Source organism: Scyliorhinus canicula, chromosome 18 (assembly GCF_902713615.1).
Source record: "Scyliorhinus canicula chromosome 18, sScyCan1.1, whole genome shotgun sequence".
Classification (NCBI taxonomy): Eukaryota; Metazoa; Chordata; class Chondrichthyes; order Carcharhiniformes; family Scyliorhinidae; genus Scyliorhinus; species Scyliorhinus canicula.
Window position 1 is genome coordinate 114,414,732 of NC_052163.1, and position 62,156 is coordinate 114,476,887.

Here is a 62,156-nt window from a genome sequence, read left to right on the forward strand (position 1 = left end):
ACAGTGAGATGCTCCCTCAGTACTGACCCTCTCACAGTGCGATGCTCCCTCAGTACTGACCCTCCGACAATGCGATGCTCCCTCAGTACTGACCCTCCCACAGTGCGATGCTCCCTCAGTACTGACCCTCCGACAATGCGATGCTCCCTCAGTACTGACCCTCCCACAGCGCTGCGCTCCCTCGGTACTGACCCTCCCACAGTGCAATGCTCCCTCAGTGCTGACCCTCCCAAAGCGCTCCCTCGGTACTGACCCTCCCAGAGCGCTGCGCTCCCTCGGTACTGACCCTCCCACAGCGCTGCACTCCCTCGGTACTGACCCTCCCACAGTGCAATGCCCCCTCGGTCCTGACCCTCCCACAGTGCAATGCTCCCTCAGTACTGACCCCTCCACAGTGCGATGCTCCCTCGGTACTGACCCTCCCACAGTGCGCTGCCCCCTCGGTCCTGACCCTCCCACAGTGCAATGCTCCCTCAGTACTGACCCCTCCACAGTGCGATGCTCCCTCGGTACTGACCCTCCCACAGTGCGATGCTCCCTCGGCCCTGACCCTCCCACAGCACTGCGCTCCCTCAATACTGACCCTCCCACAGTGCGATGCTCCCTTGGTACTGACCCTCCCACAGTGCGATGCTCCCTCGGTACTGACCCTCTCACAGTGCGATGCTCCCTCAGTACTGACCCTCCCACAGTGCGATGCTCCCTCAGTACTGACCCTCCCACAGTGCGATGCTCCCTCGGTACTGACCCCTCCACAGTGTGATGCTCCCTCAGAAGTGACTCCTCCACAGTGCGATGCTCCCTCGGTTCTGACCCTCCCACAGCACTGCGCTCCCTCAGTACTGACCCTCCCACAGTGCTGCGCTCCCTCAGTACTGACTCTCCCACAGTGCAATGCTCCCTCGGTACTGAACCTCCGACAGCGCAATGCTCCCTCGGTACTGACCCTCCCACAGTGCAATGCTCCCTCAGTGCTGACCCTCCCACAGCGCTGCGCTCCCTCGGTACTGACCCTCCCACAGCGCTGCGCTCCCTCGGTACTGACCCTCCCACAGCGCTGCGCTCCCTCGGTACTGACTTTCCCACAGCACTGCGCTCCCTCGGTACTGACCCTCCCACAGCGCTGCACTCCCTCGGTACTGACCCTCCCACAGTGCGATGCCCCCTCGGTCCTGACCCTCCCACAGTGCAATGCTCCCTCAGTACTGACCCCTCCACAGTGCGATGCTCCCTCGGTACTGACCCTCCCACAGTGCGCTGCCCCCTCGGTCCTGACCCTCCCACAGTGCGATGCTCCCTCAGTACTGACCCTCCCACAGTGCGATGCTCCCTCAGTACTGACCCTCCCACAGTGCGATGCTCCCTCGGTACTGACCCCTCCACAGTGCGATGCTCCCTCAGAAGTGACTCCTCCACAGTGCGATGCTCCCTCGGTCCTGACCCTCCCACAGCACTGCGCACCCTCGGTACTGACCCTCCCACAGCGCTGCGCTCCCTCAGTACTGACTCTCCCACAGTGCAATGCTCCCTCGGTACTGAACCTCCGACAGCGCTGTGCTCCCTCAGTAGTGACCCTCCCACACTGCGATGCTCCCTCAGTACTGACCCTCCCACAGTGCGATGCTCCCTCAGTACTGACCCTCCCACAGTGCGATGCTCCCTCGGTACTGACCCTCCCACAGTGAGATGCTCCCTCGGTCCTGACCCTCCCACAGTGCGATGCTCCCTCGGAAGTGACTCCCCCACAGTGCAATGCTCCCTCGGTACTGACCCTCCCACAGTGCGATGTTCCCTCAGTACTGACCCTCCCACAGTGCAATGGTCCCTCGGTACTGACCCTCCCACAGTGAGATGCTCCCTCGGTCCTGACCCTCCCACAGTGCGATGCTCCCTCGGAAGTGACTCCCCAACAGTGCAATGCTCCCTCGGTACTGACCCTCCCACAGTGCGATGCTCCCTCAGTACTGACCCTCCCACAGTGCAATGCTCCCTCGGTACTGACCCTCCCACAGTGCAATGCTCCCTCGGTACTCACCCTCCGACAGCGCTGTGCTCCCTCAGTAGTGACCCTCCCACACTGCGATGCTCCCTCAGTACTGACCCTCCCACAGTGCGATGCTCCCTCAGTACTGACCTTCCCACAGTGCGATGTTCCCTCGGTACTGAACCTCCGACAGCGCTGCGCTCCCTCAGTACTGACCCTCCCACAGTGCGATGCTCCCTCAGTACTGACCCTCCAACAGTGTGATGCTCCCTCTGTACTGACCCTCTCACAGTGCAATGCTCCCTCGGTACTGACCCGTCCACAGTGCGATGCTCCCTCAGAAGTGACTCCTCCACAGTGCAATGCTCCCTCAGTACTGACCCTCTCACAGTGCGATGTTCCCTCGGTACTGACCCTCCCACAGCGCTGCGCTCCCTCAGTACTGACCCTCCCACAGTGCAATGCTCCCTCGGTACTGACCCTCCCACAGTGCGATCTTCCCTCAGTACTGACCCCCCCACAGTGCAATGCTCCCTCGGTCCTGACCCTGCACAGTGCGATGTTCCCTCAGTACTGACCCCCCCACAGTGCGATGCTCCCTCGGTACTGACCCTCTCACAGTACGATGCTCCCTCGGTACTGGCCCTCCCACAGTGCGATGCTCCCTCGGTCCTGACCCTCTCACAGTACGATGCTCCCTCGGTACTGACCCTCCCACAGTGCAATGCTCCCTCTGTACTGACCCTCTCACAGTGCGATGCTCCCTCAGTACTGACCCTCTCACAGTGCGATGCTCCGTCAGTACTGACCCTCCCACAGTGCAATGCTCCCTCAGTACTGACCCTCTCACAGTGAGATGCTCCCTCAGTACTGACCCTCTCACAGTGCGATGCTCCCTCAGTACTGACCCTCCGACAATGCGATGCTCCCTGAGTACTGACCCTCCCACAGTGCAATGCTCCCTCAGTACTGACCCTCCGACAATGCGATGCTCCCTCAGTACTGACCCTCCCACAGCGCTGTGCTCCCTCGGTACTGACCCTCCCACAGTGCAATGCTCCCTCAGTGCTGACCCTCCCAAAGCGCTCCCTCGGTACTGACCCTCCCACAGCGCTGCGCTCCCTCGGTACTGACCCTCCCACAGCGCTGCACTCCCTCGGTACTGACCCTCCCACAGTGCAATGCCCCCTCGGTCCTGACCCTCCCACAGTGCAATGCTCCCTCAGTACTGACCCCTCCACAGTGCGATGCTCCCTCGGTACTGACCCTCCCACAGTGCGCTGCCCCCTCGGTCCTGACCCTCCCACAGTGCAATGCTCCCTCAGTACTGACCCCTCCACAGTGCGATGCTCCCTCGGTACTGACCCTCCCACAGTGCGATGCTCCCTCGGCCCTGACCCTCCCACAGCACTGCGCTCCCTCAATACTGACCCTCCCACAGTGCGATGCTCCCTTGGTACTGACCCTCCCACAGTGCGATGCTCCCTCGGTACTGACCCTCTCACAGTGCGATGCTCCCTCAGTACTGACCCTCCCACAGTGAGATGTTCCCTCGGTACTAACCCTCCCACAGTGCGATGCTCCCTCGGTACTGACCCCTCCACAGTGCGATGCTCCCTCAGTACTGACCCTCCCACAGTGCGATGCTCCCTCGGTACTGACCCCTCCACAGTGCGATGCTCCCTCAGAAGTGACTCCTCCACAGTGCGATGCTCCCTCGGTCCTGACCCTCCCACAGCACTGCGCACCCTCGGTACTGACCCTCCCACAGCGCTGCGCTCCCTCAGTACTGACTCTCCCACAGTGCAATGCTCCCTCGGTACTGAACCTCCGACAGCGCTGTGCTCCCTCAGTAGTGACCCTCCCACAGTGCGATGCTCCCTCAGTACTGACCCTCCCACAGTGCGATGCTCCCTCGGTACTGACCCTCCCACAGTGAGATGCTCCCTCGGTCCTGACCCTCCCACAGTGCGATGCTCCCTCGGAACTGACCCTCCCACAGTGCAATGCTCCCTCGGTACTGACCCTCCCACAGTGCGATGTTCCCTCAGTACTGACCCTCCCACAGTGCAATGGTCCCTCGGTACTGACCCTCCCACAGTGAGATGCTCCCTCGGTCCTGACCCTCCCACAGTGCGATGCTCCCTCGGAAGTGACTCCCCAACAGTGCAATGCTCCCTCGGTACTGACCCTCCCACAGTGCGATGTTCCCTCAGTACTGACCCTCCCACAGTGCAATGCTCCCTCGGTACTCACCCTCCCACAGTGAGATGCTCCCTTGGTACTGACCCTCCCACAGTGCGATGCTCCCTCGGTACTGACCCTCTCACAGTACGATGCTCCCTTGGTCCTGACCTTCCCACAGTGCGATGTTCCCTCGGTACTGAACCTCCGACAGCGCTGCGCTCCCTCAGTACTGACCCTCCCACAGTGCGATGCTCCCTCAGTACTGACCCTCCAACAGTGTGATGCTCCCTCTGTACTGACCCTCTCACAGTGCAATGCTCCCTCGGTACTGACCCGTCCACAGTGCGATGCTCCCTCAGAAGTGACTACTCCACAGTGCAATGCTCCCTCAGTACTGACCCTCTCACAGTACGATGCTCCCTTGGTCCTGACCCTCCCACAGTGCGATGTTCCCTCGGTACTGAACCTCCGACAGCGCTGCGCTCCCTCAGTACTGACCCTCCCACAGTGCGATGCTCCCTCGGTACTGACCCTCCCACAGTGAGATGCTCCCTCGGTCCTGACCCTCCCACAGTGCAATGCTCCCTCGGTACTGACCCTCCCACAGTGCAATGCTCCCTCGGTACTGACCCTCCCACAGTGCGATGTTCCCTCAGTACTGACCCCCCCACAGTGCAATGCTCCCTCGGTCCTGACCCTGCACAGTGCGATGTTCCCTCAGTACTGACCCCCCCACAGTGCGATGCTCCCTCGGTACTGACCCTCTCACAGTACGATGCTCCCTCGGTACTGGCCCTCCCACAGTGCGATGCTCCCTCGGTCCTGACCCTCCCACAGTGCAATGCTCCCTCTGTACTGACCCTCTCACAGTGCGATGCTCCCTCAGTACTGACCCTCTCACAGTGCGATGCTCCGTCAGTACTGACCCTCCCACAGTGCAATGCTCCCTCGGTACTGACCCTCCCACAGTGCAATGCTCCCTCAGTACTGACCCTCTCACAGTGAGATGCTCCCTCAGTACTGACCCTCTCACAGTGCGATGCTCCCTCAGTACTGACCCTCCGACAATGCGATGCTCCCTCAGTACTGACCCTCCCACAGTGCGATGCTCCCTCAGTACTGACCCTCCGACAATGCGATGCTCCCTCAGTACTGACCCTCCCACAGCGCTGCGCTCCCTCGGTACTGACCCTCCCACAGTGCAATGCTCCCTCAGTGCTGACCCTCCCAAAGCGCTCCCTCGGTACTGACCCTCCCACAGCGCTGCGCTCCCTCGGTACTGACCCTCCCACAGCGCTGCACTCCCTCGGTACTGACCCTCCCACAGTGCAATGCCCCCTCGGTCCTGACCCTCCCACAGTGCAATGCTCCCTCAGTACTGACCCCTCCACAGTGCGATGCTCCCTCGGTACTGACCCTCCCACAGTGCGCTGCCCCCTCGGTCCTGACCCTCCCACAGTGCAATGCTCCCTCAGTACTGACCCCTCCACAGTGCGATGCTCCCTCGGTACTGACCCTCCCACAGTGCGATGCTCCCTCGGCCCTGACCCTCCCACAGCACTGCGCTCCCTCAATACTGACCCTCCCACAGTGCGATGCTCCCTTGGTACTGACCCTCCCACAGTGCGATGCTCCCTCGGTACTGACCCTCTCACAGTGCGATGCTCCCTCAGTACTGACCCTCCCACAGTGAGATGTTCCCTCGGTACTGACCCTCCCACAGTGCGATGCTCCCTCGGTACTGACCCTTCCACAGTGTGATGCTCCCTCAGTACTGACCCTCCCACAGTGCGATGCTCCCTCGGTACTGACCCCTCCACAGTGTGATGCTCCCTCAGAAGTGACTCCTCCACAGTGCGATGCTCCCTCGGTTCTGACCCTCCCACAGCACTGCGCTCCCTCAGTACTGACCCTCCCACCGCGCTGCGCTCCCTCAGTACTGACTCTCCCACAGTGCAATGCTCCCTCGGTACTGAACCTCCGACAGCGCAATGCTCCCTCGGTACTGAACCTCCGACAGCGCTGCGCTCCGTCAGTACTGACCCTCCCAAAGTGCGATGCTCCCTCAGTACTGGCCCTCCCACAGTGCGATGCTCCCTCAGTACTGACCCTCTCACAGTGCGATGCTCCCTCGGTCCTGACCCGTCCACAGTGCGATGATCCCTCAGAAGTGACTCCTCCACAGTGCAATGCTCCCTCAGTACTGACCCTCCCACAGTGCGATGCTCCCTCGGTACTGACCCTCCCACAGTGAGATGCTCCCTCGGTACTGACCCTCCCACAGTGCGATGCTCCCTCAGTACTGACCCTCCCACAGTGCAATGCTCCCTCGGAACTGACCCTCCCACAGTGAGATGCTCCCTCGGTCCTGACCCTCCCACAGTGCGATGCTCCCTCGGAAGTGACTCCCCCACAGTGCAATGCTCCCTCGGTACTGACCCTCCCACAGTGCGATGTTCCCTCAGTACTGACCCTCCCACAGTGCGATGCTCCCTCGGTACTGACACTCCCACAGTGCGATGCTCCCTCGGTACTGAACCTCCGACAGCGCTGCGCTCCCTCAGTACTGACCCTCCCACAGTGCGATGCTCCCTCGGTACTGACCCTCCCACAGTGCGATGCTCCCTCGGTACTGACCCTCCCACAGTGAGATGCTCCCTCAGTACTGACCCTCCGACAGTGCGATGCTCCCTCAGTACTGACCCTCCCACAGTGCGATGCTCCCTCAGTACTGACCCTCCGACAGTGCGATGCTCCCTCTGTACTGACCCTCTCACAGTGAGATGCTCCCTCGGTCCTGACCCGTCCACAGTGCGATGCTCCCTCAGAAGTGACTCCCCCACAGTGCAATGCTCCCTCGGTACTGACCCTCCCACAGTGCGATGTTCCCTCAGTACTGACCCTCTCACAGTGCAATGCTCCCTCGGTCCTCACCCTGCACAGTGCGATGCTCCCTCGGTACTGACCCCCCCACAGTGCAATGCTCCCTCAGTACTGACCCTCCCACAGTGCGATGCTACCTCGGTACTGACCCTCCCACAGTGCGATGCTCCCTCAGTACTGACCCTCCCACAGTGCGATGCTCCCTCGGTACTGACCCTCCCACAGTGCAATGCTCCCTCGGTACTGACCCTCCACAGTGCGATGCTCCCTCGGTACAGACCCTCCCACAGTGCGATACTCCCTCGGTCTTGACCCTCCCACAGTTCAATGCTCCCTCAGTACTGACCCTCCCACAGTTCAATGCTCCCTCAGTACTGACCCTCCCACAGTGCGATGCTCCCTCGGTACTGACCCTCCCACAGTGCGATGCTCCCTCAGTACTGACCCTCTCACAGTGCGATGCTCCCTCAGTACTGACCCTCCCACAGTGCGATGCTCCCTCGGTCCTGACCCTCCCACAGTGCAATGCTCCCTCTGTACTGACCCTCTCACAGTGCGATGCTCCCTCAGTACTGACCCTTTCACAGTGCAATGCTCCCTCGGTCCTGACCCTCCCACAGTGCGATGCTCCGTCAGTATTGACCCTCCCACAGTGCAATGCTCCCTTGGTACTCACCCTCCCACAGTGCGATGCTCCCTCAGTACTGACCCTCTCACAGTGAGATGCTCCCTCAGTACTGACCCTCTCACAGTGCGATGCTCCCTCAGTACTGACCCTCCGACAATGCGATGCTCCCTCAGTACTGACCCTCCCACAGTGCGATGCTCCCTCAGTACTGACCCTCCCACAGTGCAGCATTCCCTCAGTTCTGACCCTCCCACAGTGCGATGCTCCCTCGGTCCTGACCCTCCCACAGTGCAATACTCCCTCAGTACTGACCCCTCCAGTGCAATGCTCCCTCGGTACTGACCCTGCCACAGTGCGATGCTCCCTCGGTCCTGACCCTCCCACTGTGCGATGCTCCCTCAGGACTGACCCCCCCACAGTGCAATGCTCCCTCAGTACTGACCCTCCCACAGTGCAATGCTCCCTCAGTACTGACCCTCCCACAGTGCAATGCTCCCTCAGTACTGACCCTCCCACAGTGCGATGCTCCCTTAGTACTGACCCTTTCACAGTGCGATGCTCCCTCGGTCCTGACCCTCCCACAGTGCATTGCTCCCTCGGTGCTGACCCCTCCACAGTGCAATGCTCCCTCGGTGCTGACCCCTCCACAGTGCGATGCTCCAGAGTAGTACCGCTGGAAGTCTCATCTTAAATAAATGGTCAAGTCTCTGGAATGGGGCCTGAACACAGGATCTCAGTTTGAGAAACCGTCCCCTGATCCTCAAGCATCTGAACAAGGCCAAGAGAAAGTGAAGGCAAATGAGGGGCGATCAATCGATAATAATCCTGTCCTGTTTTGAGACAATTCACACCTCTTTAACCTGGGATTACCCCTCTCTCTGGATCTGTAAAGACCTAATTACCTGCAAATGCACGCATCAACGTATCCTCTTGCATTTTTGACTTGTCTATATATATATTTCTGGAACATACCTCTTCATTCACCTGAGGAAGGAGCTGTGCTTCGAAAGCTAGTGATTGAAACAAACCTGTTGGACTTTAACCTGGTGTTGTAAGACTTCTTACTGTGCTCACCCCAGTCCAACGCCGGCACCTCCACATCATGGATAATAATCCTATCAGTGGGTTTCGATACCGAGAACAAATATATTAATATAATGTGAGGAAAAACAGCTACCAGTAACGACAGGAGAGTTTGGTTATTTTATTCCAAGATATAAAATATACAAATTACTTCACTACATTGTTGTTTCCCACCTTACGTTTTTGAATACATGTTTTGTGCTTTGCCTTAAAAATAGAAGCTGTTTTATCTGCTCGCCACATTTCCAATTTTTAGAAATAATTACCAACAGTGTTTCTAACTAACAAACTAAGAGAATAATAACAGCATGTATTCGTTTTTTAAAAATGCCTCTTATGATTTCCCTCCCAGTGTCCAACTTGCTACAGTTGTCCCAGAGTTTAACCTTTAATTCCTGGAGTCTCCAGGGTAATCCTGGGGGGTTGGCATCCTAGCTCCATGGTATTGGATGGTGATCTTTAATTATATTGGAGTCCAGGAAAACAATTATTGGCAACGCCGCTGCAACACACTTTGGAGAAGCCTTTGTTATGGGGCCCAACACTCTCTCTGGAATCTGTTGTAGCAATTGAACAGTTTAGTGGAAATTTCGGACAAGGAGCGGGTGCAGACCGGGCCCCATCTCCGGGGGCTCCAACTTGAAATCTTGAACAGTTCGCTTGCTGTCTCATCACACCACAACCCTTTCACTCGGGGCAGGATGGTGGCTCAGTGGTTAGCATTGCTGCCGACGCCGCTGAGGACCCGGGTTCGAATCCCGGCCCTGGGTCACTGTCCGTGAGGAGTTTGCACATTCTCCCCGTGTCTGCATGGGTTTCACCCCCACGACCCAAAGATGTGCAGGATAGGTGGATCGGCCACGCAAAATTGCCCCTTAATTGGAAAAAATAATTGGGTACTCTAAATTTATATTTTAAAAAAAACCTTTCACTCGAATTTCGAGTGATTGTTAAAGGGAAGGCTGTGAAAGTTCAAATTCCAGAATTGTGAAAATAGTTTCACAATAACCTGGCCACAGCAGCTATGAGCAGCAATAAAAACACAAATATACAAAGTGCAAGTGTTTTACCTCTCCTGTACATCACTACAATGTAAGGGGCCAAATTAAGCAGCTTATCGTGAGAGACTCATAGTCTGAGGGAGCAGGATATAGTCTGAGGTTCGTAGAATCCCAACAGTGCGGAAAGAGGCCATTTGGCCCATCGGGCCTGCACCGACCCTCTGAAAGAGCACCCCACCCAAGCCCACTCCCACACCCTATCGCCATGACCCTGCAACCCTAATTAACCTTTGGACATGAGGGAGCAGTTTTAGGATGGCTAATCCACCTAACCTGTTGAATCTTTAACTGTGGGAGGAAGCAGGCACACCCAGAGGAAACCCACGCAAACACCGGGTGAAAGTGCCAACTCCACACAGTCACCCAATGTTGGAATCGTACCTGTGTCCCTGGCGCTGTGAGGCAGTAGTGATAACTGCTGCAGTGTGAGAGAGCAGGGTATAGAGAGACACTGGATTATAATGTGAGGGAGTAGGATATAGAGAGACACTGGGTTATAGTGTGAGGGAGCTGGGTATAGAGAGACACTGGGTTATAGTGTGAGGGAGTAGGGTATAGAGAGACACTGGATTATAATGCGAGGGAGTAGGATATAGAGAGACACTGGGTTATAGTGTGAGGGAGCTGGGTATAGAGAGACACTGGGTTATAGTGTGAGGGAGCTGGGTATAGAGAGACACTGGGTTATAGTGTGAGGGAGCTGGGCATAGGGAGACACTGGGTTATAGTGTGAGGGAGCTGGGTATAGAGAGACACTGGGTTATAGTGTGAGGGAGCTGGGTATAGGGAGACACTGGGTTATAGTGTGAGGGAGCTGGGTATAGAGAGACACTGGGTTATAGTGTGAGGGAGCTGGGTATAGGGAGACACTGGGTTATAGTGTGAGGGAGCTGGGTATAGAGAGACACTGGGTTATAGTGTGAGGGAGCTGGGTATAGGGAGACACTGGGTTATAGTGTGAGGGAGTAGGGTATAGAGAGACACTGGGTTATAGTGTGAGGGAGCTGGGTATAGGGAGACACTGGGTTATAGTGTGAGGGAGTAGGGTATAGAGAGACACTGGGTTATAGTGTGAGGGAGCTGGGTATAGGGAGACACTGGGTTATAGTGTGAGGGAGCTGGGTATAGGGAGACACTGGGTTATAGTGTGAGGGAGCTGGGTATAGGGAGACACTGGGTTATAGTGTGAGGGTTGGGTATAGGGAGACACTGGGTTATAGTGTGAGGGAGTAGGGTATAGAGAGACACTGGGTTATAGTGTGAGGGAGTAGGGTATAGAGAGACACTGGGTTATAGTGTGAGGGAGCTGGGTATAGGGAGACACTGGGTTATAGTGTGAGGGAGCTGGGTATAGGGAGACACTGGGTTATAGTGTGAGGGAGCTGGGTATAGAGAGACACTGGGTTATAGTGTGAGGGAGCTGGGTATAGGGAGACACTGGGTTATAGTGTGAGGGTCGGGTATAGGGAGACACTGGGTTATAGTGTGAGGGTTGGGTATAGGGAGACACTGGGTTATAGTGTGAGGGAGTAGGGTATAGAGAGACACTGGGTTATAGTGTGAGGGAGTAGGGTATAGAGAGACACTGGGTTATAGTGTGAGGGAGCTGGGTATAGAGAGACACTGGGTTATAGTGTGAGGGAGCTGGGTATAGAGAGACACTGGGTTATAGTGTGAGGGAGCTGGGTATAGGGAGACACTGGGTTATAGTGTGAGGGAGCTGGGTATAGGGAGACACTGGGTTATAGTGTGAGGGAGCTGGGTATAGAGAGACACTGGGTTATAGTGTGAGGGAGCTGGGTATAGAGAGACACTGGGTTATAGTGTGAGGGAGCTGGGTATAGAGAGACACTGGGTTATAGTGTGAGGGAGCTGGGTATAGGGAGACACTGGGTTATAGTGTGAGGGAGCTGGGTATAGAGAGACACTGGGTTATAGTGTGAGGGAGCTGGGTATAGAGAGACACTGGGTTATAGTGTGAGGGAGCTGGGTATAGGGAGACACTGGGTTATAGTGTGAGGGAGCTGGGTATAGGGAGACACTGGGTTATAGTGTGAGGTTGGTAAGACCTGGGTTATAGTGTGAGGGTTGGGTATAGAGAGACACTGGGTTATAGTGTGAGGGAGCTGGGTATAGGGAGACACTGGGTTATAGTGTGAGGGAGCTGGGTATAGAGAGACACTGGGTTATAGTGTGAGGGAGCTGGGTATAGAGAGACACTGGGTTATAGTGTGAGGGAGCTGGGTATAGGGAGACACTGGGTTATAGTGTGAGGGAGCTGGGTATAGAGAGACACTGGGTTATAGTGTGAGGGAGCTGGGTATAGGGAGACACTGGGTTATAGTGTGAGGGAGCTGGGTATAGAGAGACACTGGGTTATAGTGTGAGGGAGCTGGGTATAGAGAGACACTGGGTTATAGTGTGAGGGAGCTGGGTATAGAGAGACACTGGGTTATAGTGTGAGGGAGCTGGGTATAGGGAGACACTGGGTTATAGTGTGAGGGTTGGGTATAGGGAGACACTGGGTTATAGTGTGAGGGAGTAGGGTATAGAGAGACACTGGGTTTTAGTGTGAGGGTTGGGTATAGGGAGACACTGGGTTATAGTGTGAGGGAGCTGGGTATAGAGAGACACTGGGTTATAGTGTGAGGGAGCTGGGTATAGGGAGACACTGGGTTATAGTGTGAGGGTTGGGTATAGGGAGACACTGGGTTATAGTGTGAGGGTTGGGTATAGGAGACACTGGGTTATAGTGTGAGGGAGCTGGGTATAGGGAGACACTGGGTTATAGTGTGAGGGAGCTGGGTATAGGGAGACACTGGGTTATAGTGTGAGGGAGTAGGGTATAGAGAGACACTGGGTTATAGTGTGAGGGTTGGGTATAGGGAGACACTGGGTTATAGTGTGAGGGAGCTGGGTATAGGGAGACACTGGGTTATAGTGTGAGGGAGTAGGGTATAGAGAGACACTGGGTTATAGTGTGAGGGTTGGGTATAGGGAGACACTGGGTTATAGTGTGAGGGAGCTGGGTATAGGGAGACACTGGGTTATAGTGTGAGGGAGCTGGGTATAGGGAGACACTGGGTTATAGTGTGAGGGAGCTGGGTATAGAGAGACACTGGGTTATAGTGTGAGGGAGCTGGGTATAGAGAGACACTGGGTTATAGTGTGAGGGAGCTGGGTATAGGGAGACACTGGGTTATAGTGTGAGGGTTGGGTATAGAGAGACACTGGGTTATAGTGTGAGGGAGCTGGGTATAGGGAGACACTGGGTTATAGTGTGAGGGTTGGGTATAGGGAGACACTGGGTTATAGTGTGAGGGAGTAGGGTATAGAGAGACACAGGGTTTTAGTGTGAGGGTTGGGTATAGGGAGACACTGGGTTATAGTGTGAGGGAGTAGGGTATAGAGAGACACTGGGTTATAGTGTGAGGGAGTAGGGTATAGAGAGACACTGGGTTATAGTGTGAGGGAGCTGGGTATAGGGAGACACTGGGTTATAGTGTGAGGGTTGGGTATAGGGAGACACTGGGTTATAGTGTGAGGGAGTAGGGTATAGAGAGACACTGGGTTTTAGTGTGAGGGTTGGGTATAGGGAGACACTGGGTTATAGTGTGAGGGAGTAGGGTATAGAGAGACACTGGGTTATTGTGTGAGGGAGTAGGGTATAGAGAGACACTGGGTTATAGTGTGAGGGAGTAGGGTATAGAGAGACACTGGGTTATAGTGTGAGAGAGGTGGGTATAGAGAGACACTGGGTTTTAGTGTGAGGGTTGGGTATAGGGAGACACTGGGTTATAGTGTGAGGGAGTAGGGTATAGAGAGACACTGGGTTATAGTGTGAGGGAGTAGGGTATAGAGAGACACTGGGTTATAGTGTGAGGGTCGGGTATAGAGAGACACTGGGTTATAGTGTGAGGGTCAGGTATAGAGAGACACTGGGTTATAGTGTGAGAGAGATGGGTATAGAGAGACACTGGGTTATAGTGTGAGGGAGCTGGGTATAGAGAGACACTGGGTTATAGTGTGAGAGAGGTGGGTATAGAGAGACACTGGGTTATAGTGTGAGGGAGCTGGGTATAGAGAGGCACTGGGTTATAGTGTGAGGGTTGGGTATAGGGAGACACTGGGTTATAGTGTGAGGGAGCTGGGTATAGAGAGACACTGGGTTATAGTGTGAGGGAGTAGGGTATAGAGAGACACTGGGTTATAGTCTGAGGGAGTAGGGTATAGAGAGACACTGGGTTATAGTGTGAGGGAGCTGGGTATAGGGAGACACTGGGTTATAGTGTGAGGGAGCTGGGTATAGGGAGACACTGGGTTATTGTGTGAGGGAGCTGGGTATAGGGAGACACTGGGTTATAGTGTGAGGGAGCTGGGTATAGAGAGACACTGGGTTATAGTGTGAGGGAGTAGGGTATAGAGAGACACTGGGTTATAGTGTGAGGGAGTAGGGTATAGAGAGACACTGGGTTATAGTGTGAGAGAGGTGGGTATAGAGAGACACTGGGTTATAGTGTGAGGGAGCTGGGTATAGGGAGACACTGGGTTATAGTGTGAGGGAGCTGGGTATAGAGAGACACTGGGTTATAGTGTGAGGGTTGGGTATAGAGAGACACTGGGTTATAGTGTGAGGGAGTAGGGTATAGAGAGACACTGGGTTATAGTGTGAGGGAGCTGGGTATAGAGAGACACTGTGTTATTGTGTGAACACACAAGAGCCCAATGCCATATGGATTTGATGGATTTATACGTGTACCAGTCTGTACCTTGCATTGTCAACTGCTATCCTCTTTACACAACATTTGTTTGGCAATTATAGAAATCAGCTGCTTTTTAAATGAAAACGATTCGGGGCAGAGTCTTATTCTGTATTCACCTCAGGAGGCATTAAAAAATAGACTTTTGGGGAGATTTGTCTCAGAAAGTTGGCAACAGTGCAAAGTGTTTTTTTCTTGGTCTTGCAATCCGATCCCTGTTCCAATCCTAAAATAAAACAAAGGTTTTAAGTCATAGAATCATACACCAGGAGGCCTTTGTCCCATAATGTCTGTTCCTGCTCTGAGAAAAAGATAGCCAATTAGCCCCCTGCGCATCCCCGTTCCCCAGCATCTTCTTTATCCTTTTAAATATTTGTCAAATTTACTGACAGTATTGTGGTCAAATCTCTTTCCGCATCTTTTCAATCAGTGCATTCCATAATGGCAGAATATGCTGGACCTTTGAAAGTAAAATAGGATATATTTCTTTGCGCAACTTCACACACTCTTTTTCCCTTTGGGAAATGGTGGAAAGATACACAGGCTGATTGTCAGCCCATTGAATCAGTGCATGCACTCTCCTTCCATGGCCAGCAAGTCTTGGTGAGGACTTGAACCTGGAACGACTTGCCTAGAGGTAGGGGCACTACCACTACACCGCAGGACCTCCCATCATAGGATATACTGAACAAGTAGAACAGCTTCCAAATGTGATTTGAAAATGAGATGAGGAGGAACTACTTCTCGGAGAGGCAGGTACATTTGTGGGACTCGCTGCCCCATAGTGCGGTGGAGTCTGAATCATTAATTGGTTTCAAGAAGGGGATAGATATATTTCTGATTTTAAAATGGGTTAAAGGGATGTGTGGAATAGGTAGGGAGGTGGATTTTAGACCCGGAAGTGATCAGCCAGGATCTGATTGAATGGCGGAGCAGGCTCGAGGGGCTGAATTGCCTACTTCTGCTCCTAATATCTATGTTACAACATTGGAAATAGGGGATGGCCAATAATCTACCTGTGTTTGGTGACTCAAGGTACCTTTACAGATACCCACCAAACCCATCTAATCTACACATGACAAAAACATTATGAAAGAGACTCACTCTTCATTGTTTCACTGGGCATGTGTGGTCAGAATGATACAAGCCTTGCAAAAGTAATCTGTGCCTAAAAGGGTTAAATTACGAGGACAGGTTACACAAGCTTGAAGAAGCTCTGAAACGTTCACTCTGTTTCTCTCTCCACAGATGCTGCCAGACCTGCTGAGTTTACCCAGCATTTTCTGTCTTTATTTCAGATTTGCAGCATTTAGCTTTGATTATATATATGTGTATTGCCTTGTATTCTTCCGAGTACAGTAGATTAAAGGGTGATTAAATTGAGGTCTTTAAACAATTAAAGGAGTTGGTAAGATAGATGTAGAAAAAAAAAAGCGGGACGGGGGGGGGGGGGGGGGGGGGGAGAGGTGTATGGGAGTCCAGGACAAGGGGCAAAATCTTAAAATTCAAGCCAGGGGCGGGATTCTCCCCAACCCGGCAGGGCGGGGGGTCCCGGCGGGATGGAGTGGCGGGAACCACTCCGGCGTCGGGCCGCAGGGGCTAGGCCTGCGCCGGAGTGGTGGCCGACCCTCCGGCTGGCGTGGTAGGCCTTTGGCGGCACGCCAGCTGGGGCCGAAGGGACTTCACCGGCTGGCGGAAGATCGCGCATGCGCGGGGATGACGTCAGCAGCCGGGGGGGGTGGGGGTTTCTTGCGCGTTCGGCCATCGCGGAGGCTATGGCCGACGCGGAGGGAAAAGAGTGCCCCCACGGCACAGGCCTGCCGGCCGATCGGTGGGCCCCAATCACGGGCCAGGCCATCGTGGGGGCACCCCCCCCCCCCCGGGGCCAGATCGCCCCGCACCCCCCTCAGGACCCCGGAGCCCGCTCGCGCCACCTGGTCCCGCCGGTAAGGTAGGTGGCATGAGTTCACGCCGGCGGGACTGGCATTACAGCAGCGGGACTTCGGGCGGGGGGTCGGAGAATCGCCGGGGTCCGCCGACCGGCGCGGTGCGATTCCCGCCCCTGCCGAATCTCCGGTACCGGAGAATTCGGCGGCCGGCGGGGGCGGGATTCACGCCGCCTCCCGGCGATTTTCCGACCCGGCGGGGGGTCGGAGAATCCCGCCCCAGGTAATTCAGGAGTGATGTCAGGAAGTACCTCTTTAGACAAAGTGCAAATCTGAAACTCTCGCCACCCAAAAACTATCAAGGGGAGGGGTAGGGTGGGATGTTAATTGAAATGTCAAAACTGAGATTTATAGATGTTTGATAGACAAGGGTTACAGACATGTTAATATCGGGATTGTGTGGCGGGAAAGACCCCTCGGGTAAAGAAGGCGTTGTTGGAGCAAGGGCGGCGGCGGGGATTATGGGGTGGGTGGGTGGGAGGGGGGGGGGGGGGGGGGGGTGGTTTGGCCCTGCCAAAATTAATGAATTATTATTGGGTGGCAAATATAGCCATGGTATTAATGTAGGTAGTGGGGGAGGGGTCGGTTTGTAAGGGTACTAGTTTGGGAGCGCTGTTGACAGCTCCTCTGCCGTTCTCGCCAGCTAGGTACTCCACAAGCCCGGTGGTAGTGGCAGCCCTGAGGGTGTGGGGAGAGTGGCTACAGCACTTGAGGGAGCCTCGGTTTGGGCCCCGATCTGTGGGAATCACAGGTTCGCTCCGGAGGATTTGGACCGGGTTTTCTGGGTTGGCGGCGGGCAGGGATTGTGAGGTTTGGAGATTTGTTCGTGGAGGGCAGCTTCCCGAGTTGGGAAGGGCTGGTGGAGGAGTGTGAGTTGCCCAGTGGAAATGGGTGCCGATACAGGTGCGGAACTACATGAGAAAGCAGGTGCCGTCCTTTCCTGATCTGCCGCTCCCGGGTTTGCAGGACAGGGTGCTTTCGAGATCAAGGGTTGGCGAGGGCAGGGTGTCAGAGATATATAAGGAATCGATGGACTGGGAGGGAGCCCCGATAGGTGTTAATCTAAAGTGGGAGGAGGACCTTGGGGGGGGGGGGGGGTTGAGCTGGAGGCTGGGTTCGGGGAGGAAACTCTGAGGAGGGTGAATGGGTCCTCCTCGTGTGCTAGGCTGAGTCTCATTCAATTTAAGGTAGTCCACAGGGCGCAAATAGCAGTGGCCAGAATGAGCAGGTTCTTTGAGGAAGTGGAGGATAAGGGAGTGCGATCCATGTTCACATGTTTTGGGCCTGCCCAAAGTTGCAGGGATTTTGGCGGGGGTTCGCTGACGTGGTGTCGGAGGTTAGTCCGAGTGTGAAGGTGGTCCCGAGTCCAGAATTGTCAGTGTTTGGAGTGTCGGAAGACCCGGGAATCCAGGGGGTGAGAGAATGCGAGGGGGTGTGGGGGTGTTAACTAGAAAAAGTGGAGGCAGAGTGGGTGGGAGGGTATGGTAGGGAGGGCGGACACGGTTGTTGGCTATTTATTGAGTTATGCTGTGTTCCCCTGTTTGTTGTCTGTCGGTCATCCTTTTCATTCTGGTTGTGGTTTTGTTTCATGTTTATTCATAAAATGGCTTAATAAACATATTTTAAAAAAACTTATTTGAATGGACAACTGGCGAGAGCACTTACCTCTAACTGTACAATAATTTGAGAAACGTGACAAGGAGAGCAATCAAGACGATATGCGGCTGGACTGTATTTGTATGGTTAAGCTGGGCTCGACATGCATCTCTGTAAGAAAGGAAATTATTTTAGAAAAGTTTGGCAAAGTGTGAGCAGCTTATCTGATGCAGTTTCTGAAGAAGATGCAATGCAAAAGAACCTCAAGTGAGATTAGAGGAAACCTTGTCTCTTGGATGGATGTGACTGTGACCTGGAGTATATATATATATGTTAGTAAAATACATGACCATCGGGATTTATACAATCAGAGGCAGCACAGAGAAATACCTCATGATTGTCTAATTGTTCTCTGGGATAAAATAGCACAGAGGGAGGCCATTCAGCCCATAATGTGTGTGCTAGCTCAGTTAGTCCAACTCCCCTGCTCTTTTCATACAGAGCTGTAAATATTTTCCCTTCAAATATTTATCCAATTCTCTTTTTGAAGTTACGCCTGCATCTTTCAGGAAATGTTAGCTGTCTCTCGGTCTTTCTCTTAAATTTGCTGTTACAATCAGATAATCTGTCCATCCTGCTCGATCGCAACCCGTCTGTAAAGGATTTAAATCAAAATTCCCTTTTCCTCTTCCATCTTTGAGACTATGCAGTCCTGCCGACTATTCCAATGTTCCACCCCCTTCCACCCACCTTAATCTTAAGCTCATCCAAACTCTGCTGCCCGTGTCCTAACTTACCCTGACTCCGGTTCATCCCTTGCCCTCCGTGTTCACTGACCTACACTGGCTGCTGTCCCACCGATGCCTTGGTTTTAACCTTCTCACCCTTGTTTTCAAATCGCTCTGACTTTGTAACCTCCTCCAGCCCTCCGGCCTCCAAGATCCCGACACCCCCTCCAACTCACGCCACATTCCCGATTCTCCTTCCTCGTTCACTGGCAGCCGCACTGTCAGGACTTTGTCGGGGCGTTTGAGTGTCTGCCAGAATATTTATTTATTGTTTATCAGGAGAAATGCGGAAATTGAAAAAGTTTCTGTTACAATGCAGCTGCCATGTAATCTCAAGAACGTCGCACGCAGGGACAGCACGGCGGCGCAGTGGTTAGCACAGCTGCCTCAAGGTGCCGAGGTCCCAGGTTCGATCCCGGCTCTGGGTCACTGTCCGTATGGAGTTTGCACATTCTCCCCGTGTTTGCGTGGGTTTCACCCCCACAACCCAAAGATGTGCAGGGTAGGTGGATTGGCCACGCTAAATTGCCCCTTAATTGGAAAAAATGAATTGGGTAATCTAAATTTATAAAAAAAAGAACGTTGCATGCATATGTTTTGTTTTTATATTTTTATTAACCTGAGGGACAGTTAATTCTCGCAAGTACAGTTAACATTAAGAAAGAAGGGTAGCATGAGAAATAGGACTCTTAAAATAGAGGGAGTGGATAATATGCCTAATAAATTAAACAAAAATAGAAGATCAGTGCAGCAAGCAGAGACAGCTTTGTTCCCAAGGGAATGCCAAAGCTGAATAGGAATGTGATAAGGGATAAGGGAGGACTGATGGCCTTGTTCGAGACAGGATGAAGGAGTGTCTTCTAGTTTGAATTATTGAACCATCAAAAACACAGTGCATGTCTCCAGTGTGAAAGATATCTCTTTGCATTCCCTGCACTGATAACAACTGCGCAGCCAGAGAAAAACAAGTGATGTTTTTTTATATGAATTTAGAGTACCCAATTCATTTTTTCCAATTAAGGGGCAATTTACCGTGGCTAATCCACCTACCCTGCACATCTTTGGGTTGTGGGGGCGAAACCCACGCAAACACGGGGAGAATGTGCAAACTCCACATGGTCAGCGACCCAGAGCCGGGATCAAACCTGGGACCTCGGCGACGTGAGGCAGCATTGCTAACCACTGCGCCACCATGCTGCCCAAAACAAGAAATGTTGAGGATTATTAGACTGAAACCTGAGAAATATCACGCGCTCGTGAACATGCCGGGCGGGATTGTATCAGCCCCAGGCCAGGCCGGAGAATCCCGCGACCGCGCAAATCGCGCCCTGACGCCCTGACGCCAGGATGCGATTCTCTGCAGAGAGGAGAATCGGCGACACTGCCACCGGCGTGGTTGGGGCGGTGCAGGTCGGGGGCCGCCGATTCTCAGCCGGGGATGGGCTGTCGTAAAAAACCCGAGTCCCGCCGGCGTTGTTCACACCTGCTCTCAGCCGGTGGGACCTCGGCATTGAAGGGTCCGGGGGCGGACTGTGTGTGTGTGTGGGGGGGGGGGGGCTCCGATGTGGCCTGGCCCACGATCGGGGCCCACCGATCGGCGGTCCGGCCTCTTGCTGGGGGCCTCCTTTCTTCCGCGCCGGCCCCTGTAGCCCTGCGCCATGTTGCGTCGGGGCCGGTGTGTTGAAGGGAGCCACTGCGCATGCACGGACCCCACGGCGTCCAGTTCATGCCAGGATCAGCAGTTGGAGCGGCGTGGTCCGCTCCTGTGGATTTGCTGATCCTGAGGCCGTGTTGGCGCCGTGGAGTAACGCGACGGCGTTTCCAACGGCGTCAACACTTAGCCTCAGGATCACAGAATCCCACCCGCCGTATCTGGAATTGTGCGTTGAGGTGATGGCTGCAAGTTAATGATTAGCCTAGTGAAATTCAGGGTGTGTGATTATGAAAATGGAGGTCGGAATAGACATCTGGGAAGAAGACTTCAGAAGACACTCAGGGGACAAGCCTGGGGTTCAGGCCAGGACACTTGTCACTTGACTATTACACAAGGCATAGGTTAATATAGCTTTTGCTTATGCATTGTAAGCAGCTGTTTATATATTGTAACATATCCCCTCACTTATGCTGAATAAGGTCTGTCACTTATAAAAGTCAAGTTTAATTCATCGGCTATCAAAGTTTAGTAAAAAAGCACATAGCATCCCTGAGCTCTGGAATTTCCTTTCTAAACCCATTCACATATCGTCCTTGTGGAGCCAAAAAAAAACATCTTCACACTACAAATGCCCTCCGTCTTGTTGTTGTGTACACATAAACAGGACAAATCTGACCCGACAATTATCGCCCCATCAGTCCACTCTTGATCATCAGCAAAGTGATGGAAGGGATCATCAACAGTGCTGTCAAGCGGCACTTACTCAGCAATAACTCACGGACACTCAGTTTGGGTTCTGCTAGGGTCACTCAGCACCTGACCTCATTACAGCCTTGATTCAAACATGGACACAAGAGCTGAATGCCAGAGGTGAGGTGAGAGTGAGTGCTCTTGACATCAAGGCAGCATCAAGGTGACCTTGAAGAACTGGAGTCAATGGGAATCAGGGGGTAAAATCTCCGCTGGGTGGAGTCATATCTGGCACAAAGGTTGTGGTGGTTGCAGATCAATCACCTCAGCACCAGGTCATCACTGCAGGAGTTCCTCAGGGTAGTGTCCTAGGCCTAACCACCTTCAGCTGCTTCATCAATGATTGACTCCCATGATAAGGTCAGAAGTGGGGATGTTCGCTGATGATTGCACAATATTCAGTGCCATTCACGACTCCTCAGATAATGAAGCAGTTCATTTCCAAATGCAGCAAGACCTGGACAATATCCAGGTTTGGACTGACAAGTGGCAAGTTACATTTGAATTTTTTTTTTCATAGAATTTACAGTGCAGAAGAAGGAGGCCATTCGGCCCATCGAGTCTGCACCAGCTCTTGGAAAGAGCACCCTACCCAAGGTCAACCCCCTATCCCAATAACCCAGTAACCCCACCCAACACTAAGGGCAATTTTGGATACTACGGGCAATTTATCATAGCCAATCCACCTAACCTGCACATCTTTGGACTGTGGGAGGAAACCGGAGCACCCGGAGGAAACCCACGCACACACGGGGAGGATGTGCAGACTCCGCACAGACAGTGACCCAAACCAGAATCGAACCTGGGACCCTGGAGCTGTGAAGCCATTGTGCTATCCACAATGCTACCGTGCTGCCTGTGCTATTTGCGACACACAAGTGCCAGACAATGGCCATCATCAACAAAAGAAGTTCTAACCATCGCCCCTTGACATTAATGGCATTACCATCACTGAATCCCCCACTATCAACATCCTGGGGCTCACCATTGACCTGAAACTGAACTGGGCCAGCCAGATAAATACTATAAAAGCAGGTCAGCGGGTGGGGATTCTGCAAAGAGTAATTCAGCTCCTGACTCCCTAATCCTGTCCACCATCTACAAGGTGCAAGTCAGGAGTGTGATAGATTACTCTCTACTTGCCTGGATGAGTGCAGCTCCAACAAGACTCAAGAGGCTCAACACTATCCAAGGCAAAACAATCCGCTTCATTGCTACCCCTTTCACAAACATTCAAACTCTCCACCACTGACAAACATTGGCAACCGTGTGTACCAACTACGACAGTGTTTTTCAAAGTGCAGGTCGTGTCCCGCGGGTGGGTCGCAGGCGGGTGTCTGAAGGGTCACAGAACGATCGGTTGTGCCATTTCCGAGGTGGTCCTGATCGCAAGGAGAAGCGTCCATCAGCCGGTACCAACTTTTACATCATGAATGGCTGCCGCTGCTGCCTTTTAAGTGGAAATAAATGAGACTGTATGAAGTCTTCCCGCCAGAAGCAGCGGCAGTGAGAAGGTCACGCACCCTGCATGCACACTTGACATCAAGCGCCCTCCAGGTATGGGCTTTTACCATCAAGTCACGGGGCAGTGTTGCTTCCATTTTCCAGCTGCTGGCAAGCAAGGCAAGTGAGCTGTGAAGATGACTGGTTTTCCTATAAGTAGGAGTCGACCAGAGACTCAAAAAGGCAGTTTACCTATTGGACAGGATCTCACAACAGAACCCGCTGGAGAGAGCTGCTCAAGAGAATCCGAGGCAAGACAGAGCAGAGCTAGTGTCAGCTCTGTACAGAGTTCCAGGGCCTCTGGTTAACAGCCAACAAAGTAGAAACTTAACTCGAGAAGAAAACAGTATAAGGATGATTTCTTGAGGTATGGTTTTGTCAATTGTGCCAATGCAATTAAGGATGAAAAGCCTATGTATGTTATATGCACCAAAGCACTGACAAATGAGAGGAGAAGTTTCAGATTTTGAAAGAGAATTTGTGGGTGAAACATTCTGTTTGAGGTTGAGACCAGTTATTAACCTACAGCTGACTCCAAATTAAAAGACTACTCTGCTGCAGCTGACCTGTGATACCACATTGAAAACATGCTGAAAGCACATGCGGTTGTCAGCATTTTGGAGCAGCATAGCCCAAGAATACCCAGTGCTGAGTAAAACAAGCATTTTGTTGCTATTGCCCTTCACGGCGACCGACATGTGCGAGGTTGGATTTTCCGTTTTCATAAGGATGAAGATGGCACAAAGATGGCTCAAGTCTGCGCCTGATTTATGCATTGTCCTGTCTTCCTTTGAACCTGATTCAAATGAGATCATGAGGACCAAGCAGGCTCCCCTTTCGCATTAAAGGTAAGCGAATGTGTCATATGTCATGAAGGCCAGCCATTGTGGGTCGCGAAGGTCAGCCGCATGTGTCGCAAAAGTTGGTCGACTTGGGTCCCAAAGGTCGGCTGATAGGCAAAAGTGGGTCCCAGGAAAAAAGTTTGAAAAACAAAGATCTACAAGATACACTGCAGAACCTCACCAAGGTTCCTTAGATAGCATCATCCAAACCCATGACCACTGCTGTCTAGAAGGACAAGAGCAGCAGATATCCAGGAACACCACCACTTGGAGGTTCCCCTCCAAGTCACTCACCATCATGACTTTGAAATATATTACCGTTTCCTTCACTGTTGTTGGGTCAAAATCCTGGAATTCCCTCCCTAACAGCACTGTGGGTGTACCTACACGTCACGGACTGCAGCGGTTCAAGAAGGCAGCTCACCACCATCTTCTCCCAAGGACACAGGGATGGGCAATAAATGCTGGCCAATCCAGCAATGCCCATAGCCCGTATATGAATTATTAAATTAAATTTTATTTATTTTTTTAAAATTTAGAGTACCCAATTCATTTTTTCCAATTAAGGGCCAATTTAGCGTGTTCAATCCACCTAACTGCACATCGTTGGGTAGTGGGGCGAAACCCACGCAAACAGGGGGAGAATGCGCAAACTCCACACGGACAGTGACCCAGAGCCGGGATCGAACCTGGGACCTCAGCGCCGTGAAGCTGCAGTGCTAACCACTGCACCACCGTGCTGCCCTTGAATTTTCAAAAAACTCTTTCTCTTCCCTTAAGACTTCTTAAAACTGGCCGCTTTGACCAAACATTTGACGAAGCTGTCCTAATAGCTACATTCAAGGCTCAGTGCTAAATTATATTTGATGATGTTCCTATGAAAGTCCCGGGAATGGTTTACTGCATTAAAGGTGCTATATAAATGTAGGTCTATGTTTTTGTTACTCACCTGTCCCGTTCACACGATTTTAAATCTTGCTTTGCCGTATTTAGCTGATCATTCACTATGGTTAGGCTTCTTTTGCACTGATTCGTTTGTTCCTCCCACTTCAGTACTTCAGCTAATGAAAATAAAAGTTCTCATTCAAAATGATAAAAAGAAAGACAAATCAAGAAACTGCTATCTTTCATACTTGGACAGGGAATCAGATCCAAATTAGGTAACGAGTCGACTCTAAAGGTGCTATGTGAAATTAGTTTGTCTGTTTCATCTCAGATTTTCGTAGCTTTGGTCACATAAGATACAACAGGTCTGAAATTGACACGTTCTCTCAGTGTACTTATCAGCATGGGACAATTCTGGACTGGTGCATTGGGAAGCACGCTTTACATTGAGGGGGTTGAAGCATTTTTACAGGACAATGTAGAAGGAGCTTTACTCTCTATCTAAAGCCATGCTGAACCCACCCTGGTTGTGGTTGATGGGGGCAGTGTAGAGGGAGGTTACTCAACCTTTCTAACCCCGTGCTGTACCTGCCCTGGGAGTGTTTGATGGGGACAGTGTAGAGGGAGGTTTACTCTGTTTCTAACCCCGTGCTTTACCTGTCCTGGGAGTGTTGATGGGGACAGTGTAGAGGGAGGTTTACTCCGTATCTAACCCCGTGCTGTACCTGGCCTGGGAGTGTTTGATGGGGACAGTGTAGAGGGAGCTTTACTCTGTATCTAACCCTGTGCTGTACCTGCCCTGGGAGTGTTTGATGGGGACAGTGCAGAGGGAGCTTTACTCTGTATCTAACCCTGTGCTGTACCTGTTCTGGGAGTGTTTGATGGGGGCAGTGTAGTGGGAGCTTTACTCTGTATCTAACCCCGTACTGTGCCTGCTCTGGGAGTGTTTGATGGGGACAGTGTAGAGGGAGCTTTACTCTGTATCTAACCCTGTGCTGTACCTGGCCTGGAAGTGTTTGATGGGGACAGTGTAGAGGGAGCTTTACTCTGTGTCTAACCCCGTGCTGTACCTGTCCTGGGAGTGTTTGATGGGGACAGTGTAGAGGGAGCTTTACTCTGTATCTAACCCCATGCTGCACCTGTCCTGGGAGCGTTGGATGGGGGCAGTGTAGTGGGAGCTTTACTCTGTATCTAACCCTGTACTCTGCCTGTCCTGGGAGTGTTTGATGGAGACAGTGTGGAGGTAGCACTACTTTGTATCTAACCCTGTGCTGTACCTGTCCTGGGAGTGTTTGATGAGGACAGTGTAGAAGGATCTTTACTCTGTTTCTAACCCCGTGCTGTACCTGTCCTGGGAGTGTTTGATGGGAACAGTGTGGAGGGAGCCTTACTTTGTAACGAACTTTGTGCTGTACCTGGCCTGGGAGTGTTTGATGGGGACAGTGTAGAGGGAGCTTTACTCTGTATCTAACCCTGTGCTGTACCTGCCCTGGGAGTGTTTGATGGGGACAGTGTAGAGGGAGCTTTACTCTGTATCTAACCCTGTGCTGTACCTGTTCTGGGAGTGTTTGATGGGGGCAGTGTAGTGGGAGCTTTACTCTGTATCTAACCCCGTACTGTGCCTGCCCTGGGAGTGTTTGATGGGGACAGTGTAGAGGGAGCTTTACTCTGTATCTAACCCTGTGCTGTACCTGGCCTGGAAGTGTTTGATGGGGACAGTGTAGAGGGAGCTTTACTCTGTATCTAACCCCGTGCTGTACCTGTCCTGGGAGTGTTTGATGGGGACAGTGTAGAGGGAGCTTTACTCTGTATCTAACCCCGTGCTGTACCTGTCCTGGGAGTGTCTGATGGTCATAGTGTATAAAGTCTTCTATTTCCTACACTTAAAAAGTTAAATGTTGTTTTAGTTGCTGACAACAATAAAAGTGGAACAAACCTCCATCCATTCAAATTCCAATTCTTGTGCAAGCCACAAGACTGAAATAGAAACTTGATATATCGGAGCATGGTGCTCAGGGATAAAAGTAGCCAAGATGTCACCTAACGTCACCCTATATAAATTATAACTGCCTAGGGTTGGAAAGTCTTTTGTGTGGAGATCCGCGGACTCAGGCATTTCTTATGTTTTGAAAGCCAAATTGAAGAAGGAACTTTCAAAACTTCGCCAAACAGAAGATTAAAATAACAAACATTTTTGTAGCATCATTGACCTCAGCATCTCCCAAATCACTTTACAGCCATTGAAATGTTATTGAAAGTGTAGCCGTGTTTGCGCGCTAACAGAAATGAGACAAACAATCTGTGTAATTGATGATATTGGCTGGGACACCAGACACAGCTCTCGGGTTTGTGTTCAGGATAGTGTCATGACATCCTTTACGTTGACCTAAGAGCAGCCAGGACATCACTCTAATGTATTTTTCAGAAAATAGCACTTCCAATACTGCAGTACTTCCAATGGCACTGCAGAGGGAGTGTCAGCCAGGAATATCGGCTCAGACCTTTGGCATGAGACTTGAATCCCATGACTTCCTTCCTCAGAGAGTTCTATCCACTGAGTGACTGCTGACATCACTGAGCATGTATCGTTCCAGTGGACGAGGTGGCTATGTAGCAACGAGGAGGCGCGGGGAGGGAGTGGGGAGCTCATGCTGCAACAGGAGACTTCATTATTCCTGTAAACCTGTGTCACAAAGATTGTAAATTTCCTGACCACTCCCCAGCGAATGACCCCAGGCAGAATCCCACCCACCCCGCTCCCGTCACCAACACAATTCTGACATTTTGAAGGACTCTAACCTTCCAGTTGTTCTTGTTTAATGCTGAGGTTGCGGTTGAGAATTTCGAGCTGATTCACTAGCTTCTCCAACTTCAGAATACTCTCAGTTTTGAGGGCCTGGAACAAAACATACAAATGTCACGGATTTTTTTTGTGTGAATTAAGGCGAGAGATTTAACGCTGTCTCATTTTGACACACATTGTTAGCGTTAGATGCAGGATATATGGAATTGGTACAGGGTAAAGCTTCGTCTTCTACCCTGCTCTTCTTCAGATAGTGCCGTGAGATTATTTACCTCCGCCTGAGAGAGCAGATCGGCCTTGATTTAACATTGCTTTTGGACACACAGCGCGTCTGACAGTGCAGTACTCCCTCTGTACTGCAGGGGGGGGGGGGCAACCTAAATTTTGTGCACTGGTCTCTGCAGTGGGATTTTGACCCTCTACCTCCTGACTCAGAGGGGAGAGAGCTAGCCGCTGGGAAGAGAGCTTGCCACTGGGGAGAGAGCTTGCCGCTGGGGAGAGAGCTTGCCGCTGGGGAGAGAGCTTGCCGCTGGGGAGAGAGCTCGCCGCTGGGCACAGGCCCTGACTAGCTGGATTCTGGAAATGCTGAACACTCATCTAGACCCTGACAAAAAAAATGAGCTGGTCGAACTTTGCAAGCAATCCATGTTTCTGAGATAGAAACTAGTTTGACCTGGGCCCCTCTGGGGGCTGAGAAGGAGGAATTATTTTTTTGCTTTATGCAGCATTCTGTCACATTGTGGTTAAATTGTTATCACCATAAACGGAAACTGTTGTTAGACTGCAACCTTAACAGATGTATCAGCCAGACTTGTGTTTTTAGAGCTTGTAGTTTGAGCTTCTTTTCTTTAATGAATGGCACCATGGTATGGAACTAAAATAAGAAGAATCATATAATAATAATCTTTATTAGTGTCACAAGTAGGCTTACATTAACACTGCAGTGAAGTTACTGTGAAAAGCCCCTAGTCGCTACATTCCGGCGCCTGTTCGGGTACACAGAGGGAGAATTCAGAATGTCCAATTCACCTAACAGCCCGTCTTTTGGGACTTGTGGGTTGAAACCGCAGACATGGGGGGAACCTGGCCGGGAGTTGAACCCTGGTCCCTGGCACTGTGAAGCAACAGTGCTAACCACTGTGCTGCGACAGTGCAAACCACCGTGCAACCGTGCCACCCCTGTTGTGTCTGGGTGTAAGATGGAGAAGGAAATGCAATTCAACATAAATTATAGCATTGTTCTGCTTCTTCACTGTGTTTACCATAATAGTTTGCTAGATTGATACCTGGACTGAGCGGGTTGTACGAGGAAAGATTGGATAGACCGGGCTTCTTCCCACTGGAGTTTAGAAGAGTGTGGGATGGTTGGAGTGAAGAAACTGAGATCCTGAACGGTCTAGACAAGGTGGACAGTGAAAGGATGTTTCCTCTTCTGGGCGAGTCCAGAAATAGGGGGAACTGTTTTAAAATTAGGGATCGCCCTTTTAGGACAGGGATGAGGGACCCTCTACCTCAGATGGCGCTGGAGGCTTAAGGTGGAGATAGACACGTTCTCGTTAGGCAAAGGAATCAAAGGTTATTGGGAGATTGGAATGTGGAATTCAAAACATGCAGATGAGTCATGATCTTATTGAATAGCAGAGCAGCCTCGAGGGGCTGAATGGCCTACGTCTGCTCCTATTTCGCAGGTTTGTTTGTACATAGAAGTACATCAAGTCTACAGCACGGACACAGGCCATTCGACCCAACTGACGAGCCTCCTCTCCCACTTTCTTCATTTCATCCTATCACATCATCCTATCACCATATCCTTCTATTCCTTTCTCCCCCCCTGTTTGTCCAGCTTCCTCGTAAATGCGTCTATATTAGTCACCTCAACCACTCGCTGTGGCAGCGAGTTCCGCATTCTCATCAATCTCTGGGTAAAGAAGTTTCTCCGGAGTTCCCGATTATATTTATTAGTGACTCTTATATTTGTGGCCCCTAGTTCTGGTCTCACCCACAAGTGGAAACACCTTCTCTATGCTAATCCATCTAATGCCTTTATAACTCTACAGACGTCTATTAGATCAAACCCCCCCCCAGCCTTCTCTTTTCAAGAGAAGAGTGCCCGAGCCCAAATGTTTCCAACGATCCAGGACTGCCCTACAATCTTCAGGAATTATATGATAATAATAATCTTTATTGTCACAAGTACGTTTAAATTAACACTGCAATGGAGTTATTGTGAAAATCCCCGAGTCGCCACATTCCGGCGCCTTTTCGGGTACACAGAGAGAGAAGTCAGAATCTCTGGGACACTGCTGTGAGCAATATCCAGGAAGATACATTGTAGAGGAATTACAAACAAAATGGAATTTCAAAACTAAATGTTCTTTTTTAAAAAATAAATTTAGAGTACCCAATTATTTTTGTTTTTCAATTAAGGGGCAATTTAGCGTGACCAATCCACCTATCCTGCACATCTTTGGGTTGTGGGGGGTGATACCTGTGGTGATATGTATCACTGTAAATACACAAGGGGTTAATGTAAATACATGTAGACAAGCTAGACACTAGAGGGAGCACCAGAGACATGACACACAGACGCTCAACCAATAGGTCAGTAAAATAGGACACGACCAATGGGCATTCACGATACACACAGAGGTGACACTACCACAGGGGGGCATTACACCAACCCATATATAAAGGACACAGCACACACGATCTTCCTCTTTCCAGTGGAGACACTCAGTGAGTACAGACACAGGGTTGATTCAATATCACACCCACCACATGGATTGTAGCAGACTGGTTTGTCAGTCTGAGTAGCTATAGAAGGATTAACAGTAGTGGCGAATCCGAGTAGGAGAATTGTTAATAGTTTAATAAACGTGTTGAAGTTATCTCCACGTCTGATCCTTCTTTTGTCAGAGTGCACATCAAAGAAGCAGCTTATGCTACGCCAAGAGCATAACAAGACAATACCCATGCAAACACGGGGAGAATGTGCAAACTCCACACGACAGTGACCCAGGGCCGGGACTCGAATCCAGATCCTCAGCGCTGTGAGGCAGCAGTGCTAACCAATGTGCCACATACTGCCCTAACTAAATGTTCTTTGAACACTTTTGTGTCCTGATTATAAAAGTATTAGGACATGGGAGAGGATGCTGTTTGAGCAACAGTCAAGAATCATCCAATCAGGTCTGATTACTTTCCAATGGTATCCATCTGCGATGTTGGCCATTGGCGAGTGCCCAATGGTGCGTGTGGGGGCAGGGACCATCCAGGAGCATATCAATCAGAGTTGGCACCATTACACCTCACACAGCCCTCATGAGGACAAATTGTGAAAACTTATGTTCCATCCCGCATGTTTCTAAGGTTGACGGGTGATCTAAACAAGGTATTTAAAATGATTAAGAGGTTGGTTGGTCACCATCACGAGCAAGGTTCCATCACTGTTGCTGGGTCAAAACCCTGGAACATGGGGCAGCACGGTGGCGCAGTGGGTTAGCACTGCTGCCTCACGGATCCGAGGTCCCAGGTTCGATCCCAGCTCTGGGTCACTGTCCGTGTGGAGTTTGCTCATTCTCCCCGTGTTTGCGTGGGTTTGGCCCCCACAACCCAAAGATGTGCGGGGTAGGTGGATTGGCCACGCTAAAATTGCCCCTTAATTGGAAAAAATGAATTGGGTACTCGAAATTTATTTTTAAAAACTGGAACACCCTCCCGAACAGCACTGTGGGTGTACCTACACCACATGGACTGCAGAGGTTGAAGAAGACGGCACACCACCCTCTTCTCAAGGGGCAATTAGACTGTACTGAATGCTGGTCATTGTGGCGGTGCCCACGTACTGGGTCTGAATTAAAAACAAGGGACAGGGAAGCTGTTTCTGATGGTGGAGTGCTATGGGGTTGGTTCAGTGGTTTGCGGAACAAGGGGGCACAATCCAAAGATTAGAGCTAAGCTGTTCAGGAGTGAGAGAGGAGACTATCACCCGTCATCCAAAGGGTAGAGTGGAAATCTGGAAAATTGTCTCCAACAAAAGCTGCCAATGCCGGGTGCCATGTGGAGTTTTCAAGTTTGGGATTGGTAGACTTCTGTTGGGCCGGGGGGGGGGGGGGGGTCAGGGATGTGCAGCGGAGATGGGGAGCAGGTCAAGCATGATTGAAATGGGGCTGGTTTAGCATAGTGGGTTCAATAAATGGCTTGTAAAGCAAACCAATGCCAGCAGCGTGGGTTCAATTCCCGCACCGGCCTCCCCGAACAGGCGCCGGAATGTGGCGACTAGGGGCTTTTCACAGTAACTTAATTGATGCCTACTTGTGACAATAAGCGATTATTATTATTATTGGATAGCGACATGGACTTGAACCAAAATGCCCTCCTCCAGTTCCTAATGAGATTGTCAGGAGATTGTCCCGGTCACCTGCCAGAACTTTGATTGATTGCACTATCTCTCCGACTTCACACCAAACTGATACCAGTAATGACAGAGACATTTCACCACTAGGGGTCAGCTCGATTTGCAGTGTGATCATCATTTTCTTGGTTGTTAAAGCTTCTCTTTAATGCCCTTTGGGCACGATCGAACAGCCTTTCTGTGCCCGCACGGTGGTGCGATGAGGCTGTTAAATTTCATGTGAGGTTGATTTTCGACGCCTCGGAACCCCTTGCGAGATCCAACAAGATTAACACCATCAGGCAAATTTAAACATGTCTATGTTGGTTTTTTCCATGGCCCAGGAACAAACGCCCATGCCTGGGAGACCTCGCCAAGGTGGCGTTTGGCACTGGTCCGCACAAACGTGGACCTGGTGTAATGGCACCATGGGGGTCTCCCAAGCCATCGGAGGCACTGCCAGGGTGCCAGGGATCATGCCAGGGGTGCCCTGTAGGAGATGGGGTGAGAGGACCCCATAAGACGTACGTTAAGTGCAGTAGGGGTGTCCAGAGACCGCGGTGGGGTGTCCAAGGGGGCAAGGGGGGGGGGGGCAAGAAATCGGGGCGGCATTTTAAAATGGCACCTCTATCCGCGAATACTCTTGCTGCACTGGCAGGCTGACCTTGTCAGTGCAGGAAATGAGATAAGTGCGGCCTCAGCAGAATGTTCCTCGCTACAGCCGAAAACGCAACAGAGTCCTGTTTGATAGCGGGTTCGTGCTCAATGCTACAGGCACCAAGAAACACTACCCCATACCCACCCACTTCGTGCTCAATGCTGCAGGCACCAAGAAACACTACCCCATACCCACCCACTTCGTGCTCAATGCTGCAGGCACCAAGAAACACTACCCCATACCCGCCCACTTCGTGCTCAATGCTGCAGCCAGCACGAAACACCACCCCATACCCGCCCACTTCGTGCTCAATGCTGCAGGCAGCACTAAACACCACCCCATACCCACCCACTTCGTGCTCAATGCTGCAGGCAGCAAGAAACACCACCCCATACCCACCCACTTCGTGCTCAATGCTGCAGGCAGCAAGAAACACCACCCCATACCCACCCACTTCGTGCTCAATGCTGCAGGCAGCACTAAACACCACCCCATACCCACCCACTTCGTGCTCAATGCTGCAGGCACCACGAAACACTACCCCATACCCACCCACTTCGTGCTCAATGCTGCAGGCAGCACGAAACACCACCCCATACCCACCCACAACAGCACTCCACTCCACAATGGCCTCCTTATGCACTGTAGGGGTTCTATGGATCTCTAAGCTTGCCTTGAGCACTGCTCCCCTGCTGTCCCTCCCCACCCTGGGTCTGCCTCAATTGCCCCCCCACCCCCCAACCCACTGCTTCCAGGAACCTGAATGGAAAATCCCAGCTGACCTCCTTCAATCTTTGGTTGAATGTGGGCCTTTCGATTTTTAATCGGCTACCCACAGTGTATGATAACCCTGTGATTCCCTCCCTCTCCCCACCACCCTCACATTCACTTCTGAGATAATGGCCCAGGTGTGGAGTGGAGGGGGAGAGGGAGTGGTGGTGGTTGGGGGGGGGGGGGGGGGGGGGGGGGTGCGCTCTTGGTACTCGTCAAAATAATAAAAGCAAAAATCTGCAGATGCTGAAACTCTAAAGGAAAATCTGAGACTGCTGAAAATTATCTGTGCAGCTAGAAATGGTTAACATCTTGAGGCAAATGTAACTTCTTCAGAATTTCTGTACAATTTTTAAGCCTTGTCTGCTTGCGCACTCATTCATTTTTTATTATTTAACGTACCCAATTCATAAATTAATCCAATTAAGAGGCAATTTAGCGTGGCCAACCCACCTACCCAGAGATATCACAGGGCACTCAGTAACTAAAGTGGACTCTCAATCCCTTAGAAAATAAAGTTCTTTTTCAAGAACACGCTCTTCCCAAATCCTATCCCTTTGATGTCCAATGATTGTGCTGCCTTAGTCTTGCTGGAGGCTGAGATGAGTATAGTGAGCACTAGCTGAGGGAATAAACCTGGGGCTTTCCAGCATTTTGTTGAACAGAATGGCACTATTGTCAAACAGTCTCCATGGAGATTTATCTAATCTTTATTATTGTCACAAGTAGGCTTGCGTTAACACTTCAGTGAAATTACTGTGAAAATCCCCAGTCGCCACACTCCGGCACCTGTTCGGGTACACGGAGAGAGAATTCAGAATGTCCAATTCACCTAACAGCACGTCTTTCGGGACAGTGGGAGGAAACCGGAGCACCCGGAGGAAACCCACGCAGACACGGGGAGAACGTGCAGACTCCACACAGACAGCGACCCAAACCGGGAATTGAATCTGGGACCCTGGCCCGGTGAACCAACAGTGCTAACCACTGTGCTACCGTGCCACCCATGTGTTTTCCTATTGGATGATGCCCCCCTGAAAAGGTGGCAGTCACCTGCCGCCTTGAACCACTGCCGTCCTGTGGTGTAGGGGGTAACAACACAGTGCTGTTGGGGAAGAAGCTTTGACCCAGCAATGGAGTTTCGGAAGTGACTCTCTCACCTCTGACCTGCTTTCTGAGCCACTGTAATACAGTAGTGTGGCTGGTGGTTCAGTTAAGTTCCTGGTTCATGGTGACCCGCTTTCCCCCAGTAACTTCACTGCAGTGTTAATGTAAGCCTACTTGTGACACCAATAAATATGATTATCAGGATGTTGATTTGTGCAGCACAGTGTCTCGCTAAGCAGCTTCAGAGGGCATCTGAGGGGAGTGCGGGTCCTATATAAACCCAGCCCAGGAAAGGAAGGCTAGTTTCGCCCCCCTTCCGAAGGGGCATTAATGAACAGGTTTCACAGTCTGACAGCTTCCTGGTCACGTTTCCTGAACTTCTCCTTTTCAGATTTGTTTTTAACTGAACGGAACTCAAATTCCCAAAGTGCCTGGTTGGATTTTGAACTCAAATAACCCACAAAAAGTCCCGTTTAAACTAACCACTCAATAAGGCATCTCCAAACAAAACGATTAAAGGTTGGGGTTGCTGAGCACCCTGAATTCCTGGTGGGTTTTACCTACTCACCGATTGCTTCCGACACTCCGTCAATGAGAAATCCGCCTCCGTCACTTTCTCCTGGCACTTATTCAGCAACACACTATCGTTTGCCTGTTGTTGCCTGCACTCTCTCAACTGCTTCAGTGGACCCGCGTTGATTATTAAAAATGTCGAACATGCAATAATCATCGTAACCGAGAAGAGAGGCAAAAGCAACCATTTTAAAGTAGACTTGCAGGATCCTGGAGAATCAGTCAACTTCATCTTCTGTCTGCTGTTCCCCGGGCACCCACTGCAACCAACTCTGTCCTGGCAGCTCAGCAACTATCTCCAGCCTGATGTCGCAATACTTCTATTTATTCAATTGCGTCATTTCCACCATCAAAAATCTTAATATTTCCTCCCACAACACACACACACACACACGTTTACTGGAAGTCACATGTTTCAGACCAGCTCAAGTTTTGGTCTCTCCCCCCACCCCCCACACCTCTGTTTTGCACTCATACCTGTTGCTGAGTTTATTTTCAGATTGCTTTGTGACTTGCAAAATATTTGGCTGGAGGGCTGAAGGGTTTTCAGAGCAGCGAAGGACCTGTTTTGGTAAATCGGTTCAACCTCCACATGTACTGGTATCTTTCACATCATCCCCTCCTCTATCCCTCGCTCCACCCTCCTACCTTCCCGTAGAAGGGACCGGCACTAAGAGTTGATGGAACCATCAATTCACCAGACACGTGTTTCCGATGTGAATCTAGGCTTTAATCGACTTACTTCAGAGCCAGCCTGTTACCTGTCGATGAACTTGTAGTGACCCAGGCTGACTCTGGACACGGGTACTTATACAGCTGCACTACGTTTCCTCCGGGTGCTCCGGTTTCCTCCCACAAGTCTCCAAAGATGTGCTATTAGGTGAATTGGACATTGTGAATTCTCCCTCAGTGTCAGGCGACCAAGAGCTTTTCACAGGAACTTCATTGCAATTAATATCAGCCTACTTGTGTTAATAGAAGCCTTCTTCCTCCCTCTGTATGAAGATTAGCAGGTTGGGTGGATTGGCCGTGCTATATTGCCCCTTACTGTATGTAGAAAGATGTGCAGATTAGGTTGTGGGGATGGGATAGGGGAGTGAGCTTTATAGAGTGCTCTTTGGGAGGGTCAGTGCAGACTCAATGGGCCAAATGGCCTGCTTCTGCCCTGTAGGAATTCTGTGATGGTCATCATTAGAATTTTAATGCCAGATTTCTATCTGCCCTGGTGGGATTTGAACCCGGGTCCCCAGATCTTTGCCAGGGTCTCTGGATCACTAGGCCAGTAACAATACGACTGCCTCCTCTCACCGCCTACTTCCCCTGTCCCTCAAGTCTGCGTACAAACGCTGAGAAATTGCTACAACAGGTTCTATTTGCTAATAAAAGAAAACAAGCATAAACATTGTGGTGGAGCAGCTGTAAATGACAGGTTGTGATATGGCCGGAGTCTATTTTGTAATCCTGCTTGTGGTAAACCCTGGCTCAAGATGGTTTAACGGTTACTTGATGGGAAATGGTAAAACAAAACAAGTCAGCAGAATGAAACCAGGCCACAGTCTGAGAACTAAAAGATAAACACTAAGCAGAATCCCTGAGGCCCAAGTATAGTAGGAGCTGAAACAAAATAACCGGGTGCCGAAGCCACCAGCAATCCCTTGATTAGCTTTTCAAAATCATGAGGGTCCTGGATCGAGTAGAAAGGGAGAAACTGTTCTCATTGGTGGAAAGATCGAGAATTAGAGGGCACAGATTTAAGGTATTTGGTAAAAGAAAGTGACGGAGGAGACAGGAGGAGAACCCTTTCCACACAGCGAGTGGTTAAGATCTGGAATGCGCTGCCTAAGTGTGGTGGAGGCAGGCTCAATCGAACCATTCACAAGGGAATTGGATTTTTATCTGAAAACGAAGAATGTGGGGGCAGCACGGTGGCGCAGTGGTTAGCACCGCTGCCTACGGCGCTGAGGACAGGGGTTCGATCCCGGCCCTGGGTCACTGTCTGCGTGGAGTTTCCGCATTCTCCCCGTGTCTGCGTGGGATTCACCCCCGCAACCCAAAGATTTGCAGGTTAGGTCGATTGGTCACGCTAAAATTGCCCCTGAATTGGAAAAAAAAATAATAGGGTACTATAAATTTATTTATTTTTTAAAGGAAAAGGAAGAATGTGCTGGGTTATGGGGAGAAGGTGGGGGAATGGAACTAGGCGAGTTGCTCATTTGTAGAACTGGCACAGACATAATGGGCCAAATGGCCTCTTTCTGTGCTGTAATCGTTCTGAAATTCTGTAATTTGGCCAGTGAAATGTTTACAATCTGACAGCAGTCCGAATGCGGGAAGGTAAGGAGCTTCCTAATTAGTCCTACGGGGGCACGGTGGCACAGTTAGCACTGCTGCCTCACAGCCCCAGGGGCCCGGGTACAATTCCGGCCTCGGGTGACTGTCTGCGTGGGTTTCTTCCGGGTGCTCCAGTTTCCTCCCACAGTCCAAAGATGTGCAGGTTAGGTGGATTGGCCATGATAAATTGCCCTTAGTGTCCAAAATTGTCCTCAGTGTTGGGTAGGGTTACTGGGTTATGGTTATCACATCTTTTGTAATTAGGCTATTCAAATGATAGCAAGGTAATGATAGGGGTAAAACGGTCTCCATAGGCTCAGCGCCGGCCCTAGGGTTGCTGGCGCCCCGGGCAAGCTGAACTTCAGCGCCCTTCGGGGGCCGGGGGGGGCGCGGGGCCGAGGCGGCGGGGGGGGGGGCGAGGCGGGGGAGGGCGGGGCCGAGGCGGCGGGGGGGAGGCCGAGGCGGGGGGGCGGGGCCGAGGTGGGGGGGTGGGGGGGGGGCCGAGGCGGGGGGGGCCGAGGCGGGGGTGCGGGGCCAAGGCGGGGGGGGCTGTGGGGGGGCGGGGCCAAGGCGGGGGGGGGCGAGGCGGGGGGGGGGCCGAGGCGGGGGGGGCGAGGCGGGGGGGGAGGGTGGGGCCGAGGTGGGGGGGCGGGGCCGAGGCGGGGGGGCCGAGGCGGGGGGGCGGGGCTGAGGTGGGGGGGGGGCCGAGGCGGGGGGGGCCAAGGCGGGGGGGGCGAGGCGGGGGGGCCGAGGCGGGGGGGCGGGGCCGAGGTGGGGGGGCCGAGGCGGGGGGGGCGGGACCGAGGCGGGGGGGGGTGAGGTGGGGCGGGGGGGTGGGGCCCAGGCCGGGGGGGGCCGAGGCGGCGGGGGGGGGCGAGGCGGGGGAGGGCGGGGCCGAGGCGGCGGGGGGGAGGCCGAGGCGGGGGGCGGGGCCGAGGTGGGGGGGGTGGGGGGTGGCGAGGCGGGGGGGGGCTGAGGCGGGGGGGCGGGGCCAATGCGGGGGGGGCTAAGGTGGGGGGGCGGGGCCAAGGCGGGGGGGCGAGGCGGGGGGGGGGCCGAGGCGGGGGGGCCGAGGCGGGGGGGGAGGGCGGGGCCGAGGTGGGGGGGCGGGGCCGAGGCGGGGGGGGGCTGAGGCGGGGGGGAGGGCCGAGGCGGGGGGGGGCCGAGGCGGGGGGGGGCGGGACCGAGGCGGGGAGGGGGTGGGGCCGAGGCGGGGGGGCGGGGCCGAGGCGGCGGGGGGGGGGCGAGGCGGGGGAGGGCGGGGCCGAGGCGGCGGGGGGGAGGCCGAGGCGGGGGGGCGGGGCCGAGGTGGGGGGGTGGGGGGTGGCCGAGGCGGGGGGGGGGGCGAGGCGGGGGGGGAGGGCCGAGGCGGGGGGGGGGGCGAGGCGGGGGGGCGGGGCCGAGGTGGGGGGGGCCGAGGCGGGGGGGGGCCAAGTCGGGGGGGGCTAAGGTGGGGGGGCGGGGCCAAGGCGGGGGGGGCGAGGCGGGGGGGGGGGCCGAGGCGGGGGGGAGGGCGGGGCCGAGGTGGGGGGGCGGGGCCGAGGCGGGGGGGAGGGCCGAGGCGGGGGGGGGGCGAGGTGGGGGGCGGGGCCGAGGTGGGGGGGGGGCCGAGGCGGGGGGGGCCAAGGCGGGGGGGGGCCGAGGCGGGGGGGCCGAGGCGGGGGGGGCGGGGCCAAGGTGGGGGGCCGAGGCAGGGGGGGCGGGGGCCGAGGCGGGGGGGTGAGGTGGGGCGGGGTGGGGCCGAGGCAGGGGGGCGGGGCCGAGGCGGGGGGGGCTGAGGCGGGGGGCGGGGCCAAGGCGGGGGGGTGGGGGGCCGAGGGGGGGGGCGCGGCGGGGGGCCGGGGCGGGGCCGAGGCGGGGGGGGCCGGGGTGGGGGCGGGGCCGAGGCGGGGGGGGAGGACGGAGGGGCGGACGGAGGGGCGGACGGAGGGGCGGCCGGGGGGGGGGGGGGGACGACGACGGAGGGGGGGGACGGAGGGGGGGGGGAACGGGGGGGGCGGAGGGGGCCGCCCTGGGGAGGGCGGCCACCGCGCATGCGCTGGTTGGCACCGGCCCAACTGCGCATGCGCGGCACCCGAGTCTCTGGCGCCCCCTAACAAATGGCGCCCCGGGCGACTGCCCGAGTTGCCGGTACCTTGGGCCGGCCCTGCATAGGCTCTTTTGTTTAAAGAAAGTATAAGTGGAAACACCCTGAGCACAGGAAATTAAGAGGTTTTATATGTTGCAATGCCTAACACAGAGTACCTGAGGCACGACGAGGGTGTAACTACACCCTCTTATGAACTGACCTGATTAATGCTACACTCCTATATGCTTCACCCGATGCCAGTGTTTATGTATTTGCATGGTGGACCTTGTGTTGCACTTTTATGTATTTTCTTTTCATGTACTAAATGATCTGTTTGAGTTGCTCGCAGAAAAATACTTTTCACTGTACCTCGGTATACGTGACAATAAACAAATTCAATCCAAACATGGGGATTGTGCCTCCAACAAGGGCCAAATGGTAATGATGTTGCTCTGTGTTTCTACTGCTCAAACATTCGTACTTATACTGAATAAAACAGAATGATACATATGATATTGCCAACAGGCCGCATCTGTATTTGATCCCTGATTTAGCTGCGAACCTCAAATGAAGATCAAGTTGAAGAGTTTAGGATGGAAGAGTAGGAGGAATGAAGATGTGGTGTCTGGTGGGTGTGAGTCTTCGATATGTGAGGAAAGTAGGGAGGTGAAGGGTGAGTGTTACATCCCTCCCAGGGGTCACGGCCTGTGGACCCGTGACCTCCAGAGAGTACAAACTTCTCCGGCAACGGCATCCTATCCTGAGATCACTCTGTGCGGGTTCTACACTGGCGACGAGGATCAAGTTGAGCTGCTGGAGGCGCCAAGCGCTCTGAACTCAGACCTTTTTCATTTGGCCTCAGGGGGCTGTTCTTCAACAGATTCACATTGGAAAATTGGTGCAATTTGATGCAGGTACCGATGATTGGGGGCAGTACATTGAGTGAAGCTATACCTCTCTAGAACAAACTCTATAATCGGCAGTGATCGGCAAACAGTAATCCTGCCCACGGTTTGTGGAGTCACCACTTACAATATCATTAAAAGTCTGACCTATCCTGATGCACCAGATACCCGATCTTTTGCCGCCTTATTAGCCTTAGGAAGGGAACATTTTAACCCCAAGCCACTGATAATTGTCCGCCGTTTCCGATTTCACACAGCTACCCAGAGTCAGGAAGAATCCATTACCGACTTTTTGGCCCGCCTACAAAAACTTGCTGAGTTCTGCGAGTTCGGGACGATATTGAACAAAACACTAAGAGACCATTTGGTTTGTGAGGGAATATCTGTGACGCAGGAAAGTAACTCAGCTCCTCGCGGAAATTCACTTGGATTTGCAACAGGCGGTTGAGATAGCCATCTCTCGGGGGTAAAAGGGGAAAAATGGACAATCTGTGTGTATTGTGTGGTGTTGTTGTGATGTTGCCACGTTGAAGTGTGTTTGGACTAAAGTACTATTTTAAAAACAAGACATAACCATCTTCCATGAAAGCGCTGAACAGGGAGTCCAGCAGCTCCAAGGCATGGTGGTCCTGAACTTAGGCTGCTCGAATGAGTGCCTGGCGCCCTTTCCAAGGTCTGAAGAGAAGGGCCCCTGACCTTGGGACGGTTGCCATAGGGATGCAGATTGCCAGCGAAGAGGCCTAGAGGGCTGTCAAGCAGTTTCCCATGACCGAGAAGACCCGGACCACGGATACGGGCCAGCAACAGGCCACTGAGACTGAGGCGACAGACGATCCCAAGAGGGCCCACCCCAGCCCCCTTCGACCGCCTTCCCCGTGATCGGGCACACTATTTGGATGAGGAAAACCACTCGCACCAGCAGTTGCACTGCAAAGCGGCACCGTGAGGATCCATGTCAGACTTTGGGTGAACGGGCACCCCATACGGATGGGGTTGGATACAGGAGCAGCAGTCTCTGTAGTCAGCCACCGAACATTTGACCATGGCTCTATGCCACACCAACGCCCAGGCGGCAACATATATGGGGAAGCCATTGCTGGTACCTCGGTGGTCCCAGTCCTGTATTGGCAACAATCGGCCAATCTGCCGTTTGTAGTGGTACGCGGGGACGGACCTAACTTGCTGGGCCGCGATTGGTCGCAGCAACTCCGCCTTGACTGGCAGCGAGTCTGACACATGTATCTACGCGGACTGGACGGGTCTTGGCTAAATTCCCTGACATCTTTCAGAAGGGCCTGAGCAGGTGGGTCAAGGTTAGTGTTGACCCACCATGCTGTTTATTATCTGCAAAATTCTCGACACCACTTTACAAACCTCATGTTTTTCTTTTTGTTTTTTGAGTACCCAATTCATTTTTTTCCAATTAAGGGGCAATTTAGCGTGGCCAGTCCACCTACCCTGCACATCTTTGGGTTGTGGGGGTGAAACCCACGCAAACACGGGGACAATGTGCAAACTCCACACGGACAGTGACCCAGAGCCGGGATCGAACCTGGGACCTCAGCGCCGTGAGGCAGCAGTTCTAACCACTGCGCCACCGTGCTGCCAACCATGTTTTAACTGATTTCCAACTGATTAACCAAACATTCGCCGGTCCCAGAGATATCACAGGGCACTCAGTAACTAAAGTGGACTCTCGATCCCATAGAAAATAAAGTTTTTTTCAAGAACACGCTCTTCCCAAATCCTAGCCCCTTGATGTCCAATGATTGTGCTGCCTTAGTCTTGCTGGAGGCTGAGATGAGTATAGCGAGCACTAGCTGAAGGAATAAACCTGGGGCTTTCCAGCATTTTGTTGGTCAGAATGGCACTATTGTCAAACAGTCTCCATGGAGATTTATCTAATCTTTATTATTGTCACAAGTAGGTTTACATTAACCCTGCAAATGAAGTTGCTGTGAAAATCCCCCAGTCGCCACATTCCGGCACCTGTTCGGGTACACGGAGGGTGAATTCAGAATGTCCAATTCACCTATCAAGCACGTCTTTTGGGACTTGTGGGAGGAAACTGGAGCACTACGCAGACACGGGGAGAATGTGCAGACTCTGCACAGACAGTGATCCACGCCAGGAATCGTACCTGGGACCCTGGCCCTGTGAAGCAACAGTACTAACTGTTATGGGCCAGGGTTTAGAGAACCCCAAAGTCTATCATGGTGTTCACCTGACCCACAACTTTTAAAAGTATGGGGAGCACACGGCCCACTCTGCAGGTGTGGTACAACAGAAATGGAAAAGTATTTTTTAAAGCAAAACAATGTTTATTCAATGAACTCAAGTTAACCTTTTTAAAACAAAGTGACCATCTTAGCAACCAGTAAATCAAACACACCCCCAAAGAATACAACACTGAGTAATCTGTATGCTGTCCTTTTAACACCCAGAAGACTTAACAAACCTATTACATAGAATTTACTGTGCAGAAGGAGGCCATTCGGCCCATCGAGTCTGCACCGGCTCTTGGAAAGAGCACCCTACCCCCTATCCAAGGTCAACTCCTCCACCCTATCCCCATTACCCAGTAACCTCACCCAACACTAAGGGCAATTTTGGACACTAAGGTCAATTTATCATGGCCAGTCCACCTAACCCGCACATCTTTGGACTGTGGGAGGAAACCGGAGCACCAGGAGGAACCCCACGCACACACGGGGAGGATGTGCAGACTCCTCACAGACAGTGACCCAAGCCGGAATCGAACCTGGGACCCTGGAGCTGTGAAGCGATTGTGCTATCCGCAAGGCTACCATGCTGCCCACTATTGGATGATGCCTCCCTGAGAATCTGGCTGTGCGCAGCCGCCTTGAACCACTGCCGTCCTGTGGTGTAGGGGGTAACAACACAGTGCTGTTGGGGAAGAAGCTTTGACCCAGCAACGGAGTTTCGGAAGTGACTCTCTCGCCTCTGACCTGCTTTCTGAGCCACTGTAATACAGTAGTGTGGCTGGTGGTTCAGTTAAGTTCCTGGTTCTTGGTAACCCGCATTCCCCCAGTAACTTCACTGCAGTGTTAATGTAAGCCTACTTGTGACACCAATAAAGATGATTATCAGGATGTTGATTTGTGCAGCACAGTGTCTCGCTAAGCAGCTTCAGAGGGCATCTGAGGGGAGTGCAGGTCCTATATAAACCCAGCCCAGGAAAGGAAGGCTAGTTTCGCCCCCCTTCCGAAGGGGCATTAATGAACAGGTTTCACAGTCTGACAGCTTCCCGGTCACGTTTCCTGAACTTCTCAGATTTTTTTTTAACTGAACGGAACTTAAACTCTCAAACTGCCTGGTTGGCCTTTGACTGAAAAAACCCACAGAAAGTCCCGTTTAAAATCACCACTCAATAACACATCTCCGAACAAAACAACTGATATTTTCCAAAGACTCTGGGGTTTTGTGAAAGAGCTACAGTACTTTATTTCAGTAACAAATGTCAGAGAATCATAGAACGTACAGTGCAGAAGGAGGCCATTCAGCCCATCGAGTCTGCACTGCTCCTTGGAAAGAGCACCCTACCTAAGCCCACATCTCCACTCTATCCCCAGTAATCCCATCTGACCTGCATATCTTTGGACTGTGGGAGGATCCCGGAGGAAACCCACGCAGACACGGGGAGAACGTGCAGAATCCGCACAGACGGGAATCGAACCTGGGACCCTGGAGCTGTGAAGCAACTGTGTTAACCACTGTGCTACCGTGCCACCCCGTGTCATTGCTGAATAAATGCTTCCATAGTCTCAGACATGCCGAAGGTTGCTGAACATCTGAATTCTCGATGTTTCTGCTACTCACCGATTGATTCTGACAGTCCGTCAATGAGGAATCTATCTCTGTTGGTTCACTTGGCGACAGGGTATTGTTTGCCAGTTGTCCCCGGCATGCTCCCAACTGTTTCACTGGATCTGAGTACATTATTAAAATAACTGAACATGCAATAATCACCGCAACTGAGAACAGCTGCAAACCCCACCATTTTAAAGCAGAGGTGCTGTGTCCTAGACAATCTCTCATCTTCTGTCTGCTGTTCCCGGGCATCTACTGCAGTCAACTCTGCGCTGGCAGCTCGGCACCTATCTTATGTTGCAATATTTCAATTCAGGTCACAACTGCGTCATTTCCACCATCAGATATTTTCATATTTCCTGCCCCCTCCCCACCCTCCCCTCCCCGCCCCAACACACACACACACACATTTACTGGAAGTCACAGGTTTCAAACCAGCTCAGATGTTGGTCACCCCCCAGTCAATTGTTGAACAGAGCATTGAGGCAGCTCCTAGCTTTGATCCTTTAGTATAATGACCAGCACGGTCGCACGGTGCTTAGCAGTGCTGCCTCACAGCGCCAGGGACCCAGGTTCAATTCCGGCCTCGGGTGACGGTGCGGGATCTGCACGTTCTCCCCGTGTCGGCGTGCGTTTCCTCCAGGTGCTCCGGTTTCCTCCCATAGTCCAAAGATCTGCATTTTAGATGGATTGGCCATAATAAATTGCCCCTCGGGCAGCACGGTGGTACAGTGGGTTAGCCCTGCTGCCTCACAGCGCCGAGGTCCCAGGTTCGCTCCCGGCTCTGGGTCACTGTCCGTGTGGAGTTTGCACATACGCACCGTGTTTGCGTGGGTTTCACCCCCACAACCCAAAGATGTGCAGGGTAGGTGGATTGGCCCTAGGTGCAGGAAAGGCTCCACGCAAATAGAATAAAGTTGGCCAGATAAAGGGCAGCCCTGATGCACTCCTCTCTCAAAGCGAATGATAAATTGCCCCTTAATTTGAAAAAAGGAATTGGGTACTCTAAATTTAAAAACAAAATTCAGGCCATGCACCTGGTGGAAGAAATGCGTCGCCAGGGCACACCATCGTGGAGGGGCACAACGTAAAGGTATCGTTGCAGGGTCCGAAGGTGGAAGGTCGCCAGAGGGGTCAAAGTGACCAGCCGGTACCACAACATGGAGGCTATCAGCTGGTCTATGATGAGAACTCGACCCCTGTAAGACAGCACTCGGAGCAGTCCTGTCCAGAGTCTCAAGCGAGCGGCGACCTTGGTCTCCAGCTCCTGCCAGTTAGCCGGCCAGGATTCCTCAGCCGGGCAAAGATGGGCTCCGAAATAGAGGAGGCTGGTCCTGCTCCAGGTGGAAGGCCTGAGCTCCTCTGGGAGGGGGTCCGTCTGCCACGGAGCGACCAGGAGTCCGGAACATTTGGCCCGGTTAATCCTGGCAGAAGAGTACATAGCCTGGCATTCTCGCATCCTCCGCAGATCAGCAGGGTCAGTGAACATGAGGAGCACGTCATCAGCGTAAGCCGAGAGGACCACCCCAATGCCCGGCCCGCGCAGAAGCCGTCCCGACAGCCTGCTCCGCAGGAGGCGCAGGAAAGGCTCCACGCAAATAGAATAAAGTTGGCCAGATAAAGGGCAGCCCTGACGCACTCCTCTCTCAAAGCGAAAGGGCGCCGTCAGGGACCCGTTAACCTTAACCAGACACTCTGCGGCAGTGTACAGAAGCCGGATCCGGGCGACAGATTGCGTCCCGAACCCGAATGCCTGCAGAGTACCGAATAAATATTCGTGATCCACCGTGTCAAACACCTTCTCCTGATCAAGGGACAGGAAGGCGTTCGACATACCAGCCCTCTGGAATGATGGACCAGATCCCGGACCAGATGATTGTTGCCATGGATTGTGCGACCCGGGACCGTGTAGGACCGGTCAGAGGTGGATCATGTGGTCCAGCAGGGTGCCAAGGCGCAAACTCATTGCCTTGGCGAAAATCTTGAAATCCGTACTGGGGAGGGAGCCCGGACGCCAGTTTTTAAGGTGGCAGACATCCCCCCTCTTTGGCAGCAAGGTAACGGTGGCTCTGCACTATGAGAGGGGCATCTCTCCGGTCTCGATACTTTCCCCCAGGACCCCCGCATAGTCACCCCCCAGGATGTCCCAGAATGCCCTGAAGAACTCCACGGTCAGCCCGTCCAGCCCTGGGGTTTTGCCCCTGGACTGGCTGCCGGTCAGTTCCCCCAGGCTTATAGGGGTATCAAGCCCACCGACGCCTTCCGTGCTAACCCGCGGCAGGTCCTCCCACAAAACTCTGCAAGCGTCCTCGCTGGACGGGTCCGGAGAGAAGAGAGCGCTGGAGAAGCTTCGGCAGCACGGTAGCATAGTGGTTAGCACAATTGCTTCACAGCTCCAGGGTCTCAGGTTCGAATCCCGGCTTGGGTCACTGTCTGTGCGGAGTCTGCACATCCTCCCCGTGTGTGCGTGGGTTTCCTCCGGGTGCTCCGATTTCCTCCCACAGTCCAAAGATGTGCAGGTTAGGTGGATTGGCCATGCTAAATTGCCCTTAGTGTCCAAAAAGGTTAAGCGGGGATTCAGGGTTACGGGGATAGGGTAGATACGTGGGCTTGAGTAGGGTGCTCTTTGTAAGTGCCGGTGCCGGTGATGACTCGATGGGTCGAATGGCTTCCTTCTGCACTGTAAATTCTACGATTTGCGCCCGAACCTCCTCCGGATCCGAGACGAGGGCCAGCAGCGTACGGAACTGCTTACGGACCACGCGCCTTTTTTCGAGTGAGTAGAAGAAGGGGGTGTTGTGGTCCATGTTCGTAAGGATCTGGATTCGCAACCTCACATTCGCGTCCCGGGACCCGACAAGTTGCAGGTCCCGGAGTGCGCCCACCACTCCCTACCCGCCAGACACTCAGCACCACAGGTTCTAGTGTTGGATGACAGGATGGTTTTCACTAGCGCTGTTTTCACTCACCATGTGCGTACCACTCCCTACCCTCCCCGCACCACTCCCTACCCTCCCCGCACCACTCCCTACCCTCCTGCACCACTCCCTACCCTCCCCGCACCACTCCCTACCCTCCCCGCACCACTCCCTACCCTCCTGCACCACTCCCTACCCTCCCGCACCACTCCCTACCCTCCCGCACCACTCCCTACCTGCCACACACCACTCCCTACCCTCCGCGCACCACTCCCTACCCTCCCTGCACCACTCCCTACCCTCCGCGCACCCCTCCCTACCCTCCGCGCACCACTCCCTACCCTCCCCGCACCACTCCCTACCCTACACGCACTACTCCCTACCCTCCCTGCACCACTCCCTACCCGCCATGCACCCCTCCCTACCCTCCGCGCACCACTCCCTACCCTCCCGCACCACTCCCGACCTGCCACGCACCACTCCCTACCCTCCGTGCACGACTCCCTACCCTCCCCGCACCACTCCCTACCCTCCGCGCACCACTCCCTACCCTCCCCGCACCACTCCCTACCCTCCCGCACCACTCCCTACCCTACACGCACCACTCCCTACCCTCCCCGCACCACTCCCTACCCTCCGCGCACCACTCCCTACCCTCCCCGCACCACTTCCTACCCTCCCCGCACCACTCCCTACCCTCCGCGCACCACTCCCTACCCTCCCCGCACCACTCCCTACCCTCCGCGCACCACTTCCTACCCTCCCCGCACCACTTCCTACCCTCCCCGCACCACTCCCTACCCTCCGCGCACCACTCCCTACCCTCCGCGCACCACTTCCTACCCTCCCCGCACCACTCCCTACCCTACACGCACTACTCCCTACCCTCCCGCATCACTCCCTACCCTACACGCACTACTCCCTACCCTCCGTGCACCACTCCCTACCCTCCCCGCACCACTCCCTACCCGCCACGCACCACTCCCTACCCTCCCCGCACCACTCCCTATCCTCCGCACACCACTCCCTACCCTCCCCGCACCACTCCCTACCATCCCGCACCACTCCCTACCCTCCCCGCACCACTCCCTACCCTCCACGCACCACTCCCTACCCTCCCCGCACCACTCCCTACCCGCCACGCACCACTCCCTATCCTCCGCACACCACTCCCTACCCTCCCCGCACCACTCCCTACCCTCCCCGCACCACTCCCTACCCTCCACGCACCACTCCCTACCCTCCCCGCACCACTCCCTACCCGCCACGCACCACTCCCTATCCTCCGCACACCACTCCCTACCCTCCCCGCACCACTCACTACCCTCCCGCACCACTCCCTACCCTCCCGCACCACTCCCTACCCTCCCCGCACCACTCCCTACCCTCCGCGCACCACTCCCTACCCTCCCGCACCACTTCCTACCCACCCCGCACCACTCCCTACCCTCCTGCACCACTCCCTACCCTCCGCACACCACTCCCTACCCTCTGCGCACCACTCCCTATCCTCCCCGCAGCACTCCCTACCCGCCACGCACCACTCCCTACCCTCCCCGCACCACTCTCTACCCTACCCGAACCACTCCCTACCCGCCATACACCACTCCCTGCCCTACCCGCACCACTCCCTACCCGCCATGCACCACTCCCTACCCTCCCGCACCACTCCCTACCCGCCATGCACCACTCCCTGCCCGCCCTGCACCACTCCCTACCCGCCATGCACCACTCCCTGCCCTCCCTGCACCACTCCCTACCCGCCATGCACCACTCCCTACCCTCCCCGCACCACTCCCTACCCTCCGCGCACCACTCCCTACCCTCCCCGCACCACTCCCTACCCTCCCCGCAACACTCCGTACCCTCCCCGCACCACTCCCTACCCTCCCGCACCACTCCCTACCCTCCACGCACCACTCCCTACCCTCCCCGCACCACTCCCTACCCGCCACGCACCACTCCCTATCCTCCGCACACCACTCCCTACCCTCCCCGCACCACTCCCTACCCTCCCGCACCACTCCCTACCCTCCGCGCACCACTCCCTACCCTCTGCACACCACTCCCTACCCTCCCCGCACCACTCCCTACCCTCCCCGCTCCACTCCCTACCCTCCGCGCACCACTCCCTACCCGCCACGCACCACTCCCTACCCTCCACGCACCACTCCCTACCCTCCACGCACCACTCCCTACCCTCCCCGCTCCACTCCCTACCCTCCGCGCACCACTCCCTACCCTCCCCGCACCACTCCCTACCCTCCACGCACCACTCCCTACCCTCCCCGCTCCACTCCCTACCCTCCCCGCACCACTCCCTACCCGCCACGCACCACTCCCTGCCCTCCCCGCACCACTCCCTACCCTCCCCGCACCACTCCCTACCCGCCACGCACCACTCCCTGCCCTCCCCGCACCACTCCCTGCCCTCCCCGCACCACTCCCTACCCGCCATGCACCACTCCCGACCCACCCCGCACCACTCCCTACCCTCCCCGCACCACTCCCTAACCGGCACGCACCACTCTCTACCCGCCATGCACCACTCCCTACCCTCCCCGCACCACTCCCTACCCTCCCCGCACCACTCCCTACCCTCCCCGCACCACTCCCTAACCGGCACGCACCACTCTCTACCCGCCATGCACCACTCCCTACCCTCCCCGCACCACTCCCTACCCTCCCCGCACCACTCCCTACCTGCCACGCACCACTCCCTATCCTCCCCGCACCACTCCCTACCCTCCCCGCACCACTCCCTACCCGCCACGCACCACTCCCTAACCGGCACGCACCACTCTCTACCCGCCATGCACCACTCCCTACCCTCCCCGCACCACTCCCTACCCTCGCCGCACCACTCCCTACCCTCCGCGCACCACTCCCTACTCTCCCCGCACCACTCCCTACCCGGCACGCACCACTCCCTACCCTCCCCGCACCACTCCCTACCCTCGCCGCACCACTCCCTACCCTCCGCGCACCACTCCCTACTCTCCCCGCACCACTCCCTACCCGGCACGCACCACTCCCTAACCTCCCCGCACCACTCCCTACCCTCCCCGCACCACTCCCTACCCTCCCCGCACCACTCCCTACCCTCGCCGCACCACTCCCTACCCTCCGCGCACCACTCCCTACTCTCCCCGCACCACTCCCTACCCTCCCCGCACCACTCCCTGCCCTCCACGCACCACTCCCTACCCGGCACGCACCACTCCCTAACCTCCCCGCACCACTCCCTACCCTCCCCGCACCACTCCATACCCTCCACGCACCACTCCCTACCCTCCCGCACCACTCCCTACCCTCCCGCACCACTCCCGACCCGCCATGCACCACTCATTACCCTCCCCGCACCACTCCCTACCCTCCCCGCGCCACTCCCTACCCGCCATGCACCACTCCCTACCCTGCCAGCACCACTCCCTACCCTCCCTGCACCACTCCCTACCCGCCATGCACCACTCTCTACCCTACCCGCACCACTCCCTACCCTCCCCGCACCACTCTCTACCCTCCCGCACCACTCCCTACCCACCATGTACCACTCCCTACCCTCCGCGCACCACTCCCTACCCTCCCCGAACCATTCCCTACCTTCCCCGCACCACTCCCTACCCTCCCCGCACCACTCCCTACCCGCCGTGCACCACTCCCTACCCTCCCCGCACCACTCCCTACCCTCCGCGCATCACTCCCTACCCTCCGCGCACCACTCACTACCCTCTCTGCACCACTCCCTACCCGCCACGCACCACTCCCGACCCGCCATGCACCACTCCCTACCCTCCCCGCACCACTCCCTACCCTCCCCGCACCACTCCCTACCCGCCGCGCACCACTCCCTACCCTCCCTGCACCACTCCCTACCCTCCCCGCACCACTCCCTACCCGCCATGCACCACTCCCTACCCGCCATGCACCACTCCCTACCGGCCACGCACCACTGCCTACCCGCTACGCACCACTCCCTACCCTCCACGCACCACTCCCTACCTGCCATGCACCACTCCCTACCCTCCCCGCACCACTCCCTGCCCTCCCTGCACCACTCTCTACCCACCCTGCACCACTCCCTACCCTCCCCGCACCACTCCCTACCCTCCCCGCACCACTCCCTACCCTCCACGCACAACTCTCTACCTGTGAGGTAGTACCTGCACTACAGGTTCGCCGGTAGCCCCTGCCGGCTAGCTCCGCCCATAAGGAGCGTATAAATATGCTTGTCCTCCTTCTGATCAGCCATTTCACCAGCTGCAGTAGGAGGCCACGCATCCGACTGTAATAAAGCCACAGTTGTACCAATTTGAGTCTTTCGTGCAATGGATCATGCATCAATTTATTACAGTCAGATTTACTAAGAGATGGATATCAGAATCAAACCAGATCACCTGCAGCTGGATCCGCACTCGCCCGATGCCAGAAAGGACTTTAATCACTGGCTGTCTTGTTTTGAGGCCTACATCAACGCTGCAAAATCCACGCCGATGGAAGCTCAGAAGATCCAAGTTCTATACTCCAGGTTGAGCTCCAACGTGTTCCCGTTGTATCCAAGACTGTCCCGAGGTACGCGGAAGCGATGGCACTCCTAAAAGAGAACTATGCACAGAAAGCAAACATGCTCTTTGCCAGGCACGTACTCGCCACTCGCTCTCAACTCCCTGGTGAGTCTATCGAAGACTTCTGGCGGGCTCTAATCCCACTCATACGGGACTGTGACTGTCAGGCCGTTACGGCCATTAAACATTCCAATCTCCTCATGCGTGACACATTCGTGATGGGGATTGCGTCGGACACCATCCGACAACGATTGGTGGAAGGGGCCACATTCGACCTAACGGAGACAAAAACCTTAGCGCTCTCCATGACGGTCACATCTCATAACGTCCATGCCTACCCCGCTCGCCGCGCGCCCACCCATCCTACCCCTCCTGGACCCTGCAAACGACCCCTCGGCTGGGGCCCTGCTGACTCAATATGCCTGTGCCGTCCACAAATCCGCGCACCCCGGGGATCCCCGCTGCTGCTTCTGTGGTCAGCAGAAACACCCCCGCCAACGCTGCCCGGCCCGCACCGCCACTTGTAAGTCCTGCGGTAAAAAGGGCCACTTTGCAGCTGTGTGCCAGGCTCGCGTAGTCGCTGCTTCCGCGCCCGCAATCGCCCCCTCCCCCCTGCCGAACGCACAATGGGCGCCGCCATCTTCTCCTTCCAGGGCCACGTGCAGCCAGTGGGCGCTGCCACCCCCCCTCAGTCCACGTGCAGCCCATGGGCGCCGCCATCTTGCCCCGCCCCCGCAACGTGCGCTCCATGGGTGCCGACATTCTTTTCCCTACAGGACCCCTGGACGCCGTCATCCTGTCTCCCCCACGGGGCTGGAACGCCAGATCTGGGTCGCCGACGCTCTATATCTGAAACCTCGGACGGCCACCCGCAGCTCGCCTCGATGACACTGGACCAGTCTCGTCCTCACAACCTGGCCACCGCTTCGACAACGGTGAAAATCAATTCAGCGGGTTCCGCCTCTACGTCCTTCCTAACCTCTGCGCTGCACTATTGCTGGGCCTGGATTTCCAGTGCAATCTCCAGAGCCTCACCCTTAAATTCGGCGGGCGCCTACCTCCACTCACTGTTTGTGGCCTCGTGTCCCTCAAGGTTGACCCCCCCCTCCCTCTTTGCCAATCTAACTGCAGATTGCAAGCCATTCGCCACCAGGAGCAGACGGTACAGCACCCAGGACAAGACCTTCATCAGGTCCGAAGTCCAGCGGCTGCTTCGGGAGGGTATTATCGAGGCCAGCAACAGCCCTTGGAGAGCCCAGGTGGTAGTAGTAAAAATGGGGGAGAAACACAGAATGGTCGTGGACTACAGTCAGACCATCAATCGGTACACGCAGCTCGACGCGTACCCCCTCCCTCGCATTTCTGAGATGGTCAACCAGATTGCACAGTACCGGGTCTTCTCAACAATTGACCTGAAATCCGCCTACCACCAGCTTCCCATTCATAAATCGGACCATCCATACACTGCCTTTGAGGCAGACGGTCGGCTCTATCAATTCCTTAGGGCTCCCTTCGGCGTCACTAAATGGGTCTCGGTCTTCCAAAGGGAGATGGACCGAATGGTCGACCGGTACAGTTTGTGGGCCACGTTTCCGTATCTAGACAATGTCACCATCTGCGGCCATGACCAGCAGGACCACGTCGTCAACCTCGCTAAATTCCTCCGCACCGCCACTCTCCTCAACCTTACATACAACAAGGAGAAGTGTGTGTTCCGCACGACCCATCTAGCCATCCTCGGCTATGTAGTCCAAAACGGACGTCTGGGGCCCGATGCCGACCGCAAGGAGCTTCCCCTCCCCCAAGGCCCTCAAACAATGCCTGGGGTTCTTCTCCTACTACGCCCAGTGGGTCCCAAGCTATGCGGACAAGGCCCGCCCACTCATACAGTCCACTCAATTCCCCCTTGCGGCCGAGGCACAACACGCCTTCGCCCAGATCAGAGCAGACATAGCCAAGGCCGGGATTCACACAGTAGATGAGGCACTCCCCTTTCAAGTTGAAAGCGAAGCTTCAGACGTCGCCCTCGCCGCCACTCTAAACCAGGCAGGCAGACCCGTGGCATTCTTTTCCCGCACCCTTCATGCCTCTGAAATTCGGCACTCATCCGTCGAAAAAGAGTCCCAAGCTATCGTTGAAGCCGTGCGGCATTGGAGGCATTACCTGGCCGGCAGGAGATTCACTCTCCTCACAGACCAACGGTCGGTAGCCTTCATGTTCAACAACACGCAGCGGGGCAAGATCAAAAATGATAAAATCTTGCGGTGGAGAATTGAGCTCTCCACCTATAATTACGAGATTTTGTATCGCCCCGGCAAACTCAACGAGCCCCCCGACGCCCTTTCCCGAGGTGCATGTGCCAGCGCACAAGTAGACCGACTCCGGGCCCTGCATGACAGCCTTTGTCACCCGGGGGTCACACGACTGTACCACCTCGTCAAAGCCCACAATCTGCCCTACTCCGTCGAGGACGTACGGACAGTCACCAGAGACTACCAGGTCTGTGCGGAATGCAAGCAGCACTTCTACCGGCCAGACCGCGCGCGCCTGGTGAAAGCCTCCTGCCCCTTTGAACGCCTCAGTGCGGATTTCAAAGGGCCCCTCCCCTCCACCGACCGCAACACATACATCCTCAGTTTGGTCGATGAATACTCCAGATTCCCCTTCGCCATCCCTTGCCCCGATATGACGTCTGCCACCGTCATCAAGGCCCTCAACACAATCTTCCCTCTGTTCGGATTCCCCGCCTATATCCACAGTGACAGGGGATCCTCATTCATGAGCGATGAGCTGCGTCAGTTCCTGCTCAGCAGGGGTATCGCCTCCAGCAGGACGCCCAGCTACAACCCCCGGGGAAACGGGCAGGTAGAGAGGGAGAACGGGAGGGTTTGGAGCGCCGTCCAGCTGGCCGTACGGTCCAGAAACCTCCCAGCCTCTCACTGGCAGGAGGTCCTCCCTGATGCACTACACTCCATCCGGTCACTACCGTGCACAGCCACAAATAACACACCCCATGAATGTGTTTTTACCTTCCCCAGGAAGTCCACATCCGGGGTGTCTCTCCCGACTTGGCTCGCAGCTCCAGGACCGGCCCTTCTATGTAGGTATGTCTGACTCCACAAGGCGGACCCCTTGGTGGACAGGGTACACTTGCTCCACGCCAACCCCCAGTATGCCTACGTGGAGTTCCCCGACGGCCGCCAGGATACAGTCTCACTCAGGGGCCTGGCTCCCTCAGGTTCCACTCCAACACACTCCCCCACCCACCCGCCACCCTCCCCTCCCCCGTCGCTCCCAACATTAGCCCCACCAGGTCCATCCCTCCTTCCCCTGTCCACGCAAGAGGACGAGGAAGATTTCGGCACGCTCCCGGAGTCATCCGACTACTGGCCAGCATCAACACCACCAGTACCGACGTCGGCGACACCAGCACCGCCAGCACCGACATCGCTGCCACCGTTACGTCGCTCCCAGCGAACTGTCAAACCACCGGATCGGCTTAACCTCCGACGGGCACCGGACCATCAATATGGATATTTTTTTTCCCCCTCCCCACTGTAAATTATTTGCAAAACTGTATATAGTTCCACGCCACCCCCACCGGACTCATTTTAACAGGGGGTGAATGTGGTGATCCACTGTGCGCACCTGTATTAGGGGTTGTAAGGTAGGACCTGCACTACAGGTTCGCCGGTAGCCCCTGCCGGCTAGCTCCGCCCACAAGGAGTCGTATAAATATGTGCGTCCTCCTTCTGATCAGCCATTTAGCCAGCTCCAGTAGGAGGCCATGCATCTGACTGTAATATAGCCACAGGTTCTACCAACCTGAGTCTTTCGTGCAATTGATCGTGCAGCATCCACTTTCAAATATAATGAGTAAACCCAGGAATACTTGCTGTAGAGTGATATCTTGGAGAAATTGCTTTGAGAGAGAGAGAGATCCTTCAGGAAAACAGCCTGCAGATTCTTGCCTATGGCAAACTACTGTTTAACTTCCCAGCATTTGGCAAAAAGCTTCTGTTCTGTTCACAGCAAGATCTAAACTGAAAACTCAACACGTGACTGTTTCAGCCCTGGCTCCTCCCATTAACTACATCATCTCTATCCCACTAACTGGGTTATGCCCATTCACTAGGGCTAAACACAACATGTCTAATTATCTCCTCCCCACGGAACCTCCTTTCTATAAACAAAATTCCATTATTCATATTTCAGTTAATATGCATGGTTGGAATGAATTATGATCTCATTTTTACAATGCTTAATTGCATGATCTGCAGCCAAAGTGTTTCTCTTTCTTTTAAACCAGGATTTAAAAAAACATTATCACGCATTCACATCTACAAACTAATCCAGGCACTGAAAACCATTACCTCACCAGATACATACAATACAATGTATATGAAATTCCTATATTCATCACAGTGTGTGTGTTTTGAGTGTGTCAATTGTGAGTGTGCCGATTGTTAGTATGAGTGAGTCAAATGTGTGTGCATCAAGTATGAGTGAGTGTGTGTGTGTTTTGAGTGTGCGTAATTGTGTGTGTCGAGTGTGCGTTAGTGTGTGTGTGAATGAGTTTGTTGGGTGTGTGTGAGTGTGTTGATTGAGTGAGTGTGTCACGTTTGTGAGTGAGTGAGTCTGTCAAGTGTGTGTTGAGTGTGTGCGTCGGTGTGTGTGCCGATTGTGAGTGTGTCGAGTGCGGGTGAGTGTGAGCGAGTGTGTTGATTGTGAGCATGTGTGTGAATGTGTCAAGTGTGTGCGTGTTGAGTGAGCTTTTTAAGTGTGTGTGTGTGAGAGAGTGTAGATACTGTGCTGACTGATGCAAGCTGCAGTAAGTGAAGCTACTGAAATAGTTGAGAATCACACAGGCAGTATGGTCATTTTCAAGAGTGTTGGTGACTGTTGAGGAATACAAGAGCAAGGCTGGGAGGGGAGCTAGGCACTTTACTAATAATTACTGAGAGTACATTTTCCAGGGAAGAAATTATTGAAAAAAAAACTTGGAATTTTATCAAAGTTTTTGCAACCTCAGAAGAACCCGAAGAGGTTCACAGGAAATGAACCATTTCATAAAGTGCAGTCGCTGCTATAATGCAGGAAACACATCAGCCAATTTACATACAGCAAGATTTTACAAACATGTAATGTGAAAAAGTTTTAAGCAATGGCTCAGGGATGAATCTGGGACAAATCACTGGGGCAACGCGCCAGCTCTTTGAAATTTTGGCATTTATCTGAAATGAAGGAGACCCCAATTTAATGCCTCCTTTAAATCATGGCTCCTCCAAAGTGCAGCACTCCCTCATTATTCAACCTCCAATAGTGCAGCACTCACTCAACATTGATCCTCCAATAGTGCAGTACTCCCACAATACACACGCTACGATAGTGCAGCACTCCCTCAGTACAGTCCCTCTGATAATGCAACAGTCACACAGTACTGACCCTCTGACAGTGCAGCACTCCCTCAGTACTGACCCTCTGACAGTGCAGCACTCCCTCAGTACTGACCCTCTGACAGCGCAGCACTCCCTCAGTACTGACCCTCTGACAGTGCGGCACTCCCTCAGTACTGACCCTCTGACAGCGCAGCACTCCCTCAGTACTGAACCTCCGATAGTGGGGCACTCCCTCAGTACTGACCCTCTGACAGCGCAGCACTCCCTCAGTACTGAACCTCCGATAGTGGGGCACTCCCTCAGTACTGACCCTCTGACAGCGCAGCACTCCCTCAGTACTGACCCTCTGACAGTGCGGCGCTCCCTCAGTACTGACCCTCTGACAGTGCAGCACTCCCTCAGTACTGACCCTCTGACAGTGCAGCACTCCCTCAGTACTGACCCTCTGACAATGCAGCGCTCCCTCAGCACTGACCCCCTGACAGTGCAGCACTCCCTCAGTACTGACCCTCTGACAATGCAGCACTCCCTCAGTACTGACCTTCTGACAGCGCAGCACTCCCTCAGTACTGACCCTCTGACAATGCAGCACTCCCTCAGTACTGACCTTCTGACAGTGCAGCACTCCCTCAGTACTGACCCTCTGACAGTGCAGCACTCCCTCAGTACTGACCCTCTGACAGTGCAGCACTCCCTCAGTACTGACCCACTGACAGTGCATCAGTCCCTCAGTACTGACCCTCCAACAGTTCAGCACACCTTCATTACTGACCCTCTGACAGTGCAGCACTCCCTTGGTACAGACCCTTTGAAAGTGCAGCACCCCCTCAGTACTGACCCTCTGACAGTGCCTCCCTCAGTAGTGACCCTCTGAATTTGCAACAATCCCTCGGTACTGACCATCCGACATTACAGCACTCCCTCAGTACTGACCCTCTGACAGTGCGGCACTCCCTCAGTACTGACCGTTTGACAGTGAGGCACTCCCTCAGTACTGACCCTCTGACAGTGCAGCACTCCCTCAGTACTGACCCTCTGACAGTGCAGCACTCCCTCAGTACTGACTCTCTGACAGTGCAGCGCTCCCTCAGTACTGACCCTCTGACAGTGCAGCACTCCCTCAGTACTGACCCTCTGACAGTGCAGCACTCCCTCAGTACTGACCCTCTGACAGTGCAGCACTCCCTCAGTACTGACCCTCTGACAGTGCAGCACTCCCTCAGTACTGACCCTCTGACAGTGCAGCACTGTCTGTTAGACATGTAGGGAGCTAGGTGCAGCCTTGAGGTTGCTGAACTGTTCTTAGCAATAAATACCTTTTGTGTTCACTAATGAAGTCCATGACCCGCTTTACGGAGGGGAATTATGTTAAACCAAAGGCCTGAAGGTCCTCTTGGTTACAGAGACCAGCATTTTCTGTTCAATCAGTCACAGAAACTGGTCTCCTTGTCTTTGTCATGCTGCTGTTTGTGTGATTTTGTCCACAAACTGGCTGCTCTGTTACCAATGTTATAATGAAAATGAAAAAGTGAAAATTGCTTATTGTCACGAGTAGGCTACAATGAAGTTACTGTGAAAAGCCCCTAGTCGCCACATTCCGGCGCCTGTCCGGGGAGGCTGGTATGGGAATCGAACCGTGCTGCTGGCCTGCTTTAAAAGCCAGCGATTTAGCCCAGTGAGCGAAACCAGCCCCAGTGACTATGATTAAAATACTTGATTGGCTGTGAGCGCGCTTTGAAACATAGTGCTGTCAAAATACAAATCAATCTTTCTCTTCACTCATGCCTCATTCTGCATCCAACAGATGCCTCCAGTTAAACTCAAATCCTCCCTCCGCTGTGTGTCTCCTTCACTTCAGGTCCCCCTCCCTGACAGGGGCCAGGCGACTCACCAGCTCCTCACGCTTCTTCGCCTCGGGGATGTGATTGATCTTCGAGAGCTCAGACTCCAGACGTTCCACCTTTTCCTTCGAGATCCTCAGACCTTCGTGCAGGTCTGCGTTTTGCCTCCAAAGCAATCTGTTATCCCTGTCGAACCGTGCATTCAACATTCCACAGTGATCTTGGCCTGGAGACATGGATGCAATGTTGAACATCACCAGGCCCAGGCAGAACAGGGTCAAGACTGAGCATGGGTGTCTTGTGGTCCACGCCACAAAAGCTGTCAGCATTGTCCTGGTGGCCCAGGAGATGAATGTGTTAACGTTTAGATGGCAGTGGGGAAGTGTCGACAACCAAGTAATGTTCAATATAACTGTCTGAAGAATATTCCCCTGCTCTTCCCTGTATTGAAATGTGGAAGTCCCGTTTCTGTCTCTCGATATCGTCACTGAACTTTGCAGTATTAACATCAAGTTCCTGGAAATCACATGCTGCTCAGACATGCACTGATTGGGATATTGCCTGAAAACAACAATTAAAGCTGAGACTGCGCAAAGACTCTTGGCAGCACCAGAGCTTGAGGGAAGCCACATGGAATTAAAGTTTCCACTTTTATATCCAGTGTATTTGGTTTATGCTGAGGATCTTGGTTCAACTCCAAGCTTCACTTTTTCTCCCTCAATCCCAGCTGCTGATGTCCGACTCCTGTCCCATCTTCCCTAAGTGTGAGAGACGCAACACCTGGGGTGGGTTTCTCCGTCGGCCAACGCCAGAATCGCGATCGGGCGGAGAAGATAGCACGGTAGCATTGTGGATAGCACAATTGCTTCACGGCTCCAGGGTCCCAGGTTCGATTCCCGGCTTGGGTCACTGTCTGTGCGGAGTCTGCACGTTCTCCCCGTGTGTGCGTGGGTTTCCTCCGGGTGCTCCGGTTTCCTCCCACAGTCCAAAGATGTGCGGGTTAGGTGGATTGGCCGTGATACATTGCCCTTAGTGTCCAAAATTGCTCTTAGTGTTGGGTGGGGTTACTGAGGTATGGGGATAGGGTGGAGGTGTTGACCTTGGGTAGGGTGCTCTTTCCAAGAGCCGGTGCAGACTCGATGGGCCGAATGGCCTCCTTCTGCACTGTAAATTCTATGATAAGATCGTGCACCCATCTGAGGCATTGCCCCACTGCAGAGGAGGCAGGCGAGCCGCGGGGCACGCCTCGATTGCCGGACGCATGCGTCGTGGCCATCCGCGCACACCCTGGCACACTGCCGCCACTCGCAGGGCAGATGTCCCACCAGTGACACCATCAGCTAGCCCACTCTGCAGGACCACCGGCTGTCAGCAAGCCCTGCGGACACTGGGTGGACCAAGGCGGCCTACACCATGTCGCAGAGAAAGTACCGGCAAACAAAATGACCCCTGCTCCTCGAGGCACCACAGGACTTCGCTCTTTTCTTGCAGGAGTAAATTATTATGGGTGATGTATTCCAAATTTTACCACTGTCCTAACCCCCCCTCCACTTACCCTTGAGGATGCGCCAACCTTGGGCTTGAGGCAAGGCCCCGGATGCAGCGTTTAAAAAGGTGAAATGCCCATTGTCCTCTTCAGGGGTGTTTGCACATTTTGCCCATTCGAAACTGTTGCCTGCCACCTGCGGTGCATCATCGTGTGGCATTGGGGCAGTTCTGTCCCATCGGCTGTGTGACGGCCGGGACCGTCCGATCGTTCTGCCTCTCGGACCCTGGCTGTGGCCAAAAGGAAATATGCCCAGGTCGAAAACGAATTCCATCAATACGTGTACGGCTCCCATATTTTCTATCATCACCCATCACAAGCTATTGCTAGGCCTATTCCGTGAAGGCAAGGCAATTTCGGCAATAACGTCAGCGAGGATTCAGCACTGCGTTCTGTTACAGGAGTTGCAGGATGCAATTTCATCAGGGGATAGTCAAAAGGGTTAGAAATGGAATAACAGATAGATCGGAGGGAGTTAAGGTTGGAAACTGAACAAGAGTTCCCAATGATCTATGTGAGGGTTCATTCCCCCCCACACTCAAGCATGGAAAAGGATTGATCTCAGAGTTATGGACTGCCAAGTTTCCATCACTTGTTGGCATAAATGAGCCAGTCTCTTGTGTCCTCATCATGCTCTTTGTTCCAATCACTGTGGTTTTCAGGATGATTGCGGTTTAACGTGGAGTTAAGTGAACGCAGGAGATATCTATCCACTCAGAACAAGTTTTTAAAAACATTGTTTTACTTTATTGCAAATCTGGACAACACGGTTTTAGTAAAAGAAATACAGATGTACAAAACAACGATTGGCTCATTGACATTTCATATTAGAAAGCCTGTGGAATCATATAAATGATCAGAGAAACATTCAGTCCAAAAAGAGGCTATTCAGCCCTTCAATGCCCGTGCAATTAGTCCCACCCCTGCTCTTTCCCGCATCTCTGCAGTGTTTCCTTTCTCAAGTATATCCAATTCCATTTTGGAAGTTATTGGGCGGGATTCTGCCATAATCGGCGGGGCGGGCAACTCCGCGGGACGGAGTGGGGTGAACCACTCCGGCGTCGGGCCGCCCCAAAGGTACGGAATCCTCCGCACCTTCAGGGGCTAGGCCTGCCCTGGAGTGGTTTGCGCCCCGCCGGCTGGCGGGAAAGGGGCTTGGCGCCACGCCAACCAGCGCCGAAGGGCCTCCGCCGGTCGCCGCGAGTTGGCGCATGCACAGAGGGCTTCGTTTCCGGACCGGGAATGGCGGACCGACACAGCCTCCGGTGCGGAAGGATAGAGTGCCACCACGGCACAAACCCGCCTGCGGACCGTTGGGCCCCGATCGCGGGCCAGGCCACCATGGGGGCACCTCCCGGGGCCAGATCCCACCGCGCCCCCCCAAGAACCCCAGAGTCCGCCCACGCCGCCAGGTCTCGCCGGTAAGGACCTACTCCAATTTACGCCGGCGGGACTGGCAAACGACGGGCGGGACTTCGGCCCATCGCGGGCCGGAGAATTCGGGCAGCCCCGGGGCCCATTGAGTTGCGCCGGTCCCCGCCATTCTCCGAGGCGGGCGGCGCGACTCACGCCGGCCTGACTTTTGGGGGGCCGGAGAATTTCGATGACGGCGGGGGCGGGATTCATGCTGACCCCCGGCGATTCTCCGACCCGGCGGAGGGGTCGGAGAATCCCGCCCAATATTGAATTTGCTTCTTTTTACGCAGCACCATCCAGATCACAACTCGCTGTGCAACAAGTACTCTTCTCATCTTCCCCTTTGGTTTTTTTAAATCAAGTATCTTAAATCTATGTGGCCACTCGGTTAAAGCAACAGGCTTGATGGGCTGAATGAGCTTGTTCTGTTCCTATCTGATATTGCATCAGAGAGGGATGAATAACAACAGCACCCAATTTA

General features: G+C 54.0%; 1 protein-coding gene across 3 annotated transcripts; it reads right to left on the reverse strand.

Annotated features, from left to right (window-relative positions):
• Window positions 1–14,560: 14,560 nt before the first annotated feature.
• Window positions 14,561–59,187, reverse strand: LOC119953395 (puff II/9-2 protein-like). Of its 3 annotated transcripts, none has more exons than XM_038777627.1 (5): window positions 58,764–59,187; window positions 27,350–27,446; window positions 24,615–24,726; window positions 18,198–18,299; window positions 14,561–14,812 (listed from the first exon to the last, which is right to left on the reverse strand). In XM_038777627.1, exons 1-4 carry the CDS (start codon window positions 59,040–59,042, stop codon window positions 18,200–18,202), a joined length of 588 nt encoding a protein of 195 aa, XP_038633555.1. In that variant the 5' UTR covers window positions 59,043–59,187; the 3' UTR covers window positions 14,561–14,812; window positions 18,198–18,199. The 3 variants fall into 3 exon arrangements, with proteins under 3 accessions (XP_038633555.1, XP_038633557.1, XP_038633556.1); XM_038777629.1 differs by lacking the exon at window positions 58,764–59,187 and adding an exon at window positions 44,000–44,229; XM_038777628.1 differs by lacking the exon at window positions 58,764–59,187 and adding an exon at window positions 34,851–35,150.
• Window positions 59,188–62,156: the final 2,969 nt, after the last annotated feature.

Bases quoted from the DNA above. Each gene is read 5' to 3' on its own strand.
- LOC119953395 (XM_038777627.1), bottom strand. From the start codon at position 59,042: ATGCTGACAGCTTTTGTGGCGTGGACCACAAGACACCCATGCTCAGTC. The intron at 27,447-58,763 runs GTGAGTCGCCTG...GTTTTGTTCCAG, and splicing joins CGAAGAAGCGTGAGGAGCTG to GCCCTCAAAACTGAGAGTAT. The intron at 18,300-24,614 runs GTGAGTAACAAA...CCTTTCTTACAG, and splicing joins AAATCGTGTGAACGGGACAG to AGATGCATGTCGAGCCCAGC.